Here is a 72089-nt window from a genome sequence, read left to right on the forward strand (position 1 = left end):
CACCGTCTCCTTTTCATTTACGTCTGTGAATAAACAGGATAAAACAGCTCAATATGCATGAGCTCACTGACTGGGGATGGGGATGAAAACAGTAACTGAGTAACAACACAATGGTGTAGCATGATGAGAGATGCACAAAAACACACAGCAGCGAGGTTAATGTATGCAACTTCATCTGCACCTAATTTGAGTTGTAGACCAATTATCATGTGACAGCTTCTTCCTGGATGTTGTTCATCACCAGCAGGCCCCTGTGGCCTTTTTTTGTTTTCCCTGGAGGACTCAACAAACCTCTGTGATTAAGTAAACACAATCACACTTGATCACTGCAGCACAATAGTCTTTTAAGCCTTTTAAGTTGCAGTCGGCACAACATGCAAACACAAGCGAGATTAATTTCGGGGTTAATAGAGTTGTTAATCCCCATTTTGTGACGCGTATGACAGGCTTTAAGAGTACAGCGGCTTATTTCTGTCTCGTTCTCTTTTTGCAGACTCTTGTTTCCAGCTGTTGCTGGCCTGCCTGTCGTGTCAGTGCTCTGTCGTGCTCTTGAGCCTGTTGGAGGCCTGCTCCTCCTGCCTGAACACCCTCTGCTCCTCCTGCTGTAACGCCTGCAACCGCTGCTGCTCCGCTGTCCAGGAGGCGCCCATGGAGGAGTTCAACTGCCACACGCACTGCCACTCGGTCCTGTTCGAGTCCTGCTGCGAGCCAACGGAGTGTCTCGAGTTTTGTGTGGACTGCTGTGAGATCTGCCATCGCACGTAGGAGACAGTAGACGGTAGTCAGGCCTGAGGATTGACTAAGGAAAAGGAGGGAAAAAGGAAAGGATCTTTATTGTCATTATAGCTACAACTGAAAGTACAAGGTCAGGTGGAGCGTTGATCAGACTGAGCGCGCCGCCAACAAGCCAACTCCACACAAAGAGGTCCCAGACAGGGAATTGAATCCAGCACCTTCATGCTGTGAGGCGAAAGCGCCAACCGCCATGCCACATTATCAACTCATCCATGGAGCAAGAACAACATGTGATTCACAAGTTCCATAAGGATGTTGCTTCTGCCCACATGTCATCCTGTGTGGATCCTGTGTTGTGACCTTCACATTCTATGTTTTGCTGCTAATTTCCTACTTACTTACCCACAGGATTAAGGGGCGATTCAACTTCAGTGAAGGGAACATTCATGTCACACTTTGATTCACTTTCCGAGACATAAATAAGAAGAAACTGGAACATGAGCTAAGGGGCCATTAGCCTATGTTAGCATAATTACATTACATTACATGTCATTTAGCAGACTCTTTTATCCAAAGCGACTTCCAATGGAATTGAGCACAATCAGCCAGGGGTGGAGTCGAACTTGCAACCATTGCGACCATGATGTCTTTCGCAAACAGGGTACCGGTCCTAACCACTGAGCCACTCCATCCCCAAGGATTGACTAAGGAAAGCTAAGCTCATGCATCGTCTTACATTTGTATTTTTGTGTGTAACATCTAGGAGGGTTTGTTTGCAGGTATTTGTTATGTTTGTATAAATGTACAATCAATTTAAAATAAAACGTGTCAGTTTCTTGTAGAGTTTTAAATGTGTTCTCATTCGATAACAAACTTCGGTACCTAAGGAGTTAACCTCGGCAGTGTCAGCAGGCCAAAAATCAAACGGCGCCTGTGATTGGCTGTTTTGAGGTGTGAATTAAGTCACAACCGGAGACTGAGCTCATTCCCTGAAGAAGAAGGTGAAGAGGAAGACAGGGCTGAACACATGTGTGTGAGTGCATCCACTTTGTGTTTTGAGCAGTTGTTGTGTTCGTCGAACAAACAAACTAAAAACACGGCATGAAAAGACCCACAGACATGTACAAGCTACAGAACCTTCAGGATTCAAGGCCTTATTCCATGGAAACACGTTATTGTTTGTACATTAAAGTTCATTAAATGACTTTTACGCAAAGACCCAGCACCAGAGTGCTGCCTCTGCCTCTTTGCTCACTTCTGTTTGGGTTCTCATGTTGTCTGACTTTTCCCCGCGCAGTTCTTTACAGCTGAGGAAACAGGCCCGACAGAAAAAGGCTGTCATCTCCCTCTTGAATCGCTTTTCATATTTGTCATGAAAAGCACTTAGAAGATCAAAGGATGCTTATTCTTTCCAGATGTTGGAAGATTGAAGCAGCCTCTTTTGAAGTCCTCAAGCAAGTGAGGCGACAGCAGAGCGGCACAGAGTAAACAGCCAAAAATAAAACAAAGCCGGAGTAAAAGACAACGCTGTCAATCCGTCCGGAAAGAGCCAAGAGGCTCATTTAAATCACGTTAGAGTGAGTAAATCGAATTGAAATCTCTCCTTTTGCCCACAACACATTTGGATTCTGCTCGTGACAGGAAACATCGGCGGTGTCTAATTTAGAGCGTGGCGAGCAGACGCCAACAAATAATAAACACTCAGGTTTGTTCCACTTGTCCCCCTCAATTTGTTCTACCCTTTACCCACAACTGATGTCTACCTCCACAAATCATGAGCGGCTGATATTGTCAGAGTGATTCCTACATCTGTTTCAGCCACACACATTATTCTGATTTAAAATAAATAGTTTTATATAAAACGGCTTCTACAGGTTAAAGTGTGTCAAGTTTTTTAGTGCGACCCCTAATTAATGTTACTGGTAAAAGCTGTGTTTGTCGTACAATTTCATGTTGAAAAATATCTGCTGTGAAAAAGGTCCGTTACGCCAGATTTATTAAAGACATGCTTGAGCATTAGATTAACATGTTGTAAGAGTTTAACTCATTGACATCTTGTGAATATATAAGAGCAACTTTCAGTCAACATTCCAATCCAAACGCAAATAAAACTTGAAAAATGTGCTTTTAAAACAAACTGAAGGTAAATTTGGAAAAAAAAATAAGGTTTCTGAAACTTGTGTTTGATTAATTAAATGTCATTAAATGAAATCCCCTAAAACTTTCTTTGATGTGTTTATAGATTTATATATATATATATATATATATATATATATATATATATATATATATATGTATATATATATATATATTTTTTTATTTTTTTTAACATAACATCATCTTGCTAATTACATGTTGTCTTTTAAAATATACTGTGCATTTGTTACGGATAAACCTGGAAAATTAATCAATCAATTTATTGTATTTGCAGCTGTTTTTGGTGTAGAAATGTAATTTGTTGTAATTTAGAATTGTAATTGTAAATTTAACTGGTATAATATGAGCTGGTTTACATTTGACTATTAGTTTTTTTTTTAAAAACTGCTTTAAAGATGTTCCTTTTTCATGTCACGCTGTCATTGGAGTTAGAGTCAAAGTTTGCAAAAATGTACATACGTGACATTGTTTTAACTTTTAAAAACACCTCCTTTTTCTGAAGTGGACAGGCAGACTTGTATAACAACACTGACTGGGCATCACAGATAAAGGACAACCTGGTAAAGAGCGGTTGGTTGTGAACCCCGAACACAACCACTTTCAACAAATTCAGAATCTGTCTAGTTGCATTCTTGCCTTCCTCCAAAGTGTTATGACAATGGCTGTAACCTCCTCAGTCAAAACAAGGTGTATGTGTAAGTGTATGAAGAGGCATCAGTGGATAAAAGGCAGGGAAAATAATAACACATAATAGTCAGTCTGTCAGATGTGCCCATCTGCTGTAAAGGAAACAAAAATAAATGTAACCAGATTTGAATATCTTCCATTTGAGGCTGACGCAGTGAGGATGGATCAAAGGGAGGAGAGACACATGAGAGGGGGGCAAGTCATTAACACACCGTCTCATTTTAATAAGTGAGGGGAATGGTTTCTAAACCACAGCATACAATCAAGTTTAATGTGTTTGGAGTGTGAGAGGAGGAGGACGAGGGATAAAGTCAGGTAAATCAAAACATAACTAATGAGGGTTGGGCTAAAAATGGGTGTGCATGAAATATTGATGACAGGCTGCATTTTTATCTTGAATATAAGACACATCCAAGTAAGTTCTGCACACAATAACTGCATTTCTTGGCAGGATATCGGTCTACAGACCTACAGTAACTAACCAACTGAATTAGTTGGACAACACAGAGCATCATTTCTGGCTCATTTGCAATATTCATGACCTTCATTTTATGACACACTAAGAATTCATGTTATATCATTGAGGTGGCTGTGGTCAAGTGGGAATTTTGCCCTGGGATAAACTGTTTTGTATTGGTCATAAGGTCACCTGCAAAAAAAAAATGCATTATGTGTTTTTGCAGAAGAGCTGAAAGTAGAGATTGAGACTATCAACTCAATATTTACCTTAGTATACCAAGTGAGAAGAAGAAGCTCATTTTCAAATACTTCAATTCAAATGGAGTTCTTTTTGAAACCAGTGAAGATGCCCCCCGTGGCTGTTCAATATATTCTTAATTCTAATAAAAAACTAAAACACTACCGTAATTAGCTAAATTTGGAGTCAAAAATACTGATTTTAATGAATTGAAAGATTCTGAAACCAAAATAAAAAGTAGCCATTAATACTGAACAAACAGCTGATAGAATAGATCATGGTAAATTCTGAAGAAAACTGGGACCAAGTGTCATAATGATGGCTTTGCAATGTTGCACTTCATTTACTGACTGCTATTGAGAAACTGTGTGACATTTTTAGTGGCGCTTTGGTTTCAATTCAGAATCCAAACATCAACACTTCACTTAAGTTCATCGTTTTCTACACGTTTATTTACAGTTTTAGAGTCTTCTGTAGTGTACAAGCGTCATAAAGGTTTTCTCCTGCTTTATTACAATATTTACGATATGAAAACAAGTGTACTTGGATTTGGTGGCCCTAAAAAGCAAGCACAGTAAGCCATCCTGTTTCATCTGCCAGAGAGTAATCCAGCTCGTCTCGTTCAAGTATATTACAGTCATTTAAAAACAACAACAACAACAAAAGAATAAATAAAATAAAATAATCATTGTAACAATAAGTCTGATAAAGAACAACCACAGACCTAATGTCAAATCTTGGCAAAAAAAATTATAAAAGATACATACGCCAAATACTTATTAATATACCAATATTCACAAACAAAAACTCCATCGTGTGATTCTGTATATACAGTATATATTCCAACAATAGAAACAAAACAGTTTCGGATTTAACAGATTTAGCGAGAAGGAACAAATACTTTCAAGGTTCTGTCTAATTGTACCCATCGATAATGCAACATATTATCATCATTATTATTATTATAATATGACTCGTGCCCTTTGTTCCTGAGTGGTTAAGTGCATTGTGCATTATTTTTCTTTCATAGAGTCTAAAGTAAATGCGTACAAAATTATCCTGTGGTTCTGGCCTAAAAAATATGAAGCTTTAATGGCTGAAATAGAAAATGGAGTATTATAGGAGCAGCAGTGATGTGTGTCGTCAGTCAGATCATATTGTTCTTCTTCAGTACCTCCAAGTACTGCTGCGTCGCCCTGCTGACGGGGTCCAGCTCCACCCTGGAGACCGAGCCCACCGGAGAGAGACGTGCAGAAGCAGCGTCCAGCTCTGCTGTGGCTGAGGACCAGAGAGAGAGAGAGAGACTTTTATACCATCCATTTCATCAAAACTGCCAAGAAAGGTGTCAGCAGTGACCTCACCATTGTCTAATTCTTTAGATATGTTTCTATCCAGCTCACTCTGCATCTGGAAAAACAAAATAAAGTTGTGGATTGAAATGAGCCAACATAAAAACTATATTTACAGATTATAAAAAAAAAAAGATGCAGCCATGGAGCATCACCACTAAACACAACACTAAGACCACACATTTAATGACACAGTACTTTAGACTTTAGAATAAATCAATAAATAAATGAATAAATCACTGCAGGAAAATCCAGGCGATTATGTGAAACACAGCAGGACATGCCAGGCATTCGAGCTCCGCGTCAGTGCAGAGTTACTGCAGGCTTTTTGATGTTGTTTTTTAAATCTCATTGCAAGTATGGTCAACTGAAGTCATGTGCCTCCATAAATGATTCAGTAATGCCTATGATGAATGACTTTTTTGGTGAATATATATGGATGGAACTTACATTACAGAAACACATTCTTGATAACTAACATGTAAAACCATGACAGTATGCAGCTGTTGTTAAGTACTGAGCTACACACACACACACTCAAGCGAAGCATACATGCTTATGCATGCATCATGTGCAAAAGGAGACATGGAAATCAATTACTCCGTGTTTCTTATTAAAAGTAGATCACAAAATAAAATGATATACATCTTTTTTGTATCCACGCTAAGGAGGGGACGATACCACTTTTTTGTGCTCAATACTGATATCACATTCTCGAGTATCTACACATACTGGTATTAGTCCGATACAGTCATTTTAGACGCAGCACACTTGTGCGGAGTCATTTCAAAGACATAATTCTCCAACTGTGTAACAAAGATTGTTCTCACCAAAAAGAAGAAATCAAACAGGCCAAACATGACTCAGCTAAAATGCTTTTGTTAATTTTTACAGTCTTAGGATTTATAATATATAGGATTTTTGGTCAGAAAAATTGTCTTTTTTTTTTTTACCTTTAGAAAATGAATCTGAATCTGTGCGGCATACTTGAACCAATATGTGTAATTAAATATTTCATGTGGTTTAAAACCAAATTTAAATAAGTCATTATGAAGGAAATACAATATAGTAAACTGCTTTAACCAAAAAAAAAACAAATGATAGCTCAGATAAAAAACTTGCCAACTTTTTCCAGTGAAGAAAATCCTGGACGCCACAGTTTGAATGTGAACGTAGATCTACTGTAAATGTGAACGGACCAGCAAAGTGAAGGGAGAGGCAGCCAGTCACACACTGAGCTAAACACGTCTACACACCTGATTATGAGTCTGGCTGAAGAAAGGACAGATGAGAGACAGACTTTTCTGCTAGAAGCTAAAAGAGTGAGAAATAGAAGAGAGGTTAGAAGTAAAGTCCTTTTACCATAAAGAATGGAGAGAGAGAGGGAGAGTGAAGAAGAAACCACAGTGGAGGAGGAAGTGAGGAAAACTTAAAATTAGAAAGCAACCCTGGTTTCAAATAGAGGGAGAGGCATTGAGAGAACTCTGAAAACCACTACATGAACTTTATACACCTCCTTCTTTTTCTTACTGCAATATTTGATGTGTACCGTGTCAAAAAGCCACAGATCAATCAGTCTAAGCAGTTTTTAAAACACATTAACTGCTCTATAAAAAGCAACATCTTTGAACAAATCATCACCGGTCAGATAAAATAAATACTGACAACCATGATGCAGTGGAAATGGCCGAACCTTATTCAGAGTGACTGAGTGTGTCGGGTCACGACTGTACAGACCTTTGCCAGATAGTCCTCCACTCTGCTGTTCTGCCCCTCAGTTACAGGGTTGAGAAGGGAGAGGCCCAAGCCCAGGCTTCTGTTGAGCGAGACCCCCAAATTTCCCGATGAAGCCAAGGCGCCCACGTCCAGCGAGGTACTTCCGAGGCTACCGTTCGCAATGCTGCTGGTGATAAAAGACCTGCTGCGCTCGTTGAGCAACTTGGAATTGGCTTCTGCAAGACGAGTGTTGGCCCTGCAAATGGAAAACATAGCAAGAGATAACACAGGGATGTGTTATGTTGATCTTCATCAAAACAAGCTGTAGTAACATTAAATCAGTGACTAATGTCAGTGTTTATGTTCTTAAATATATCGACAGACATTATTGGAACTGAAGTAAGATCAAGTTGGTCTCACCTGTCCAGTTTGGCAGCCAGTGACTTGCGCAGGCGCAGCTCCTCTGTGTAAAGCTGCCGATATCGCTCCAGCTCGGTGCGCGTGGAGTCTCTTTGGTTAAGGCTGTCTAGCTGTGTGGTGCGGGACCGGCCCAGTTCTGCGTCCAGCTCCCGGATCTTCTGCTCCAGTTGAGAGCGCAGGTTAGCCTCATTTGCTGCTTTTAACTGATCCAGTGATTCTTGAGAAGCTGCTTGGGACTGGGAGACAAACAGATGCATTCAGACTCCATCAGACTGAAGGAGGTTTTGCATATAGTAGACTCATTTGCAACATGCAGTACATTTCCTCGCACAGTTCGAATTAGAATGAGTTATTTTTGCACAAACACATATTAGTGAAAGAGAATTTGACCTCTGCATTTAACCCATCTACATTACACACCAGTAGTGAACACACACAGAAGCTGGGCGCGGGAGCAGAGGGCAGCACATATCTGCACCTGGGGAGCAAATGGAGGACTGGGTGGCTTGCCCAAGGGCAACCCAGCCCTTGACCCATCCTAGGATTTGAACCGGCAACCCTACGGTTACAAACCTAATTGTTTGTCTCCTTGCCAATGTACGAGCATGAATTTTGCAATGTTTTATCCCTGTTGTGTTATTCTCGTATTATTTCTGGGCTTAAGATGGGTCAGCCGGGTCAGCTCGAGTCCGACTGAAGGTATACACGCAGTAATAATTCGACTCCAAATCACATTATCTAGGTGTGTGAGTCTGACTTTGAGAAATTTGATTTAGTACAATTTCAGCCAGACTAACACATTTAAATTATAAAAGATCGGTTTTGAACTAACACAATAATTACATTTTTGAACATTAGCTTGAAAAGGATGCTGTGAAAACATTTGATGCTCAGTGCAACTGGAATCATAAACACAACAAAACTGCCCAACTACAATTTGTACCTGTAGGAAGAGGTTGACCTGCTCCAGTTTCTGTTGTATCTCTTGTCTGGCTTTCTCCTCTATTTCACGACGATACTGCTCAGCCTGGCTCTGCTCCATCTGAGCACCCTCAATCCTGCGTCTCAGGTCCAACACCTCCTCCTCCAGCTGCCTCTTACTCTTCTCCAACTGGTCACTACTGTGGCTGAAGCTCTTCAGTGAGGCCAGCTGATCCTTGAGGTCCCTGTTGGTCTTCTCTAGCTGGCTGCAGCGAGACACTTCCTTCTCCAGCTGCACCTGCAGGTCATCCACCTTAGACAGAAAATGTGTTTGAGTGTCTTAAAGACTGTGTGTGAGTGGTGTACAACACTTCATCCAAGGGTTTAAAGGAGTCACAGACAAACGTTTATCAATCATAATTCTGTGTCATTCAGGCAAACCTTTTCTCTCATTCTCCCTAAGCCGCCTTCAGCCCGACTGTGTCTGCCCATGTCCATCCGCAGACTGCTCATTGGAGAGCCAAACTCCGCTCCACCAGCATCCTGATCACGCAGTTTCTTCTTGGCATTCTTCAGTAGAGTTCGCAGCCTTAAACATACATGCACAAAAAAGTTCCGGTTTAGAATAAATCAGTCACAATAAAGTAATCATATACAAAATAGGAAAATTAGGAAAAGTCACTGCCACAGGTGAAGAGAAAGTGAGGAGGAGGATGGGAGTTACCTGTACATTTCTTTTTGAAGGTCAGTATTTCTCTTCATCTCCTGATCCAGGCGAGCGTCTACAGATTTTTTCTGCTCCGCTATTTTCTTGGCTTTCTTCTTTTCAATTTCCACCTAGGCATTATGCGATAATGACCAGGATATCATTTATCATATTCAGCGTATATATATTTACCTGCACACATTTAGAGAAGACGTGTATGATCACCTGAGTGTTCAGTTCTCCTTTTTCCTTTTCAAGCTCTGCAAAGCGCAGACCTAACTTAGAGCGACTCCTAAGCTCCTCCTCCCACAAGGCCTGAGAGTCCTGAGCTGTGTGAGACAAAACGTTGTGCTTCTGGACCTAAAAACAGAAAGGCCATATGTATTTGTTTTTATAAGCAATGTGACTATAAATAACTTTTCTTAATTGTGAAAAATAACACGTCATGTTTGGTCCACAAATCACACATTAAACACTGACAGCCCTTTAAATAACATTGAACGATTCCAGTGCTGTTTCAATAATAAAACTTCAGAGAATGAAAACAAACAAACAGAATGTGTCACTGACCTCTCTACTTAGTTGGTCTTCTAAACTCATCTTACTGCTTTGGAGGTTTGTGACCAAGTCCTCCAAATGACCTCTGACCTGAAGAAATAAGAATTTTCTTTTAAAAGTTTATAAACTAAAAAAGTTTGGCCTGCTCCCATTTTATATTTTTTTTTCTTGTCTTTATAGAAAGGTAAGAGACACTTAAGAAGTAAATAAAAAACATGCATCATGCAGCATGAGATTAAGGAGGAGTGAAAGAGCCCACATACCAAAATCAGGCTAAAGGGAAACACCTTTTGATTTCACTGAGAAACACCCAAACCTACACAAAGCCATTACTGCCGCTATAGGTTTGAATCTTGTGTTATAAGCCCTGATGCCCAATTGCTTTACATCTAAAACACAGTATGATTCTTCTTTCTAAAAACAAATAAATAAATAAATAAATAAAATTAGTGGTAAATCCACACAGAGAGCCTAAATTCACAATACCAACCCCGCCTCCAGGTGAGCAGTCAGACAGCTGGAAAAGATTGGATACCGTATGACTTCATAATTTTCACTCAGCTATTTTAGTGCAACAATAATGAGACATTGTAAGATACTTTTAATTCACAAAGAAGAAGACATGGCACAAGTGGGATCCTGTGAAAAACCAGCACGGACAAATCACTCACCATCGCAGCTTCCTGAGCTCCTTTCTGAAGTGACTCAATTTTGTTGGACTGTTGTTTTGCAGCTGCTTCCAGCCTGGCATTCTCGATCTCGAGCCTGACAGGACATTAGAATCAAGAATCTTTATTGTCATTATGAGGACATAATGAAATTTTGCAGCGACTCCCAGCTTAAAGGCACACACAAAAACAAAGACTAACAAAAGCAGTTAAATAAGACACAACAAAATGTAAAACTTCAAGTAAGTAAACACTCACTTACATAGACACTCTGTACCAAGCATTTATATAGTACACATATGTATGTTTTTAAATATAATTATTAATGTGCTTTAAGTACACTTATTTTACCTGCATTCATTTTAGCATTTTGATTGAATAAAGTCATTGATCCTTCAGTCCAATGTGTGTGTGAGAGTGTGTTGTGTGTAAATACCTCTGCACAGCATCCTCCAGCTGTTTGATGGTGGTGTCTGTTGCAGCTGAGGCTGACAGCGCCTCCTGGAGTTTCTGAGCAGCAGTGGTGAGTTCCTTTTCCCGATCATCCAGACTGCTCTTTAGACCGTTAATTCGTCTTTCAGCCTGCACATAGTTGTCTTCACTTTCCTCCAGCTACAGACAGACACAAAGTCCAACTCATCAACTGATAACAGGGCTAAAAAATAATGATAATAACTCATCTTTGCACAGCAAGTTTTGGACTTGTGGTGAGGACATTCTGCCACAAGGTGTCACTCCTCTCTCCCATTACCTTTCCTTTAAGCCTGTCCATGTCTTTGAGGAGCCGAGTCTTCTCCTCCTCCAGGTCACTGCGATAGCGTGTGTTGACCTCCAGAGAGGCTTCACTCATTGACAGCTTTTTAAGAGAATCAGCTAGCTCCTGCTGAAGCTGCCTTAGGTTAGTCTGTGCTCAGAAACAATCCAAAGACATCACAGATTAGATTAGATGTAATGCATGCTCATTGACGCATGTAGAAGAAAGATCTAAGTACTTTATATCTGAAGGGATTTTTTTACCCTCCAGCCCTAATCTTACCTCTCTTTCATTCTTCTCTTCCTCCAACCTGTAGATCTGATCTCGGAGGTCAGCAGCCTTACTGGCAAGCTCCTTATTTCTCTCGTCCACGAGCTGTACCCTCTCTTCAGAGTCAGAGCGCAGCTTGGACAAGATGTCGCTAAAGCGCTCTTGGGCATCCGTCACAGCTCGCTCCTTTGCAACACCTTTGTTCTGCGACTCCTCGAGCTGTTGCCGTAATAACATAACCTCACTTTGGGCTTGGGCTAGTCGCTCCTGGGAGGCCTCTTGACGAGCTTTGGCACGGCTGACCTGCTCCCTCTCGGCATGTAGAGCGGTTTCCAGCTCTTTGGCATGTGCAGCTGCCTGGTCCTTCTCACGCTGGAGCACATCCAGCAAAAGGCCCTTCTCTGTCAGTTGCAGGGTGACACGATGAACTTCATTCTCCATACTGTTTACACTAGCTTCTGCTTTGGCCAGCTTCTGGGACAGACTGCTGACTGTCTCACGCTGACTAGTTGCTTCACCTGTGGAAAAACGTGTTAAATAAGACTGAGGACAAAAGTTTCACAGGACAATACAAATGTAATTCAATCCACTAAAGCCAATGCAGACCACAGCAGATCTAGAAGACATAGAGCTCTTGCACTGAGTGAATGTTCAAATGTGGAGCTTGTAAATGTCCAGCTATTTTACCTACTACTAACCTGTGGATCTGTCTTTCAGACGTTGATGTTCCTCTTTCTCCCGGAGCAGAGCTTTCTCTGCGTCTGCGTGAGCTGCCAGACAGCGCTCAGCCTCCATTACTGCTCCAGCCAGGCGGGTACGAGTAGATTCCACCTCCACCTCCAGTGTTTCACGAGTCTGACGCTCATTTTCCAGGCGGGTTGTCGTCATAGCTAACTCAGACTTTAGCGTGGTCATCTGGTTGTTGCAGTTGAAGATAGTTTGGGTGAATGTTTCGCTGTTGAGTTTGAGATCTCGCCGGACATCTTCTAGCTGCTCCTTGAGGACTTCGTTCTCCTCCACAATGTGGCTCTCTTTGAGACTGCTGTTGGCCTGCGAACGCTCTAGGTCTGCCCTGAGGATGGTCAGCTGTTCCTGTAAGGCAGCAGTCTGTTGTAGCAACTCCCTCTCTCTGTCACTGGCCTCAGTGAGCTGAGATAATGCCTATTAGGAACAACAGCACACACACAAAAAAGGTAAAGGCCGACTTGAGTTGGCAGGTAATCATCAGAGTTGTATCAGAATTTCACATTTACTAATATGAATCTTCCATTTCTAAAAAATACCACAGTGACTACCAGGATCACCTCATAGCTCTTGCTTTTATTCCTCTTGTTCTCATCCTCCATCTCCTGCTGCTTACGGAGATGACTGCTGAGCAGATTCTCCTGCAGCGTCCTTGCACTGCGTTCCTGAGCCAGCAGTCTCTGGGTTTCACTGTGATCCTCTTCAAGCTGGGTGGTTAACATATAAATGCACTGATGTAACAATAACATACTGTGTAGGAACACTGAACAAAAACCACTACACAAACAACTAATGTACCTGCTTTATGTTGTTGACCAGTGTCCTCATCTCCAGCTCCACGTTCCTGAGAGTGAGCTCCACCTTCTGTTTCTCCTGAACCTCTATCTGATGCTGCTCCTCTATCTTCCTCAGCTTATCTTTGATGGTGTTGTACATCATGGTAGCATTGCGACGGTTTTCCTGCTCTTGTCTGAGCTGAAATCTATGCAAAGTGTCAGGAATCAATAAGGTAAGTCAAAGGAGGCAAACATGGGTATGGATGGACAGAAATAAAAAGAAAGACAAAAGCGAGGAATGTGGACTGACTAGCTTTCAAGGAAAAGAACTGATTCTCACTTGAGGTTCGTGACTTCAGTTTGCAATTCCAGCTGGTTGCGCTCCAAGGCAGACTTAACATCTTTAACTTCCTCGAGAGAGCTTTTCAGCTCTGCTCTCTCCACTTCCAGCTGGCTCACCTTGTCGGTCAGGTACCCATGGCGACTCCTTGCTTTTTGGATGGAGCGCTCATATTCATGAAAAATGTTCTGGAGCTTCACCATGCTCCTGGAATCTGTGAGATTAAATAGTAGCATTTAAAAGGACCATTCCAAGTCCCGCCATTTCATGAGCAGAAAGCAGATCTTGCTTTCAAAGTATGAGTACTGCAAAATACTTGAATGAATTCACAACATGGTGTACAAACAATCACATAATTTTGTGAATTAGCATTTCAATCAGGTGAATCTGTACCTAAAGTAGCCGAGTCCAGCTTCTGAATGAGGACAGATGCATGTCGATAGCCTGAAGTGGGAGAGTCTATGTCATCTGTGGCTGTGTCTGAAGACTGAGTCAGTTCATCAAAGTCTTCTGCAAACTCCGCTTCCTCCTGGCCCTGAACATGAAAATAAAATGTGGTCTTGTTATTTTTCTGCTTCCCATTATGCATTGTAAAACAAAGTTAGAGGCCACTTAAAAGCACAAGTGGAGTTTTACCTCATTTTTCTGTTGTCCACTGTTTGGAAACCTGAGCCAAACAAACACACATGGAAGAAAAACAGGGTTATCAGCAAAACTAATGTTTATCCAGTTGGATTACAGAGCTGCTGAAGTGTGACGGTATAATGCAGTATACAGTTCTAGTTTTGGAGAAATCAATGAATAGTCATGCAACTATATAGGGAGACAGAAGTATGAATTAATACAGAGTGTACACTAATAATCTCCACCACCAATAGTGTAAATGTATGTTCAGAATGAATGCAAAGATATTTTTTTCAAACCTTGGTACATTTTAGCAAATTGACCACCGAGGAGTTTCAGAGGTCTACTAACCCCCTTTTTTTTTTACACCTTTACCTTTTACTCTTATTTATATGTCCATTAAAACAAGTATAGTAAGTATTAGATATGCAAAAAAATGATGTGTACAGTATGAAAAATGTTAGACAATTGACTTAACAATTGCCTGCCCTCCAGTAGCTTTCTCTTCTCAACAATAATTTCTTTCCACTGACTAACACAATATATATTTCACTTTGCATTGAGTCTGTACACACCTTACAGGTTAGTGAAAAAGGGGTTCAACCGATACACATAAGCGGCATACTGCATATATACCTTCCTTCATCGTCCGACAAATCACTTAAAGTGCTATCGTCAAACACAGAGAGAGGGTCTCCATTAACATGGGTGTTAGTCTGAGGGGCTCTGCGGCGCCGGGCCCCTCTGACCAGCTCCAGCTTTACGGTCTCTACAGTTTGTCCCTCCAGTTTGTTGTTACTGTGGCTCTGCTGGAGTGGGAGATGCAAGAACACTGGTGCCCCATTGGTGCTATAAAGAGCAATAAATCTGATAGTGAGTGAGGGAGTTGTGACAGCTACTCTTTGGGCACTTTGGGGTAAAAATTAAGAAAGATCATTAAATACATTAGGATTAGATATAAAGCATATCAACAAGCATTGACACATACACTCTACATGACTTCTACATGAGTACATTATATTACACACCTACTGTATATACCAAGGGCTCATATTGCCCCTCAGTATCAGAGGTATGACAAGTAACAAGTAATGACAAGTAATGTGACTGAATAGAAGTAATGCAAAGTAGATAAAATCAGAATTGTACATCTAGGAGAGAGGTGTGGCTGTTTTGTTCTGCAATTATCAGAGCAACATTTGCTCATGGCCAATAAATGTACAACATGTGGAGAACACGTACCTTTTGGTGTCTGCAGGCTGCTGTTCCTGGTGAATTGCTCCAGCTGGGCTCGACACGCATCCTATCCTGCTCTCAAGTTTCTCAGTACCAGCTTTCTCCAATGTCCTTCCACCAGAATCCCAGGAAGCACTGGATTTTTGTACCTCCACAGAAGTCTGTGTCACCTCTTTGCCAACCTGGAAAAACAGAGGCAAACATTTGACAGCTGAACTTGTAATGTTCATCCTCACTGAAACAAGTTGGGGCCAGCCTATTTTACAATGCAATTTGTGCGTGTACTTGTACACTTTGTCATATATAATTCAGTGTCAACCCTGCCTTCTGAGACCTAACACCTTAGTGCGGTTACTGTATTTAACATAGTTTTTCCAGTTAATTACTAAGACATGCAATTTCATACACTGCAATGCTGTGACATTCTCAAAAACTAAACTGAAAAACGGTTTAGTCTAATTTGAATGGCTTGACCTCAACACTACTATGTAATATTAAATGTTGCCATCTCTGTGAATTTAAAAGCCAAATTCTGTAGCAAAGATTCTTTTTAAAATGTACTTTCTTGACATTTTACATCGACCTCCAAACACTCAAAAGACTGGTAAAACAAAACAATGTATTCCAGAGACAGGAGATACCTGCACTTATAACAATTTAGTTACGCACAACATGCGTTAAAACAAAAATCCATCAATTGAAATGTCATCACAACTGCACTTCTTTCAAAGGCAAAGAAGGCGTCACCTAGACAGAGAGTCTGTGCAAGGTAAAGATGCATGCAAAGTCCATGCATAATGAAAAGTAAGTCACTCATAAGAAACACTGCTAAAAATGCAAAACAATTTTATAAATTCTCGATAGGCAAAGCTGTAGAGAGAAAGCAAGATCAGTTCTACTTGAAATCAAACCTAAAACAAACCAAAAAAAAATGAACACACAAACGACAATGACAAGACGACGATGAATATTCATACAAACAGAAATAATGTAAGTTTGAGGATAATGTACAGCCAGTCTGGCCCCTTTGAAATGGTAAAGGAAACAAAAAGTACACAAAAGGAAAAAGAAAAAGTGAAACAGAGACAATCTAGCGGGGACTATAGGAGAGGCGGCCATCTTCTACCTCTTTCTGTAGCTGGGCCTTTTCTTTCTCCAAATCCAGGAAGACACGCTTCAGCATCCCTACCTCAAGTTTAAACCTTTCCATGTCCTCTTCAAGCTCCTCATCAGAAACTCCTGGGATAGATGTCACATATCTGCTTGGAATGCGGGGGCAAGACTTGGTGGCCTCCCCAGGATCCTCCTCTGAACTTGCATTGGACATCTCAGCTTCATATTGAGCAGCAATTTGGTTGTCCGTCTGTTGCTGGTGGAACAACCCAAGTTTGGTGTTGTCTTTTAATGAACTAGAATCAACATCAGAGGTGGGTATGATGGGACTGTCAGTAAAAGTTGTGCTGGCATGATCTTTGGGAGTGGAGAAGTTTGGTGAAGGAGACCTGCACTTCTCCAGATCATCAGTAAGACCTTGTTTTTGATGTGTGATGCCATGATTGGCGGGTGGCTGAGTGACCTGAGTGACCTGCACCCTGTCATCACACACAGAGTTGTCAGCTGACTCTGTCAGAGAGTCTTCCAGCCCAGACTCCCTCTGCTCAGGTATGGTGAGGAGGACAGTACTCCTTGCTCTAGCTGTGGGACGCACAATGATGTCGCCCTCCTCATCACTTGATGCGTCTTCTGAAGATGTAGATTCAGCTGTAGCCTGTTTATCTTCTGCAACATCTTCTGCTGAACAACGTGACTTAAGCAGCTCTCCAAACTTCTCTTTCAATTCCCCAGCAACATTCTTGAATGTGGATTTTACTTCCTGTTTCTCCACCTCCACCCAGAGCTTCTCGTAACGTTTCTCCCACGGGATGTCGTCATTATTTTGAGCCTGCTCTTCAGAACTGTGTTGATCTCTACATTGTTCTCCTCTGTGAGTCCCCACAAGGCCATATGGCTGTGGATCATTTAGATCTACTTCACATGTATCTCCTGCATCATCTTTCTTCTTTGATGGCATGAGTGGGCAAGAAAAACACAACACAGACACAAATGCAAAAGCCAAGTTTTGATTTTAAATTAAACACACAATACTGACACAAAAAATGCGAAAACATATAGACATTTCATTGCCAATCACAGCTTATTTTAGTAAATTAATTTTTCATTATGAAATACAAAAGCCAACCAAATGATAAAACATAATTTAAACATCAAAAAGTATTACAAGGAAGATATATGATACAAGTCATAGCTTATTTGCCAATGACCAGATTCAGTGTGGAATGAAGATGTTAAGATTGTTGTAAACATGGTACATTCTGGATATTTCTCACCTTATTCAGAGGCTCGTCTGGTTGGCTGTTACTTTTACTGCCTTTTGCCATTGACGAGAGCTCAGGAAAACCTAAGGAGACAAAGTGTGATTAGCAGACAGCATGTGTGCACAGAGGCTGAAGAAACTGGGAGCTTTACCTTGTATAGTCACGACCTGAAGCTCAGCTGTGTTTTGCAGCTGATTGTCAAATTTGGTTGAACTAGAGGCGGATGGTAAATTATCTGGTTCCCAATCTGATTCTGAGTAGTCCAAGAAAAATGATAAATGACATGCTAAAATGCTTGGTCTCAACGAAAATGAAAAACAGCAACACACTGAAAATGTACCTTCTTCACCCTCTGGTTTCTGAAGAACCATCTTTCTCGCTCGAGGTTGAGGTTGAGGTAAGATTTGTGGGGATGTGCTCGGCAATCTCGTGTCAGAGTTGATGCTCCTCTGCGGTGTCAAGGGTGTTGCAGGTGAAGCATCTTCATCCTGTCTCTTAACAGATGAAGTGGGGCTTTCTGGAAACTCATCGAGTCCAGGGGAGGCCATTTTGCGGCCAGGCAGTGTTCTTTTACTGGTTGTACTGGCTGAGTCCCAATCCGATGCATCTGTAACATTAACAGAAGAATATTTAGGTAAATTAATATGATGACGATGAATGCTGATGAAAATAGAAGGCCAAAATGTCTTTCTACGTGTACATATGTATATACTGTAAATGTACCTTCAAGATCGTCGACATTTCCCAGACCAAGTTCCTCCATTAGGTCTATAAATGAGAAACAAAGTCGTCAGACAAAGTGCTCTTTTTCAGATAACTTTAGCAATTCTAATGGTCTTATTTACCTCTCTTTTGGTCAGTGTCCTCTGTAAGTTTGTTCAAAACACGAAGTGTCTCCCATGTTGCCTTCTCAGTCTGGTAGACAGGAAATGTATTATAAATATCATTCCAACAGGACACATTTTCTTGTATGCCATTTATTTACTGAACCTACCACTTTCTGTGGAGTGTCATCTTTAGCATTAGGTTCCATTTTATTATCACCATTTCCAACTGCAATAGAAGAAAAACACGTTTGTTATCATTGAGACAACACAATTAACTGCTGCTGCAAGAAATAAAACAATGATCCAGTGATACTGGGTGAGTCTGCATTCCCATGCAAATGTGCTGATGGTTAATCAACATAAAGAAAACATGGTTTGGCACCAGACAAACTTATAGACCCCATTCTGGTCTTATTGGGACACAAGTTCAGCATCAGCCAAGAATGCTGACAAGCCACTTAACAATATTAAGGGAGACAAAAAAAGAATGCAAGAACCTTAAACCAAAACAGAACCTGTGACCCTTTAAGTTCCAAATCTGGGAAAAATGGGGTAGCAGGAGGGATGCAGTAGTGTATGCTGCATGCATTTTCTTTCGATGATCATGAAGTGATGGTCAGGCCTCTGGTATGGTTGACATGCTGTTCCTCAAACCTGTGTGAGTCAAGGCATACATTTACCCTGTCCCTGGCTGCCTCTTGGCCTGTCTACACTCCTCCGAGGCACTAGAACTGCCGTCTTATTGCCTCCTTCTCCTCTTAAAAAAGAGGGAATATAAAACAAGTCTACAAGAGAAATGCAACATATTGTTCGAAAGGCTGTTTTATAATCCATTACAAATACTAAATAATATGTATGCTGAAAACAGAAAGCTTGAAATATTTCTCACTGATCAAATTAATGCATGCATTTATGCATTTTAAACATGTATTTTGATTACATAAGGTCATTTTCTGCAGCATGAAATGGGGCCTGGAATGATTTGATTCCTTTAAAACAAAAAACATTATCAATAAATAAAATACACCTTTAGTCACTTGTTCAGCAACAGGCGCCTCCTCTTGATCCTGAGTGTGTGTGGATTGTTTTTCTGGCATACCAGGATTTTCACAATGGGACTTCAAAGGGAAAATCAATATGTGACAATGAGTACGACAAAGACTTAATCCTTCATGCTTTTCAAAAGTGGGTCGTCACTATACCTCAGAGTCCCAAGAATATTGCTCTTCCTCTCCCTTCTCTAGACCCAGCTCAGACAAGAAATCTGCTTAAAAGATTCAAAATAATTGAGATGAAACAACTGAGTTGTAAGAAGTAGTGCAATACAACACAGGATAACACAGACAAGAGCAGCCAGGACTGTATTCACTTTCCTTAGTTTTTTTTACCATGTGATCACAGTAGTTCTTGACAGTCATCCACACCAACACAGTAGTTTGGTGCCAACATGCTTTGATGCCCAAGAGCACAGACAATTCTAATACATTTAAAATCATATACTTTTATAATAAAGTAAAGTAGAAACAATATACTATGTTCCTGTAATGCTACAATATTTGTTGTTGCTATGTTATTCAGGTTAGCCACAGCAGCTAAGAGTGGGCAGAATTGTAACTTAAGAAAAAGATCACAGAATTGTCCATTATGCAATGATAAATGATTTGCCATTAACCTCTTTTCTTATCTTTGGAGACTTCTGTCTCAGGAACACTTGAAGTGGCATCAAGTGACTCTCCACTCTCTGCAGGCTGATCATTTTCATCCAAGATTTCTCCTTCCTCTTCCTCATCTCGTGCTAGCTCATTGTCATCGTCGTCATCATCAACATCGTCATCATCATCGTCCTCAGTGGAATCTTCTCTCTGCATGAAAAAAAAAGTCTTAATAGTCATGTTTAAATAACACAAACATGCATCTCCGATGAACAGAAATCTCTAGTTATACTGAGAACAAGATTATACAAATCAATACAAATGTGATGTAAGTTTAGGCCTCTTAGACAACAACATTTCACAACAAAAAAGTGCTGCTGTACAACTAAAATGTACTCGTTGAGGTCCAGTTTTACCTGAGAGACCGGGTCTTTGATGTATTTCTTTGACTGTGGGTTTCTCCCTGCTTCATCAGGTGAGTCTAAATCCACACTGTCGATGTCAGTCTGGGGTAACACTACTTTAGATAACTTGGTGGGTGGGCTTTGCTGATTTTGCTCTTCATTAAATTTCTGTGGTGAGACACTCCCATGGGGAGAAGTGGAACTTTTATTTTCTAAAGGAATATATGCTGTTAATCTAGCCGTGTGTTCATCTGCTGATTTGTCGTTTCCATCGATCATGACATCAGAATAATTTCCTTCTTCATACTCTTCGACTGCGGCACTATTGAGATCACACTGCACATTTTCTTTCCTGCCGGCTTCACTTGTCTCATCATCATTGCTACGATCACCTCTTTCATAACCTACCTGATTTTCTTCTATTTTACCTTCAGTATAGTTCCTAATAATAGAATCATCATCTTCATAAATATTTTCATAAAAATCATTGGCTCTTGATTCGATGTCTGAAGTCTTGTTTATTGCACTTGCGTGTCTTGATTTTGGTGACCTCAAACTGGCACTGTCTGCAACTTCAACATCCTCTCCATCCATTTTCTTCAGTTTTTCCGACTCATCACTTTCATATTCATCATCCCAGCTACTATCATCACTTTGCTCATTTTCAAGAATTTGATTAATAGGGGAGTTTTCAACACCAGGTTCTAGTGACAGTACAGGGGACGGATCACTGGCCTCTTTCTCCTGATTTTCTTCAACTTCTCCCTGGCAGTAACTGGAAAAGTGCTGCTCTCCTATCGGAGTTAATTTTACATTTATTTTACAACCTGGTGAAACCACTTCACCTTTGATGAAGGTGCCATTATCATTTTCATCAAATTCAGAAGTAGAGTCCCAATCTTCATGGTCTTCATTTGGTTGAGGTAATGTGCTTTTCTCCTGCAGTGATGCTGCTTCTTGTTGGGGGTCTGATGCTTGAACATCACTTTTCTGATCAAATGTCACCTCCTTTAACTCACGTTCTTTGAATGGGTCAGTGTCACTGTCCTCTAATGAAGAACCCCAGGATGACCTGAGTTTCCCCTCTTTGGGGACAGTACTATCTTCAGCAGCATATACACGGTTGGTATTTTCTGCACTAAAATCTGGCAACGCATTTTTTGGATTGGCAAGTAATTTGTTGCAACCGAATGCCCTTGTTTGATTATCTTCGTCATCATCACTGTCCTTCCATACTGTATCATTGTTTTGTTTAATGCTCCAGGAGTCGTCATCTTCATTAAGATCCTTTTCAATTTCTTTATCCGACCTTTCCTCAGTCTTGGCTATTTCATGTGTTGGATCTAGGTGAGAATTTATACTGTGGTCTTTTGGCTTGTTCTTTGCAAGGCTGTCCTCGTCATCAGAAAACTTAGATTCGACCCTAATGGCTGACACAACACAGTCATCCTCAACATTTAATGTTGGCAGAGCATAGCTTGCTGTTCCAGCTGGATGGACAAGGTCATCATAGGGAGTGTCTGATTTGGCAACCACCTCTGAGGCATATCCATTACCAGGAGTTCCTGCATTGTGATGGATGTCAGTGGCAGGTATGTTTTGAGTATCAGTGCCGTCTGTAACCTTGGGAGCAGCAGTGACCGAATGTTTTTGAGTGTCTTCATATTCAGAAGTGTTGGCCTCTGCAGAAGCAACATCCTCCTCCTCACTTTCTTCCTCTTCTTCACTTTCTTCATCTTCTTCATCATCTTCTTCGTCTTCATCATCGTCATCATCATCATCTTCTTCGTCTTCATCATCATCTTCATCTTCCTCCTCCTCCTCCTCCTCCTCCTCTTCTTCTCCAACTTCATCCTCAGAATCCTCTGCTTCTGGGCTTCCCTCTGATCTTGCTTTACTGCTTGACGGCTGCTCAGAGTCTTTGCTTTTCCCCTGCTCAGCTACCATGTCTGCTTGTGTTGGATTTTAAGAAAAAAAGAAAGAAAACAAACGTCACATGTCTTAACACAAATATTTTACCTCTCGGGAGCTAGGAAGTGGGGTGGAAGTCATCTGGGGTGGTTTAGCAAGGAAGGAAATGGGAGCAGGATCTACTGGTTGCTGAAGAGCGTTCCTGGATGTCAAAGTCTGTTCAAAGGACGGGATTCTCTGGACTCTACTTTCACACTCTGGTTCAGATTCTGTACAGCTCAAGGATCTGTCAGCCAGTGCTGGAGCTACAGGGTAGGCAGGGATAAAAGATTACTACCAAAAAAGCATACTAAAATAATCAATAGTTACACTTAATCCTGAGGAATTCTCAGTACCTTCTCCTTTTTTAGATGCAATCATTTTACTTAGGTTCACTTTCTGTGGTTTCTGAAAGACAGCAAATCAAATGAAGGTAAAAGTCACAGCATTTCAGAATTAAACAGGTGAAAAATATGGCACCAACCTTTTTGTTTAAAATCAATTCATCATCATCATCATCATCTTCAGACGAAGGCCATTCATCAGTGCCACTTTTTGAAACCCTGAGGAGGGAATTAAAACAATTTAAGACGGGAGGTCAATTTTGTGTAGTATGATGAAGATTGCAAGAAGATCACTGTGCTCACCGACTTAGTGACTCTGATTGAGAATTTTCTTCAAAGTCTGCAACAAAGCAGAGGAACCTGAATCACAATCAACTTCATGACAACACAATGACATATTTTAGGATCAAAACTATCAAACTGCAACATCTTGAGAGCATCTAAATCTTAAAAGGCAGAAAAGTCCTAGGGCTCAAAGCTCTACAATCTAGGCAGCCTAGCAAAATGCATTTCCTAAAGACAAACATATCCATGCTTCTTAATAACCATTTATGATCTTCACTGGCAAGAAAACTGACAGCCTTTAAGTAACAAAACTCATCTAAACAAAGTAATACCTCCCCCTGCTTGATTTGCTCCATGCTCTAGATCCAGTCAAGTGGTTATGCATGCGGAGTAAATGAAATAATCAAAGTCAATATTAAATAGACGCATTCATTATATTCTCATGCGACCAACATTTGTTGTTATGAGATGAAAATGCATATCCCTACCGTCTTTGTCAGTGGCTGGTCCTCCCAAAGAGAAGCCTGCTTCAACATCATGGAAAGGACTGCCCGGCAGCATTTTTTTCTTCTTTTTACTTGGGCCTTGATGTGACAGGGAGGGCCCACAGGTTCTCTGAGTGCCGTGCTCGATGATCAGGAGGGAACACCTAAAAAAACATTCAAGGGGCATTAATGTGCTGCTGTGATTTCAGGTGTGCAAATAAGAATAAACAGTGATCCCAAAGAAAGCTGTTATTCTCTCTTAGCCATAAGCGTCAGTGGTTTTGCTCTTAAAATTACAGGTGATATGCCAACCTAAGAACAAATGTATACATTCATTCAGTATCTACCACTTTTTATCCTCCAGATGAGGGTCGCGGGGCCGCGGGAGCCAATCCCAGCTGACATAGAACAAGAGGCGGGATACACCCTGGACAGGTCCATCGCAGGGCCAAAACATAGAGACAAACTGCCATTCACTCTCACACCTACAGCCAATTTAGCGTGTCCAATTAACCCAGGTCTCTTTGCTTTGACGACTCCACCATGCAGCCCCTGTTAGAAAACAAATCTAAGTAAATAACAACTTACGGATGATGTCCGTTCATTACTGCGTAGTCATCAGCTGACCATCCTTTGGAATCCTTTAGCGTTACATCTGGGTTAAACCGCAAAAGTAGCCGCAACATACCGATTTGTCCATTGCCAGCAGCAATCATTAATGGAGACCTGCAGGGAAAAATAATAACAACAAACCCAACTGTGAACTTGGCACCATCTTGCAATTGGAAAACACTAGCAATGATAATGGCAACCAAAATGCTGTTGTTACAACGCATCAGTATTTGTAAGACATTCAGTAATTTCATGAGCACATAAATGACAAATTATAATGAAATTCTGCCTTCATTATAATTGTGTTATTTAGTTGTGACTAAACGTGCCCATAGATAGTCATGTAATTTATTCCTAAATAAATATGTCTACATTACCTTTGGCCTTGGTCCATACAATTCACATCAGCAGTCTCCTTGAGGAGAAATTCAGCCATCTCAATATGGTCCTCACGGACAGCCACAGTCAGGGGTGTAAATCCCTCCTTTAAAAAGGCTTACAGTCAGTAACCTCATGCAAAGGATAGGCGTCATGCCTATCTTTCTCACAGTAAGCATATTTAACCTTCAATGGAAGGAAAGACATAGGTGTGCTTACTAAAATATTATTGTTACAGTGTGCTATGCCATGCCTAATTAAGCACAATAATATCTGTGAAGAAAACCCCAAAAGAGACCAAGAAGTTCTCATGAACTACCACAGACTCCAAGCTGGAACAGCAAATACATCTGACATCATGGTACTAACTTTGACAAAGTACACTGTGGAAGGGACTCACCTTGTTCGTGGCATTGATGTTAGCCTCATGCTGTAGCAGCAGGATAGCAATAGATAGGGATGGGATGTTTGCTGCCAAGTGTAGAGCTGTATTGCTATTGATGTCCACCAGGTTAGGGTCAGCATGATTCTCCAGCAGTAAGCTCAAACATCGCTCATGCTGACCCTGCACTGCCTGAAATTGTCAAAAATAATTGTTATAGACTCCTGATGCAATTTAAGAAGTTTACATAAATTAAGAGTAATTTTTAAGTCTCGTCATCTCGGGTTACCTTCATTAAGGCAGATCTATTCTGATTGTCACATAGGTTAAGCTTGGCTTTGCTTTCAACGAGGAACTGCACCACATCCACATGTCCACTGGCACAGGCAATATGAAGAGCAGTTCTGCAAAGGAGAGAGTTTCTTAATATGAAAGTGTCCATATTAAGTGTCTTAATCAAGCATTTCCATTTTATACAATCTTACATCCAAAGAATAACATTTCTTGAGGTTTAATTGCATTACTGATACTGACATAATACAGCATAGATTTTCAGACCACAGTTATTATTATTATTATTATTATACTGTATTATATTCATTTGATAGATACATGGCATACAGTAAGAACATATATAGCACGACATGTGAGACTTTTGTAAGTAAACATATGAATATAGATTAAATGTGATTTCAAAACCTTGAGAATTACCTAAATCTCCATTTGTAAAGCTGTGCTCTTCTGAATGACTTGGATTAAGTATCTAATTGTGACTTTTGATTTGTGGTACCGATTTTATAAGTCAAGATTCAGTTCAACATTTACCCAGTAGTAAATGTAAAACATTATGCCGAATTACCACTTAAAAATATCAAGGCCCTGTGATGGACTGACGACATGTCAAGGTTGTACACCCCCCCTTAGCCCTATATCAGCTGGGATTGGCACCAGCTCCCCCCACGACCCTCATGTGGAGGATAAAGTGGTAGAAGATGAATAAATGACTGTTGTACATATGAACTAGTGTATAAGAAATTGTTGTGATAATATTGTTACACTATACACATCCTGTGTGTATTCCTCCTGCACATTTTAAGCACAATTAATCCTATAAAAGAGGAATTTTGATGACATAACTTGCTTTCATGCCACTTACCTGTTCTCCTTGTCAAGTTGATTGATGTCATTCTTTTTAGCAAGCTGCCTCAACTTTGCCACATCGCCCACTGAGGCGGCCTTGTGAACCTTCCCGAGGTCCTTTTCTTTCAGGTCATATCCAAGGGAAAGCACGCTCCCACTGTCAGGGGTACCAGACGAGTGTTTTTTCTTCTTGGTGAAGCTGAATATCTTCTTCATTGTATGCAGCAGCAGCACGGCATTGTTTTTTGCACCGTCACTACCTGCCACTCATCGGTTGCTGGAGGATCACCGCAGGTGGCTCTCCCATCCCTAAAAATAATACGTGCAAAGCGGATTAAGAACCTTTAAAGCCGGCGTGCAGAGAACACTGTGGTTTGCTAGATATAGGATGTAATGAAGTACCAGAAATACTGTTTATCAGTAAGTGATGTAAAGTCTGCTTCATCACATGCAAGACACGGCATTCGGATACATATGCAGAAAAGCATGAGGCAAAATGTCGAGTATCTTATTCCTTAACAACACAGCGTTAGGTGACAGTAAACACAGCTGTCATGCTAACAGTAGGCTACACGGAGCCCGTGCTTAGCGTTTGACCATACCTTACGTAGGGCGTCTGTCCTCTCTGGGTTTGACGAAGCACGCTAGTGTTTCATTAACTAATCGATTTAAGGTGTTGTATGTGGAACCGGACACGTCTACATTAGCTAACAACACCCAGCGTTCTTTACATGAACGCAGGGCCACATCTTGTGGTGTGTTACTATGGTAACTGGTTGTACAAATGATAGGTTAACGTAACTATCACAGGTTATCCAAATTGCAAATGTTAAGATTTATATAAATACATAGTTTAGAGTCAAATTCATGAGTACATACAAAATAAACAAAAACAAATACAAATTTTGGTCAGCGAAAAAAAATACTTTGAGATTGTTTGTTGCCTAGCAACATTACGTACCTTCAGTTGGCTCCGTGCTGCGCCTCCCACGTCGTCAATTCACAAATGATACCATAGCGCCACATTTAAACCGGATTTGTTACACTGAGGAGATTATCGCTACAGCGCTAAAACAGGGGAGAGTTTGTAAAGGTCAATTTATCCAAAGATACTTGTTTTGCTCCTTTCACAAACGTGCAGGAGTAGTTAGCTAACGCTAACTTCGGTGAAACCAAACTTAGCTTTGCTTACCTATTGCTAATTAGCAAACGTCAGAAAAGTTGAGGTGGCTGTGACGTTACACGGGAATAATGTTACGAAGCCTGCACCGGCATGATGCTAGCCTAGTTTACACAAGCCTTTGAACTAGCACTAACCACAGTGGTCCGCTCAACCACTAACCTGTTGATTTTAGGAGTCAGAGCTAAAGCTAACATGTAGCTTGCTCCCGTGAAAAACCTGCTGGCTGATTGGTTTTTCAAGCAACCAATCAGAGATTAGTCTGCGCTCGCGTCTGCTTTGACTGACCAATAGGCGGATTCGGTGTGTGCAAAGATTGGTTTACGTGTCACGGAGGGACTACAGTGCTATTCAGTAATGTTACAAATTCACCACTAGATGGTGACATTTATCGTAGAATAGAAACATGTTGCATAGCAGCAAACAAGCTGCACACGTACGTGCAACTCTCTGTACATATTCACTGTTTTGATTTAATTGTTTTATGCACACATGTTCATGTACATTCCACTTTTACTCTTATTGGAGTATGGCCAATATATTTGATTTTAATATTTAATGTTTAATATTAACTTTGAAATACAATTTGCTTTGCTGCAGCTTTCACACAACATTCCACACATCTCAGTTTACTGCCCCGATTCATATTACACAAAAGATGGGATTTTGGCACCACTGCACTTCAAACTGTAGATTCCTGAAATTGTTGATTGTTTTATTTTGCTAAATAGCACACAGTGCATTTTTTATATATTTTGGGGTGGCACTTAATGCACCTTTAAAATAATTTCACAATGACAACAAAGTACTGAATTTAATCTAATCTATCAAAATGTGCAATTATCAACTGACCTGCCTACAAAACACTGAATCTCCCAAGTCCTCCAATTACAGCCCTGACTGAATGAATACATGGCAAGACAGTAATGTTGTTGTTTTGTGTAGGGAAATTCCTTCTCTGCATTTAACCCATTTTCTACCACAAATCTTCCTAGAATTAGGGGCCAATGTGACTGGTTAATGTGACTGCTTTGCATGTCTGGTTGCAAAAGTTTTTTCAACAAAGGCTGACCATGTCTAACCATGAGTCATAGCAGGCTGTTGAGTGATAGCTTTTTTTCAGGTGTCATAAATTGGAGCAATAATTAGAATTTTAGTGGAAATTAGCACAGTGACAAAAATGATTTCATTGTCATTAAGTCCTTCCACCTCCATTGGAACATAGCTGCACAAACAGGCATCCCACTGCAGCAGAATAACACAGTGACATAATGTGTCAGAGGCCTAATGTTATGAAATCATATTACCATTGTGTTGAACAGTGAAATAATTGATATTGTGAGTTACACTTCCAAAAGAGTGCTTTCGATTAGACAAAGAAGACAAAGAGATAGAAATAAATGCAATAATATTACTGCATACTTAAAAAAAAGAAATGCTATTTTATTAGACATGTTTCTCATATTTCTATTTCTAATAAAAACCAGATTATGTTGTTCAAACACATACACATCCATTTTATTTCTATAGCCCAACTTCATGAATAACACTTTGCCTTGGTGGACTTTAAGATCTGTTAATGTAGTGACATCCTCTGTCCTTAGACCCTCAGTTAGAGTAACAAACAACCATCAAAATAAACAATTTTTTCTGGGAAAAATTGGGAGAAACCAAAGGTGTTGAAAACAGGAGGGATGCTTGACTCATGCACTGTGGGCACAGTGTGATGAACCAGCCAGTTATTAGAGGCGATATCTGGGGTCAGCACTTAATAACCATCTGTGCATCTGATGTCACCAATTTCTCGAAGCTGGGATATTTTGACCTTTTAGATGTTATTAATTACACGTTGAACGTGTTTTGTGACGTCACATTTGTCGTCACTAATCTCCCAAAAGCTTAGTTGCATTGTGTAGACTTTTTACAGTTGAGTATAGATGGAAAAGAATGTCTCATTGAACGAACATCTCTATTATAACAAGCAACTATCCCAGTTTGAATCCTTTATGCAACTGCAAAACATTTGTCAAAACACATTTTTTTTTTGTTGCAAAAAGGGGTACAGGCTAAGTATTCCACTCTTTGGAGTTTTTGTGTGTGTGTTTAGGATGTATTCAAATACATCATTTGCACCATTATTCCAAAATAAAAAAAACAAATATTCCACTTTATTTATGAAAACCCCCAATTGAATGCTTGCTAAAAACCCATGACTGAGATATTATGAGTAGCCTTGAGCATCAGCCTGCGACTGTTTGACATTATGTGTAATATGGGTTTGTGTAAAGAATGACTCTCATCCTTCAGTGGACTGAATCCACCATCCTGTTTGTTGCCTGAGACTTGTCTTTTCTAAACGTTTTATAAAATGTTTATATCATTCTAATACATAACTAATGTTAAATGTTTTTGTTTTTTTTACTATTTCAATCATATTCATTTTTTCAAGGTCTGTAATGCGATTGAAACTATCACTTAAATAATTGCTTTCAATGGAATATTTAACTCAGTTGATGATAATCTTTTATAATCTACAGTTTAACAACAGCCAGACTGTGAGTTGAGGCTGTACTTATGCACTATACTTATACTTGGCTTATACTGGCTTCAGCTAAATGTCCATGCACACAATCTAATCACAGAATACTAATAAGGTTAAAAAAAATGTTGTTGACAAAAGCAGAATGATAACAACAAAAAAAAAAATTAAATGTTGTGCATTTGGACCTGATTAAATTGACCTTTTGTTGACACTTTCAGATGATCACAAAATGTGTACATCTCATCCTTTGGTTGGCATAAATGTATGTATATAAATGTATTTTATGACCTTTTATGACCTTTTATTGAAGTTTCAGCATGGTTCAAAGGACGATATGGCCGGTGCTGATCTACACTTCACACAATTGATTCAACCACCAATAATTGAAATGTGGTTTATCTGACAGTCACAGAAAAACATTAATGTCATACTGTTCCATCCTGTTCACAATGTGGGGTTGCTTTCTTGTCTACACAGTAGTGACCTGGTGGATCCATTTCCTGCCAAATTGTTTCTCAGGAGCTTGTCTTCACCTCATTAACATGGTCCCTCTATAAGACCTGCTAAAGATGTTAGTCTTAACGGTGGCTTTGAGCCTATATATAAAATATAAAAACATATAAAAACATTAATAACAAAATCATAGTTTCGATAATGAGCCATTTTCAATACTAACCATTACAAAATCAATGACTGCTTCATATGCCGACATATTTTTCTCCTTTATAGGAACTTGGTCTCGTGGTTCTCGGTAAACCTAGAGCATGTTTTCATAAGTCACATGATCGTTATGTGTCTTGCAATTCAATCATCACTGACTTGACGAAATGCCAGCATTTCCATGGGGGAGTTGTAAACTGCAGAAGCGCGAGCAAGGGCCATGGATTTCCTTTGGGTCAGAATCAAAGGGTTTAAAGAAGGAAGTCAATTGGGCTTTCAAGTTGTACTGCTGTAAATAGATGATCCCTTGTAACAATAATAATTTGAATCTAAAGAGACTTTATGGATTGATGTGGAGGAGGAATGGTGGTACAGTAGCTAGGATTGTAGCCTCACAGGAAAAAGGGTCACTGGTTTGGATCCTGGTTCGACCACAGGCCTTTCCGTGGAGTTTGCCTGTTCTCCTTGGTATGTGGTGTCACGTCCTGCCCTGCCTCACACCCCAACCAGGTGCTAGATGCATTTTAAATGCGACATGCCCGACCACAAAGGTCTTCTTGGGGGGTAAAACATCCCTGTGGTGTGAATGCACACAGTATATGTAATGTTTCCTATTTCGGGTGGAAAACTTGTGTGGTGGAAATGCACTTAAAGATGTGTTTTATCAGCTATTCTTCCAGGAGCTGATGTCATCCATGTTGGAAAGCCATTAATTGGAAAGGCGGCTTTAAAGTGAAGGCCACTCCATTTTTAGCTCTGAATGAGGGCACACATTGAGGAAATGGACGTAGAAATATCCCCTTCCACTAATTGTTTCTTGTTGCTCTCCCCCATGACTCCAAAAATGTATAGAAGGATATACTATGAATACTCATGTATACATTATATGGTGAAATTCAGGGCAAACATTCATCTGCAGGGCAAGCTGGTTATAAAATGAATGCTACAAGAGAAAAGTTACATTGATATTTGCTTGTTTTTTTTCAGCACCATAATGGGCCTTAGGTGAACCTCGTCCCAGTGTTATAGACTTGCCACATATAAAGTGGTCTGTTGACTTAACATGAGGAATGAGGGAAGACTTCTGAGTGGAGTGTCCAACAATCTGGACTTATTCCAGCACATTTAAGTGGCCCTTCAACTGCTTTGGGCTCTGTGACCTCATTCACCAAAACAACATTCAGAGGTGAGTTTGGAGGTTATTACTCTTATATGTGACTGACCCATTGTGAACTGACCGTATTTTTTCGCTTCTCTGGGCCCATACCTTAATTTGTTTATTGACTTTATTTCATGTCACACCAGTGAGCATATGCCATTGATTCATTTTGCTCCTCTCAAAACTGTGCAAGTTAGCTGTGTACTTTTACTAAAAATGTTTCTGTTTCATATAATGATCTGATTCCGTTCATATGAATTGTCTTTAACCAACACACTGTATGTTGGAATAAAGATTATCACAACCCCCTTTGATGACGCCCTGTCTTCATATTAAACCAAACTATACTTTTAAGTCTGTTAATAACAAAAATGATCTATGTTTAATAACATAACAGTGTGTAGCACATCATACACACTGGGTAGCTGTGGAGCACATAGTCAGGTGGTGAGATAAGGGTTGTCTTACAGTAAACTGATGTATTATTTCCCAAAACCTCTTCACCGTGATTTGTATTTCTGAGAAACGTGTCAGCATGGAGGGTTTCTACAGGTCTGTAGAGAAAAACAATACTTACCAAATAAAACATAAGAAATTGTGCACAAGTTCAAGTAAAAGTGTGGTAACTTCTCATTTATATTAATAAAGAAAACACATTTGCTAGAAACTAACAAATACCCACGTTTCTATTCATCTGCCTTCCAATACTTCCTATAGTATATTCTACATCATATAACTGTTAATAAATAGTGATTATGGTTTTCCAATACAATAATCTAGTAGTTTCAAATGTGCTTTTTTGTTTTTTAAGAATTCACGGAAGCTGGTTTGATTTCTTACATTCCGTCGAACATGCTCTGATTTCTAATGCAGGTGTCTGGTGAGTTATCTCGACATGAAGGACTTTCTTTCTTTCTTGCCAGAGTGCTCGAAACAAAAGGCTTTCAAACTGCAGGCAAGTCCCAGCGTGACCTGTTTAATTTCCGAGCAAAGCCGTTATTCTCATACATAGGATTATGATTAATAAAGAAAAAAAGGGAAAAAAAGTGTAAGCTTGTGTGCAAGTGTGAATTTGATAGGAAATGATTGAAATTAAATTTGGGATGAAACCAAAATTATTGTTCAGGATATGTGAAGATTTAATGCATTTTATTCAATATTTCATAAATTGAATCTGTAATGTTAGTGGAAAACCCCTGGGCATGGGGAAATCCTGCAAATGATGTTTGAACTTTAGTTCGACAGAAGGCTTGGTTTTACAAGCACGACATCACACAACAAACAATTTATTTTTATTTTCACGTATTCACTTCCTCTTGCGTGGAGACAAAGATGAACAGTCGTGCACATTCCTGTTGCTTTAATAGAAAATAAGAAAAGTTAAAGGTTAAAGATGTAACGTGACACAAAAGACACAACCCTTAGTCCCGTCACAGTCGTTTGACATTTAACTTCTCACTATTTATAATTTTGTTTTCCAAAAGAAAACAGAAGAAGCACACTCAAATAACATAAACATTCATATAAAACAATAATCACACGTGCACTCAGCCCTTTTTTTTGACCTCTGTCCTATCCATTAACATGGAGGAAGCATGATTTTTGACACACAGCCAACTGCAGTCAGCCAGTGGAGAGCAATAAAGGAAGCTGTCATGTTGTCCGTCATTGTCAGCATTGTTTTTGAACTTTCCTCATGCACACGTATGTTTTTTTTATCACTTTCTTTTTATTGATTTTTTTCAAACGCAAAGACAACGTAACAACATAAAAAAGCAGAGAGAGGGGGAAAAAAGAGGAAGAAAAACACATTAGGAGGTCTGGATTGGCACATCCTCACTGAGTCAATACAATTCTATACAAAGGTCTTGTTCTTACATCCTGTCACTGACATGTAATTATTGTCAATTCCTTCCATTTCCCATAGCACTTCTCTTCTTGAATTCTTATCCTGTGGGTTAATAATTCCACATCCTATATTTCAGCTTTGCGATCGCCTGTTTGCAGGCTGCCAAAAGATACATTCACATATTTATTTAAGATAAGAGGGATGCTCTTTTCTTTGATTTTCTGATCACCTCTGATGAAATCCGAGACTGCTATATGTCCTTACTACTGAGAGATAAAAATAAATGTAACTGAGTAACACTCATGCAGAGACAGGCTTGAAGGTTGGACAACTGGTCGTGCTGGCGTGGACTGAAATGGTGTCATGCAAAAATGATGTTTACAACATGTGTTCCAGGGTTATCTGAGCAGCGGGAAGCTGTCTCAGGAGTGATGATAGGAACCAGTAGCTGCTATGTTGGGTGGCATGAGGTGTTGCCTGTGGAATGCAGGCAGTGTATTTAAATATTTTAAAGACTCATCTCGTGAACGTCCTGACCGAAAAACCTGCTCTTTTACTGTGCACAAGATCTTAATTGGTTGGAATATTTGTGAGGTCATTCCCTGAGCTAATGTGTGAATATATTCCTTAGATTTAAGATTTACCTGTGAAACCTCATGCATTGTGTTCATTCTCTGTCTCCAGAGACTGAGAGTCTATGTGTGTGTACACTCAATTAATCAGGACACAAAACTTATAAGCTTGAAGCACAAGGTTCATTATTCTGGAGATTTGTCCATACCATATGATATTTTTTGGGTTTTGTTTTTGGTAACCTATTTGTACATTTCTGCTAACACGCTGAGGTTGAGTTCTCATCCATCATCTATGACATATGGGGTTAAAAGCATGTGATGTGGTCAAAATCTCTAGAATACATTGACCTGGCTGTGAGAAAAGGAAAATCGTGGGCAGCTGACTGTTTTTGTAACCTTACTGTGTAAAAAAACAACAACAACAACAACAGTGTGTCAGACTGGGTCATCTTCATCTTTGCAACATGAGTAAAATTCAACGTGTCCAAAAACTCTGAAACTCCTGAAAGTGTCTCCCCGAATGTAAATGATGTTACGCAACGATCACAACAGGTGACTGATCGTTTCGTCACACCATCACCACTTCACACAAACACGCTCTCCAGCCGACTCCCTACAGCTGCCACTGGGGTGACCTCGACTAAGTCAAGCTGGATCTCATTCCTTCCGCCTCTGCATGTTTAGGAGATCACTTTTGCCTCATATGTAGAATTTCCATCATCTCTAGTCTTTTTTGTTTTTCTTTGATTAACTTCACCCCCATAACTTCCCATTCTGGTATTTTTCAACATGCACTGGTGCCTGGTGATGCATGGTGGCCTGCATGAATGAAGCAGGAAAAAGGTGGAATATAGTAACACGAGCAAAGCCAGCTGGAGCACATGTCTGAATCCACGGGAGCATGAGGCAAAAAAAAAAAATCCTGGGTTTATTTTTCCAGAACATAAATAGGCTTTTTCAGTTGAGTCTAACAAAAATATTCCTCTCATGCTGTGAAAAAGCTCAGTCAAATCAATCAATACATCACTGGCATGTAAACGCTGGTATGTGCTTGTTTATAGGCGCTGTGCATCGATGGTGTGGTGTTCAATTTAAGAGGCACTCATGGGTTCAGCGAGCGAGGTCACAAGCATGGCTGTACATTTTACCACCAAGCAGGGACACCAGGGAAAGGAAATCATCTCTGTCTTTTGGACTCTGTAGTTGATAAACAAGAGTCATTAGTTGGAACATCTGGAAAGGATTTACATGTTTCTCATCGTCTGCTGGGAACCTTGGCTTGCAGTCAGAAAAGAACACAACAATAGCCCGAGTCACATCAGCTGAGAATTCAAATTGTGGGAAGTAGCGTATTGGCGTGCAATTACTTGATAGAATCATTAATGTTTAATGAGTCAACACAGGCCTTGAGAAAATATGTCAAGTACAACAGAGCAGCAGGGTCTCCCTGGAGTTACAGGGACCCTCAGTGAACATGATAAATGAGGACTCTGGCTTTTGAACTCTTAATTTAACAACAGATCAATTTGCTCATGTTTCTCATTCTCGTTAGTCAGATAATAAACATTTATTGCTTAGAGGATGGTGAAAAATATAAAAGGAAACAATGTAGATGTTAGAGGAACTGAATAATAACAAGATTAGTTGTCATTGTTCCTTAAAAGGCTATAAAGAAAGAGAAGAAACAACAAACTGCTTTTGGGAAGGATTTGCCACATGATAAGGTACAACGACGGAAAGTTACCGCGCATGTCAAGTGGCGTTTATTTACACAGCACACTTACCTCAAAATTAAAATGCATATTTCCATATGGGCCAGAAAACACAAAGGCCTGCATGACATGCATGATATGTTTGACTGAGGAATGTAATTGCATGCACGCGGTCCAACAAACGTGCAAACACTGTAAATCCTTGGCACCCTAAATCATGTCTACTACAAACTTAAAGATCAACTGTTTCCACCTGTTGTGCAGCGTTTGTGGAATCATTCATTGCAGTAATCCTGGCGTAGTAAAGAAGATGTTCAGCCTCAAATGTTCTAATTGGAGGTCAGTTTGCATGTGTCTGCCAGTGAGGGACTAAAATCAGAACATATGGGGGAGGAAAGGACACGGTTAGCAGATGGAAAGCCTGTATTTGGACGATTGATGATTGATTTAAAGTAACTCATGGTACAGCAACAACAGATCCTTGCAAGTGAAGCACATAGTTATGAATACAAGCTGGAAACCTTTTTCTGAGGCCATGTTGCTAACATTTTCACAACCGTCACGCGTCGACATCGATTACACACTGACTCAGCTCTGATAGACCTCACTTGCTTCTGCACTAAAGCTTAACTTCACAGTCATGAGCTCACTGAGGATTGTTGTTTTTTTTTTCCAGTACTATCTGACAGACTCTGAATGAGATTGTGATGGAATGCTGTGGGGAGCTTGGGGAGGCTAATGTGACAGCAACAATCAGAAGTCTCCTGATTGTCAGTTGTAATCCCATCTGACGAGTACTGCTCGTGTGCGAAGTCTTTGTGTTTTCACTCATGTCAGCATACTTGTGTGTGTGTAGCAATTGTATTTAGAAATGAGACAATTGTTTGAGTTAGGGCTCAGATCAATCATACACGACTAACGCAAAGTGTCTTCAAGCAGCAACAGTTTTAAAGACGCCGCAACAAGGATGCAGGCACGTATCGACACAGCTTCAGTGATAGCAGAGGAGTGACAACAATATGGTGAATATGTGGCACAAGTTATTGTAAAGATGTGCACGGCACAGTACGCAAATAACCTGCCAATCCAGATTTAAAGTGCATGTAAAGCAAGTGCAGAGATTCTCCTCGTCACACATTATATAAATAAGAAAATAGTAGCCGAGAACAAACAAAAATGTACAAATGTGTCAGGAATTATGGAGTAAAGAGTGAAAAGAGTTTCTCTCCAATCTTCTGTTAAATAATTTTTAGGCTCAATGATGCACAGCATTGAACCCAAATTCACTCATGAGTAACGACACCTGCTTTGGTTTACTTTTGGCCCTTGGTTTGCTCGCTTGCTGAGATGTATTTGTCCCTGGATACAAAAACACATAAAAGTGCCAGTAAAGAAATGGAGGACAGAAGAAGAAGAACAGACAGATCAAACCGCTGCAGTGAGGCTGCAAATACCACATCATACAGTAGGAGAGAAAAGGAGGGAGATGGCGGGACTGTAGCAAAACTGTAGTGCTGCGTTTGTGTACGACAAGCTCTATGTGTATTGAAGGAATGATTTTAACCCTTTGAACACAGAGCATTTGGCTGCTTTTTTTTTCCATTACTATGTCTAAACATACAGTATATACAGGGGCTATAAGAATGTGCAATAAAGAGTTTCTTATATCCTTTTTTTCAGCACAATCTAGGCAATCAAAACAATTCATTTTCACCAATCATATAAAACCACCTGAGCAAAAAATGTTTAAAATTGGATTGGATTTCTGAAAATCAGATCTGATCTCACAGATCTGTGCCATGTGAGTACTAATGGTTAAATCTGAGTGTTTACATAAATATTCTATACAAACACTGATGAACAGCGATATTCACCTGCTTAGGTCCCCAATAAACTCTGTGTGTGTGTGTGTGTGTGTGTGTGTGTGCACAAGAGCACCAGGCAGAAAGGACAAAGCTCCGTTGCTGAATTTGACATGATTTCAAATCCAATTTGTTTAACGCTTCAAATTTGGCAAAGTAGTTTCCTGTGAGATGACAAAGTCAGAGTAAATATCGTTTTTTTCATCACATTTCACGCACTTTAAACAGAATTAACGTACTTGAAGCCTCTCACGTCTCACAGTGAATGCCCATCTCTGCTATACATTGTCTTATCTCTTGTCCTATCACTGATCTTCTTTGCCTGTTTTTTCCTCTCTTGTGAGGTTGAGTTGTTTCTGTCACTGGCTTTTTCCAGAAACCTGCCATTTCCATCTGTGGCAATAAATACCAGGAGAGTGCTACTCTCCTCTCTTGTTTCATAATGGGTAATGCAGTTCTTTTGTGCTGTGCGAGCTGGGATTTGTCTGCAAAAAACAGCGTCCTGGTGGCCCAGAGAATAACATAGTGAAAGCAAGTTATATAAGAGGACCAAACTAAGTTTGAATTGTGTCACTTTTTCCTTTGAACCAGTTTTCGCATCAAAATGACAGAGTGGTTGTGTCTGCTTTATGTTTAGATATATATATATGATATATAAAGACATTTGGGGAGAAAAAGCAATAGAAACATCAAATACGGTGTGTTGATCTTCTCATTTTGATGTTTTCTTGTACTGCAAAAGTGCCGCACACATTCTACTAATACGACATAAATGAATATCTGCAGGCCTACTGCGTGAGACAGGACTGCTAATTGCTCAGTGTGGTGTTGTTTCACATGTATTTGCGTTTTGACTGATATTACAGGCGCTTATTCATGCATTAATGACTAACCCTTCTCCATTAGAATGACTATGTGCAATATGTCCTTGGAGCCATAAGATAAATGAGTTGCCAATTAGGAAAGGAAAGTCTGAGGCACATACACGTGGACAAGCGATCCCTCGCGTTCTGCTTCGCCTGCTGCGCGTCTTCCTGCATTTTACTTTCAGTATCTAAATCTCCTTACCATGACGTATGAAGGCTGCATTTGTGGTTAGCACAGCGAAATGACTATATCATCTGAATTTAGTACTGGGTCTAATGGCATGGAAAACTAAGACCTGTTTTTCCCTTTGTTTTTATTTCAGCGAGAACATCAAAATGACTCCCCTGTTTCCAGATCATAAAAAAATAAGCCAGGTGAAGTGAACAAATATGCAGAACTTTTAAATTGTGCCAATTAAAATGTGCTTGAATAATATTTCATATGCTTTGAACAGCCACACCGTTGGTGTAGTGGTTAGCACTCTTGCCTTTGCAGCAAGTTGGAGCCCCGTTTGGGACAAGGGCCTTTCTGCAGGGAGTTTGCTTCCACCCACAGCCCAAAAACATGCAATATGGGGATATTAGGCATATTGGTCACTCTAAATTGACCATAGGTGTGAGAGTGAATGGTTGTTTGTCTCTATGTGTGGCCCTGCGATGGACTGAGAGTGGCACAGCACCCCCTGTGACCCTCCTGTGGAGGATGAAGCGGTAGAAAATGGATGGACGCTTTGAATAACATAAGATGGATGCACCGTATGTTGAGATTCTGATGTGCACAGAAGGCTCAGTAGCTTTTACAGAGCCTGTTACTGTACGATCTAAAGCCATAATGCAAACCCTTTTATCAGAACCAGAACAAGCCTTCTCACCATGTTGTTTTATTATCAGAGGCTTCTTCAGAGGCATTTTGCACTTTGACCTGGAAAATCAAGTGAGTTGGATTTTTCCGACTTGCCCTTTCACTGGAGATTAAATTTTACATTGGTTCATGACTTCCATGACATTTTAATGTGTTAAAAGCTCACAGTGGGCTCTCTAGAATATACCATGCCTCCAGTAAAATAAACATTTAGAGATTAAACTGTAGGGCAGGCTAGGGTAGCTGTTGTGGTTAAATCCAGTGAAATGGGAACCGGGAGATGTGGTTTACGTCAATAACAAGTGAAGATCAGATATGACAGGATGGATTGAACAATCAGTCATGCGGTTGCTCCTGAAGTCGACTATGATTGGGTTAATTTAGTAATGTAAAGAAAAACTGGACGTTTATTGTTCGGGGCACAAAGTAGGCAGAGATAATATTCTGTAAAGCTTTGTTCTCATGGATACAAGTCTTATGCTCTTCTTTAGGTAAAAAGGCCTGTATTTATATAGCACTTTTCTAGTCTTTGACGATCACTCAAAGCTGCTTTACACTACAGTTTTAAGGCATTAACTTACACTTTCATACAGAGCATCTATATGCAGCACTTGTTTCTATATCACTCATCTCTCATATGCATTCACACACAGCCTGCAGGAGCAGCGTAAGGATTTAATGGGCTTAATCGGAGGAAATGTGGACCTATAATCCTCAATACTGTTTGCTCACATGTGTGGTGTCTGAAGAACATAAAAAAGTGTGTTTATACTGTATATATGTAAGAGCTGCTTTTTAAGAGAAACATTTCGTGAGGTATGCACACATGAGGCTGCTGTCTGTCCCATGGACTTGAGTTGGGGGCCTCTTTTTACCACTAATAACACTGACAGCTTGACAAACTGTGTGTCAACAGCTCAGGCACAGCATGAGACTGATGGGCATCAGCACTTTTCCAGAAAGAAAGAAAGAAAGAAAGAAAGAATGAAAGAAAGAAAGAAAGAACCAAAATAGATGAGCGTTTTTCAAGGCACAAAACACTGGTCAACTCATAATACTGTCAACTCAAATTTACTGTAATGGCCTCCTCTCTTCTAGGGAGGCTCTCCTTTGGCACCAGGGTTTGCTCCTATTCAGTCATGAGAGCATTAGTGTGATGGGGTGCTAATGCTGTGTGATAAGGCCTGGCTCACCATCGACATTCCAGTTCATCTCAAACGTGTTGGACAGTGTTCCATCTGTTATCTATACCTGCTGGTTGACCTCTGCAGACCCCGCTTAGACATATACAGAGAGATGGTTCATGAACACAACCAGCCGGTATAGCTTCATATCCAGAGCCTTGCTTTGTTTTATTCATATATACAAACACAACAGACAATCCCGGATGAGTGCAGCCACAGTGCATTTAAGGAAAGGCCATTTGCATGAGTTGGAGTTTGAATATCTGGGTAGAAAAACAACACATTCACTGAGTGATTGCAGACCTGGAAATTCTGTTTCGACTGTTGTTAGTTCAAACAGTATGTTTGCATGTTAGTAATTAACAATAATTACAGGTGTTCATGCCAAATAATGTTCTAGCTGTGTGAAATGTGTAAGTAAGTAAAAAACAAAGACACAAGTGTAGAATGGTTCCTTCTGGTGCCACTCACAGTTCCACAGAGGATGGTGAGTAAAAATAATAAAAGCACAGGTGGCTCAGGAATGGCAAAAAAAACAATTTATAAAGGCATTCACTGTAGAATTCACGAAGGAGTAGCTTCCAGCAGTAAGCCCGCTGCTAGGAGCTGAGGGGGAGAGTCAGACTGCCTCAATTTTTAAACTGGAGGAAATATAATGAATTATTCAACGGAAAAAAAGTTCTCATTCAGAGCCAGCGCTGAAACTATTAAAGAAACAACAAACACATCATGTGTAACTGTCTATGAAGTGGTGACAGATGCAGAGCAGAGGTCACAAACATGTGGCTTCATCCGCACTGACTCACTCATTTATTGAAGGACATACTGTAGGCAAGGAAAACTTAAGCAGGAAGAACCAAAGTCGAAGCCTCAGTGACCACAGACAAATGGAATCAATACAGTGGTCAATAACCCTTTCACCTCTGAGCATGTAAGCAACAGGATGCCATAGATCACATTGACTCGGTGTTCAGCCTCTGCTGAAGCTTTCTCTGACTCGCTGACGTTCCGCTCATCAGCTCAGCTGCTCGAAACAACTGGAGAAATGCAAATGCCCGACATGTTAGTGCTTTCCATTTATGCCCGGAAAACACGGCGAGGCACTGTCACAATGAGGTCACCTTTAGTGCTGAAACCGCCTGCTGTAAGCTCTGTGCTTTAACCACTGGTGTGTGTGTTTTAGTGTTATTGATTGTAACATATCTGTAAGTCCAGGAGCGTCACGAGTCACGAGAGGAGACGATTAAATACGATTTCAGCACAACCACGTTCACAGTTCAAAAGCTAGTGCCGAATTTGCACATGAACAGAGAAAGCTTTTGATTGTTTGTTTGGTCGACGGCAGGGATGGCTCAATGCCACTTTTTTTCTTGTCCGACCGATGTCACCGCCTGGAGGACTTACCCCTACGTCAGTCTGATACAGTCTGTTAACAACGTTACACACATCTGCTTTGCTTTTTTCTTCTATTATCTCAAAAGGAGTCTGTACACAGTAGCTCACATGATCACTGCAGTCATGTGCATCACTTTCATTCCGGTCATATATTGATGGATATCAAATCTAGCGATTTTGACCACTGCTGGACTGATGCCATTACTGAATATCATATTGGCTCCATAGATGAGAATGGTGTATTTTGTCCCTCAGTTTAAGGGTGAAAGCTCTACTTTATGCAGTTACACTTCACAGAAACAAATCCTCTCCTCTGGTACTCTGTGGTAGTTGTCACCCCTATGTTCTCTTTTGGGTTTCATCACGCTCTAGCCTTGCAATGCAACCCAGTTTGTTTTAGTCTTGCAGTTCCAAAGTCCCTTTGTCCTCAGAGACAACAACATACACTTCCTCCCTTCTACGGGGTCTCTGGAGTCAATCACATCTTTCAGACTTTCCCCTATTTGTCCATATTCTTGAAGCCATGTTATCATTTCCCCTCATCGTGCTGTCTGCATTCAATCGAATCATAAGGTCTCCTTCACATGACGTCGACTGCAATGTCCAGTAGGATAATAGCTGTGACCTTAGCCTGGATTCAAGAAGTGATTTAAAGGCACAACAATTCTAACCAGTTGGTTTTAAGAACATTTCACGACTTAGTCATTCATTCTCTTGGGAATATAATGTGAAACATGTCTTTTCTAACAACAGTGATAAGTTTGTTAATGTGTGTGACACACATTTATCGCACCATTTGGCTTTTTCATTTATCAATTTAAATGGGTGTTTTTATACCATAACAACTTCTATTTTGCCTTTCTATGCCAACTGTATAAACAGTACAATAAACATTAGTAGTTGCAAATCTTTTGCTATTTGAAGTCACAGGCCTCAAGAGATTCTTGATTTGATTTACTTGACCTTTACTCCAGCCATTGGGAACATTTTCTGTCTCCACTCTGGTCTTCAGCTTCACATTTTGACTAAGGTCAGTGGTTGTTTTTGTGTTAAGGGACATTGTCCTAAAACTAAGGTCATCAACATGAATGTGCAGTGAATGAATGTTAAATTAAAGCTAAAAGTTGACACTGGATGAAAACATCCGTACATCCACTTCCTCCACATGAGGGTCGCGAGGGGGCACTGTGCCAATCTCAGACAGTTTGTCAGTCCATCACAGGGCACATATCGAGACAAACAATCATCCTACGGTCAATTTAGAAGGTCCAATTTACCTAATCCCCATATTGCATGTTTTTGGACTGTGGAAGGAAATCGCAGAATCCGAAAGGAAACTCACGCACACACAAGGAGAACATGCAAGCTCCAATATAGAAGCCTTTGTTCCGACCGGGTCTTTTTGCTGCAAAGACAAGAGTACTGAAAACATTGAAATTGATTCTCAATAATGGATTCATCCGGAGGGCTGCTGATGTAACAAAAGTCTCATTACATAACACCAGCATTGTCAGTCAGACCAAGAGAATGTGGTCCAATGACATCATATTGACTAACCTATCAATCTGTCAACAGTGCATTTTATATTCTAGCTGGGTTTTTACCACAGGCCTTTGTTTCACATCATATTATACATTTTAGTAAGTATTATAAATGAATCATTGCGATGATGAGAGTTTTTCTTAATGAACATCATCCCATTATCTTTCCGAGCAGCAGCAGCTCGAGTGGGATACAGACATCTAAATTTGACCGACGGACACATTTATGATCTGTCAGGTTCTTGCAAAAATAGCTGAATATTGTGAATAACAATTCCAGAAACTTGGCGAGGACATTTATTGCAGCGGTCCATGGAAATGCCTCCCTATTTTGGTATCGGTTCACCACTAACAACGAGAGAAGAAGAGATAAAAGCGGGAACACCTGTGTGCTATTAGATTTTGAAAGTAGCCAGTACGATACACACTTTGTCCTTTGAGACGCCGTGCGAGTGAATACAGGCAACTGTGTTTAAAACGGCAAGTATGTTAACTCACATCATGTGTTCATCCCTGCCTGCAGCTGAATTCATTTCTGCCAACCCACTGCCAACCTCCTGTCACTGTCTTCACTTGGCCTATCTGCAGGATTCTTTCAAACTGTTGCGCAACATCAACAGAGAGCTCGGGATGTAATCAGCAAACCAGCCCTTTAAACAGATTAAATCTCTTGTTACAGTAGCCTACTGATTTTTGCCCAAATAGCATTCAATTATTATATAAATTAGGACTCTTGGAGGTGATGGGCATGAACTCTCCCTGATGAAAGCTTCTATACTCGTTTGATTCAGCGTTGAGGACAGCTGCTGCTCCCTTCAAGGTAGCTCATTTGGAATGATGCTTGACTTGAAGAGGCAGGGATTAAAGAGGGATTATGGATGAAGAGAATGGCCTGACAGGTTGGTGTCAATTTTAACGTCCAAGTCATGTTTCCACTTAGGTAGACCGTTCATGCCACATATCACCAGGCTTGTATTAAGTGCACAGTGATGTTAATAGTACACTATAGTGCTATTGTACAAATTGTAACTCAAATAATAGAAGACATAGAGAGAAGGCAGCAGCAGAAGATACAAGAGTTACTACTTTTATTTCTTAGCATCTGGAGAGGATTTTTTTTTTACTTGCTTGAGAGTCTTTATGGAAAAAATGAACAAACACTTGAATATTTGTTTTAAACAGCCAAATGTGATTTGACTGACAAAGCGATACAACCCTACGTGAGCTCAGATATGATGCTTGCCAATACATTTAGACAACAGTGGAAAAAAAGATTGTCAGCTTTCCTCTTCCTTTGGTCTTTTGTTAACAATAAAAACCAGAACTTTTTTTGAAGATTGATGAGAATTTGGCCCTTTTGAAGGAAAAATCTGGTTTTGATGAAGCGTCTTGTTTATTGATTAAAAAATGTACCCAACTTTGCCTGCTGTTTAATGAGAATATAACACACACAAAAAAATGCCCCCAAAAAGGTCTAATCTTAAATAGTCGGAGCCTGCAATTAATTATCCTTGTACAATTGGAGTAAACAAAAAATCACTTGTTTATTGTTTGTCCTTGATCCCCAACAATGATGCAATCACTGTTAAACTCACTGTCATGGTCTTGTCTCCGGGAAACAAATCACATATCATGTGTCCAGAAATACCAGGACTCAACCAGACATTTCTGATTTCCTGTTGGGTCTCTGCTGTACAATATTTCAGGCGTTCTCATCAGCATTGTGAAAATGATGACTTTCATGCGGCCCACAATGCCAGACACCTGTTGATTTTGCTGCAACGCAGGGGTCAATGAAATAATAGATTGCTTCATGTCTTTTTAAGGACTTTTATTTCTGGTGCACATGTGTTAGTACTTAGGAAACATTTTAAATGTCCCAGCTGAATGTTTTGGTGTAGACTAAAAAGGCATTTTTTTAGACCACGGCAGGAGGCATTTTAACGTGCACTGAAAATAAACAAACAACAATCGAGACCATTTCCTTAGTTTAAGAGATCTTTAAATGCTTTTTTTATTTTTCTGATCATGTCAGAAAGTCACGCAACGCAGTGGAACCGAAGCTGAAATCCCATTTCACCCCTTGACCCTCCCACATAGCCCTACCCCTACATTTTGCACCTACTTCCTACTGTGCAGGATTTAATGTTTAAGATGACAAACTATTGTGACCAATTCATGATATAAAATGTGACAAGAGAAAATCTGGACTAAGATAAAGTTCCTGACAATTTCGACTACTATTTCTGTAAGAACTACTATTGGTTTGAATAGATAAACCAGCCTTTTCTATATATGTTTCCTTAATGAATCACAACTTAATAACATGTGTTATTTCATCAATCTTTAAAAATAACAGTGACTCAAAAATGACTCCTGTGACCCATCTGTGGGTCCTGAGCCAGTCTCTATGAGTGACAGGCATAGGGTGTCCCAATATTTGTTGAGTTAGGGTGAAATGTGAGGGCTAATAAGTCCTTCAAACTGAGCTTTTTCAGGGGTGCACTGCAAACAGAGGGCTATGACAGTTTTACAAGATTAACCAAATCCAAGGGAACTAATGCCAGTGTCGTAAAACTAACATTGGCTTGGCAAGTTGTGTCGCTTGAGCGATCAACCACAGCAAAATGACGTTAAGAATTTCTGGCAAAAAAGATGTTGTGTCTGCTTTACGTGATGTTGTCCCACATTCTTTAAGGGATGTCTCATTTTTGTAATCCACCAATTAAAGGTTGGTTGCTTTAATTGGTGGATTTCCAGTCTGAAAGTTTGAGCCTTTTACCAAACAGTACAGTCCTTTCATGCAGTCGCTTAGTTACCAAGGGAATTTGTCGTCGTCCCCCCACACACACACACACACATTTTTAATGTAGTTAATTCTAATTTACAATCAATACATCAATATCATTTTAACTTAGCAGGAGAAAAAAAATTAATGCATGGCCTGAAATAATACCACTTGAATATACCATTATTAAGACCAAACCTCAAAGATGTATTGAGAATCAAAGGCATGTTTATCTAATCTGATTACATTTTGACAAAGGCCATCCCATGCATCTCAGGTTTTTGGTGTTGTTTTTTTTATGATTAAGGCTGTTAGTGTTGAAGTACAAGAAAAAAAAAATGAAAGTGAACATGCTCATGTTATATGAGACATGACGATAGTCAAGGCAGGTCAGCTGAAAGACTTTACTACTCCCATTTAAGCTAAGATATATGTTTCAACCTCTGCTACCCTCTTGGTGTGTAAAATACTCTAAGGGATGTATAGAGGGAATTGCGTAGCTCTAAATTGCGGCAGCTGCACATATGCTCACTGACATGTGTGTAACTCAGTGATGTTTATTTGTGTGGTAAGTAGATAACCAGCTACCCTGATCCAGACAGGCCGATGATGCATGTCTGGTCCAAACTGCAGTCTTAACAATGCTTTCCGACGCTTTTGTAAAGCTATCATTGCTATCACACACACACACACACACACACAGAGGTTTGTGCAGCTATTTTTTATGGGACTCATGCATTGACTTCCTGTCTTTTGAACAGCCTAACCAAAGCCTTATCACTGACTGTAATCAGTGACTCACAAATTAGGTTCTGCTTCATTAGCACCGGGCTTTAGATCCAGTGAGGACTGCTGGTCCTGATAAGTGTTATGACCCTCGAGAGGTAACATAAACTTACACACACACACAAAGACACAGCAGGTCTCATTCCAATAGGTTACTCCCTGCATAACACGGTGTCCCACACAGGCATGTGTGACAAACTGTTATATGAATACCACTGGATGATAAATATGCATGTCTGAGTGTCTGAGTTCAGCTCTTCATATTGAACTCACATGCCAAACATTCACCGCACAGCGTCCACATGGAGGCTCTGAATGTATCTTCCCATGTAGGCGGTTTGTCATCGCCATGCGACTCCATGCTGCGTGAACATGAAGAGGAAACTTGTCGAGAGTGATGAGGTCGAAGCCTGAAAATGAAAGCTCTACATATTATTCGGTAATCCGTTCCATATGAGAAAAACTGACAAAACAATCTGCATTGTAACCGTTCATGTAAACCCTGAATGTATTACTCGGGTATTACAATACATGTTTTCTATAGATTTAAGTGGAAATGGGTTCCTAAAGCTGGTGCCTGTACGTTTTTAACGTAGACTTTTACATTTTTAATGCAAATGTCTCCCAATTATTATATTTTAGGTGCTGCAGTCCTTGTAGTTGTTATATTGTAATGTGCCCTCAACTGCAGGACATTCAGCCGGAGACGTCGTTGCACTTTTAAGTGATTTATTGAACACCACAACTAGAAAGAGCTGCTAACCCACGCTGAGTTAACAATAATCCACCATGGATCCAAGGCTGCTCTGTGCGTCTCCCTCACTCTTCCTCTATCTCTCACACACGTGCACATGCAGACCACTTCAGCTCCTCCCTCCCATACCCACATAACAGCTAACCATCAGAACCATAACCAATATTTTCACATGTGCCTTTTATATTTGTCACCCTTTCTCTTTGTAGACAAAAAAAAAGGACACCATGACGTTTCAGGAGGCCTATCTGTCCTGCAGTCCTTACGGCACCTTCAGCTGACCTGTTTTAAAATGAGGCAAATAATCCCGTGTTCTCTGTGTATTCCTCATGTCAACAATGACTGTCATGTTGTATTTGCACAGGATATATGCCAATGAAGAAAATGGGAACACTGAGCAAACAGGACACAGGCATGTTTATCGGTTTCCATTATTACCTTGCTGATCGACGTAAGTGGACCGTAGTTTACGTGTGAGTTCCAAACACAGTGTTCAACTCAATGGGAAATTAAACATTCTCTGTATGCTAACATTAACCCTCATCCTCTACGGGTACAAGTTATCGTTTGGTGTTGTGTCTCAGTGTGAGACAATGCCCTGGTCAATAAACCAGCACATTAACCAGAATAACTAGTATTTATTTCGCAGCGTTATATAAAGGTCGGTGCAGCATTATTGTATGTAACTGTATGATTGCACGAGAAGAAAATGGATGTATCTGGGGGAGCATAACACTTGGTCAGGAATCTGTCTTCACTTGTTGTTTTAGTTGTTTTTATTCATTTATGTAGCTTCAAGGGGATAATACTGTTGTAAAACTCTTTTCTTCAAGTCCTTCTACCTGGTTTGTTTTCTAAGCCTCACCAGTGCAGAACGTGTACTGTTACAGGCAACCAGGTTTCCTGAATAAGTGAGAGGTTTCTTTGATTTCATAAAAATGACAAGCACATTTCTCACTGTGTGTGTGTGTGTGTGTATTTCTACCCAAAAAATGTGCAGACCTATCTTCGAAGTGACATTTTGACCTGGGGAGGGGGGGCTTTTTGTGTGTGTGTGTGTGTCTGTGCAGAGCTCCACTCATGCTGTAAAAAGCTAAATATTCCAAAGAAAATAAACGATATTTATGTCAAATAAAACGACAATAATAAAAATAATGAACTTGCAGTGCTCCTCAAACGCTGCTCATTCTATTATCCTTCATACGAGCAAATATCCTGGAAAAAAACTGGACCAAGGACCTGTGCATTGAGATGAAAGGTAAATATTAGCTGTGATATACATACCGTGTTTGTCAAGGGATTTGATATGATAATGCAGTCTTATCATCGTATGTACACACATGATAAATAATACCTCATTGTAAATCTGTTTGGCCGCACATTAAAATAAAGAGCTATCACTTCAACTCCTTTTAAAAACATTGCGTAATATACTGTACTTACAGCAATTAATGCTGTCATACATGGGCTAGGGTTAGGATGTCTGTGTCTGAATGTCTCAGTGCCAGCAACATCCAATTATTGTGTACAAAAGATCTCAAGAATGTCTTGAGGGATTCCTTTTCAAACTTGGCACAAACATTGACTTGGACCCAAGGATGAACTAATTAGATTTAGTCAGTCAAAGGTTAAGCTCACAAATGTTTCTTAAAAGCCGAGCATGAAGGAAATGTGGGCTGATGTTTGAAAACAGAGCTGTGGAGGTAACATTGGAGTCTCTGCGAGGAAAACATTTCGGTCACTGGAGACATACAACCACTCGGGAGTGATTCTAATTAAAATGTTTCAAGCAGTAACATGTAAAAGGGAAATCACTCTGCTTAGCAGCAAAATGCAACAACAAACAATTTGCACCAATAGCCACGATGAGTTGTTCCTTCACTTACGCCTGGTTTCCACTACATGGTCCCAGCTCACCTCGACTCACCTTTACACGGTTTGGTATTTTCTCCCATGTTATACATGACACACACACAAACGAGTGACTAGTGACTTGTAAAGCAGTTGTTTTCAGTGTAACTGAATCATTAGAATCAGTTAATTAAAACGATTAGTTCAGTACTTGACCGGAGCACAGACTCTGTCCGACACAGTCACTGGACTGAACTACAGTGGCAGGGTTTGTGATGCGGCTCGCCGCTCGCAATCACTGGCTTTCAGCAGTGCTGTCGCTAAATACACCAGACTCCTCTGTTAAATGATGAGATGAACCCACGTTGTTTTAACTGATCTACAGTTCGGCATTGTCCGGCTTGATTCTTGTGTCGGACGTCTTGCTCACGCCTCTTCCTGTGACGGCACTCTGGCCAATCAGTGGCTGGCAGTCTGGCATAGTCATGCATAGGATCAGCTCAGCTCACTTGGAACCAGGTACTATCGCTAATGGAAACGCAAACTAACCATGTCGTGCCGAGGCGAGGCGAGGCGTGCCGTGCTAGTGGAAAAGGGGCTTTAAAGTCACCCCACCACCACTACTCTTTTTCTTTTGGCTATAGCTTGTGTGATGATAGAAAATGTCAATTCCATCGTGGAGATATTTCAGTCTGGTGCACGCAAAGGTTTGGCTGCCAACTACAGAGCTCAGAGAAAGCACAAGCATGAAAAACCAGTGAACAGATCACTACTCCATGAGTAAACAGATGGGTGTCAATGCTCAGCCATGCTATAGTATACAGAGCAACTATCAATGATCCATGTCAGATACATACAATATAACAGCAATATTAATCACGACAACAGGCAAACCAGATCACACGTCTGCCACAGTTTGAGAGGACAATAAAATGAGTCTCAGTTCAGGCATAAACACAGACAAAGGGGGAAAAACACAGCAACCGAGACTGTGGATTTACGTTCTGCAAGTGGACGTGATGACAGAAAAAGCTGAGTCAAACTCCATTTCTCATCCTCCTGGCTCAGACGCTGTGGCTAAAACTAACCTGTAGACACAGATTCACAAACAGATCCATTCTGTTCCACCGTCTCTTCCATCCTGATTACCCGTCTTCTCGTCCAAATGCTGTCACAATAGACGAATAGCTAAAAACCTCAGTCATAGCCACGATAATAATAATAAAAAAAAAAAGGTTTGAAGTCAACACGCTGTAGACGTTTTTGAAACTCGGTTATACTTTTTATGTAGAAACTTTATACCTGGTCATTTCTCTGTCCACAGAAAAAAAAAGAGCCATGAACTTTTCTGTGGTTAATAGCTTAATAGTTTTCTAAACTGAGTTTGGTCCAGATTATGTGCAAACCTCCAATGTTAAACCTCAAACAGGTGTGGTTTACACTGGAGTGGTCCAACTGATGAGTCAAAGAGCGGAAAATTCAAAGCAAGTGAAGTCATTTTCAAACTTTTGGCAAGTTTGAAAATTATTTATTTAAATTACTGCCAAGGTTTTGTTCTTGGTAATTTATTACTAATATTTAAAGCAAGATGACCCTTCAGTGTCTTTCCCCTTACTGTAAACTTGAGACTAAATATTTTACATTCCAAAAGTGCAACTAAGATGTGGTTAAGTCTGTATGATGGAGGTGTTTTTAAATAGTAGGATGGAGTCATGTAAGTACACCATCTATGTCACATATTCTCATATCAAATCCAGAGGTGGAAAGGAATAATTTACATTTACTCGCGTTGCTGTAATTGAGTAGGGTTTTTGAGTACTTGTCCTTTATAAAGTCATTTTTAAAAATGTGTAATTTTACTTTTACTTAAGTAGGTTTTTTTGGAAGTGCTGTACTTAACAACATTTGAAGTCACATTCTTTACTGAGTAAAAAAATGTTGAAATGTAAAAATCTCACACCAGAAACTCTGGCAGTAAATGATGAGAACGGGTGAATTGACACTAGTTAAGGTCCCTGAGTGAGTGGGAAAGCTAAAACATAGTTCATGGTTAATTGGTGTCCCCTTTTCCTTTTTGTACGACACAAGAAGTAACTTTTACTTAAATTTTAAATAAGCTACTTTTTTACTTTCATTTGAGTAAATTTTTAGACCAGTACAAAAATAGTGGTACTTTTACTTGAGTAGAATAGTTCAGCACTCTTTCCACCTCTTTCCTGCATCATGATTTCGTTGTTTTTGTTAATCCGATCAGATTTTTGCGTGATTACAGTTGATCTTATTGCAGTGAATGTGTTAACCTTTTACATAGTTGGATTCTTTCTTTCCTGAGCATGGATTTGCTGTATTGTTTTTTGTTTGTTTGTTTGGTTTTTTTAATCTGCGTTAAATGTGGACACCAGGAACAGTAGCTGTTGTCATAGTTTCCTGGCTAATGAGGATCCTAATAAACTAATAAAACTAACATGCTGAGAATATCAGTGTATCGAAGTGTGAAAATGTGTAATACAGCTTAGATACATGTGCTAACTGTACAAAGTGACTGAAGTGACTTTCAGTCTGGGTTTATGTTGTCTGAAAGGTGATAAAGTGTACGACATCCTTCATGCTTAGTACTCTTGTAGTCTGGCTGCATTAAGAGAGCAGCAGACGAAGATCGAGATTAAAGCTACATTACATTGTTGGAGCTACTTTCCTCTTTACCCTGAGGCACTTGTTCAGTTATTTCACCGGAAGATTAGAAGTGGTCACAGAACACTGAACAGAAACATAGTTTTCTACCGGCAGTGGCCAGAGCTTTTCTATGTATTGTTTTGTTTGTTTCTCTGTGTAATGGTTTTAAGAACCTTGTATGTGACCAACAGTCAGAGGAGAGGTGACAGAGTTTAAATTGTTTTTTAACGTCCGTTCGGAAAGGAACGTGGTTTTAATGAATGTAATTATCCCCAGTTTTCCTGTATCTCGCAGATATTAAAATCGCCCTGGGACACTGACAGAGAAAGGCCTCACTTATTGATCTTTATTGGGTCACTTCTCACTTCTCACCACACGGATTGAACATCATGGGCTTTCCTCCAGAACCTCTGCCTGCAGCTGTGGAAGTACCACGAGTCCAAACAAAATTAAAACCAGAATCAATTTTGTCACCAAAAGAAAAAAAAAAAAAGATAATGGTGTATGATGCAACCTTTATAAAGATTGTGAAATATTTTTCAAAGGATCAAAAATAACCTTCATCAACTCGGTAAGGGACATCATCTTTTTTACTATTTAGAATCTGGGAGTAGGGAAGAAATACTGTGAATCCTAATCAGCAACAAATGTGATTATTTGATTACTATATGAGGGATTTTTCATTATTATTATTTAAAAAAAGAAAAATGAATGAAAGAAAAAAATAGTTTTTAATTTAGTTTGGACTCGTGGTACCTTTGTCTGTTGAAAATAGATGAAAACATACTACAAAATATTAATAACCCTGGGACATATTGAACCAAATGTCATACATGCTTGGGAAAGTTTAGGCTGAACAGAGAAGTCCTCCTTCCACTTCCACATTTACACTGCATAGAAACATGGATTGTTATTGATGCCACAGTTACTGCAGTTTTTTATGGGCAAATCATTTCTGACTATTTTCATAAAGTAAAATGTCACAATTTCCATTTCCATATTATGTTTCCCAGGGTAGGTGGCATGTTGAAGCACACAAACCTGGCAAACAGACTGAGGCATGCAGGATTAAGGTGATGAAACTTTACTACTATCACGCATGGTATAAGGCCATGGGAAGATTTGCCTACAGTGTGATTTTAGCAATCTTTTTGATTTTCAAACTCTTTTATCATTTGGTATGCACAAGAGTAAATATTGTATCGATGTACAGTACTTGTGGTTGGTGGATTTTGGAATTATAGCTACTTCCCCTAATTCCATAATAGTCTATATGTTTAGAAGACAGAGTGCAGCTGAGCGTTTTGCTTTTCCATCCATGCAACACAAAATAAAAACTAATGTAAATCAAATCTGTGAACCTGTTAAGAACAAAATGTCATTCCTCGCCATAAAAGGCATTACAGCAATACAGTGGAAATGACCATGGTGTTGGATAAACACCTCTCTGACATTATACTCAGATTAGGATTTACTGGAGTTTTAGTTGCTGTGTCCAACTTTGAGATTAAATGTTTCTTATACTCTTATGTAATGAATCATACACTGAGGAAACACTTACTGCTGAGACACTGGGGCTTCTCTAACATCTCCGTTATTGTATACACCTGTATTGTCTTCTCTTTAGATAATGGAGTGAACTCAGTCGAGACCACTGACATGTCTGTTGTCTCCACCTTCTCATGTTCCTCCAACACTGAGGGATGGGGAGTGTCTGTATTAGCTAGTGGACTCACTCCATCATCAACCACCAGTCCTGTGGCTTGCAGGTCTGCTACCAAGAGCGTGACTTCACCCCTGCATGCAAAGGGCTGGAGAACATGTCTGAGTGCATCCAGGAGAGCCAGAAGGTGCTGCTGGTTCTCAGTCTAGAGTTTGTGAGGAGCCGCTGGTCTGGAATTCAGTCCAGCTCCAGAATCTATCTGGTGTATGGAACATTTTCAGAGAAAGTTGGCAATGCCGATGATATGTTTCAAAGGGCTCTGATCTTCTTCTCATCAGGTTACGCCTGCAGCCTCGCCAACGGACAGTTTCTGCTTCTGTCAGTATGTCTCACAGCAGCTGAGCAGAGGAGAATGACTGTAAAAGTAAAAACTATCCAAATACATTGATTCTTCTATAGTTGAATTGCCTGTTTTAAAAAAGCTGGTTTACAGGCCATAGCTGCATTATACTGATGTACCTGCAACCATCCACCATGTGCAGTGAATGAGTGAAAGAGCTCTCCAAAGGCATTTAAAGGCAAAGTTTCTGTAGTTGTGTTAAATGCCCCGTCACACTGACCAGAAATGACTCTGTCTCTTTAAGACTCCTGCAAGGGAAACAGAGTGTTTTAAACTTCCTGTGTTTACCAAGCTCACAGTGCGACTGGTCTTCTTTGTCAGTAAGTATGAGGGCAAATTGTTGTTCATTTAAAGTGATCTTGGATTTTATTCACAACAAATAAAATATTGTCAGGGTTCATTATCATCATTATCATCATTCATGGTAGCTATGAAGGCTGAAACGTCCTCCAGCTGTTTTTGTTTGACATAAAATTGCTTCACCGATACATGATTTTTGTTTCAACATGTTAAATGCTTACATCATGTGTTTCTATGACTTGGTACTTTACTTTTGTACTCGTATCTGTTATACTTTATTTTGTATGTCAGTGCAACAACTACTGAAAGCTACGGTAGGTCTATTGGGTGTTTCTCAGTTTCATGTGGTTGTTGTTTTCTGTTTCTGTCAGTATTCAAGTCGACATTAAAAAACAATGGTGCATCCATGAAAAGACAAGTTTCAACACATTCTCTACACATTCAATAAAATGTGTGATTCAAGGTAACATTTCAGTGTAACTTGGAGTCACATCCAATCTTGAAGCATTAAAACTGAGCATAGCTTATTGTGTTTATGATGATTCTTGAGCCAAAAATAATGAAAGTAAAATCCATGATGACATGTAATTCTTTTTAACTTTAGTTTTGACAGATAATGGAGCCAGTGAACTCAGTTGAGACCGCTGACAATCAGTTTGTTGTCCCACCATCTCCACCTTCTCATGTTCCTCCTACACTGAGGGACGGGGAGTGTTTCCATGTCTTCATTAGCTACAGCAGCACTGACTACCAGTGGACTCACTCCATCATCAACCACCTGGAGTCCTGTGGCTTGCAGGTCTGCTACCATGAGCGTGACTTCACCCCTGGACGTACAGTATTGGAGAACATGTCTGAGTGCATCCAGGAGAGCCAGAAGGTGCTGCTGGTTCTCAGTCCAGAGTTTGTGAGGAGCCGCTGGTGTCTCCTGGAGGCCAACATGTCTCTGTTCAGAGACTGCCTTGAGAGGAAACCCATTGTCCCAGTGTTGCTGCAGCCAGGAGTGTCAGTTCCTCTCCACCTCTGCCACCTCACCTATCTGGAGGCAAATGATCCTGACTTAATGAACAAGCTGCTCAAGGTTCTCTGCACCCCCAACAAGCAGCTCCAAGGCTCTACTGTGGTGCCTTTCCAGCCTCCCTCTATCTACAATGGGAAGGCCCTGCAGCCTTTGACTGCTGTCAATGATGAGGAGCTCAATGCATGGGATTCTGGATGGTTCAGTGACATGGAGGTGCCAGAACAACTGAGACTGGTCATTGAGGACCAGGAGAGATACAAGAAAGCTGTGCAGATGATCAACAATGTCTCTCAAAACTGGTTGCGACCACTCTGGCTTAGAGTACTATTGGGCATTGCTGGTGTGATAGCATTTTTAGTGTTGGTTGCTTCATGTATATTTACAACCGCAGTTATAAATAGTGAGTTTTTGTTCAAACCTAAAAAAGGTCCTACGGAATTATGGTGCCTCAGTCTCATTGTTTTGTTCATTGTTCCATTCGGGCTACTTATTCATCTCAGTCTTTGGAAGAATGTTGATTCGAAGTACATCGTGAGGGAGATGCAGAAAGCTGTAGGTCAGGCAAACACGGCCCTTTCTAAGGAGAAAGTGTTAATAGGCTGTCAGTCCAATTCCAAACTCTATCTGGTGTATGTTTCTCTGGAGGGATGCAAACAAGAGGTCGCAAAAACATTTTCAGACGAGGATGGCAATGCTGATGATATGTTTCAAAGAGCTCTGATTTTCTTCTCATCAGGCTACGCCTGCAGCCTTGCCAAGAGACACTTCCCTTTTCCCCAGCCCAGCTCCACTGGTCACCTAGAGGGAGGGGTGTGTTTCTGTCAGTATGTCTCACAGCAGCTGAGCAGAGGAGAATGGACATAGGAGTATGTAAAATATGCTGTGCAATTCACTATATGTAGCATTCAACATTCATACATGTCCACTATCCTTTCACAGACCATAACAAAGCACACTGCCAAAAGTAGAACAGAGGTAGAGCAGTGTTTTGCAGTTTCAACATCTTGACATTATCTCTGTTTCTTACTCTTCATCATTTTTTTGTTTGATTTCCATGTGTTGTGGACAGTTGTGATTGTGCATTACTGTGTATGTTTCCTTATCATTTATAAACAGCACTGTGTCTCTGTCTGTATGTCTTCCAGCAGCGGTGAACAGAGAATAATAAGATGGTATGTGATATATGGAAATCAGTGTTATTGGCCTTGGATTCTTTTTATTATTTTACAGTGTATTCAAATTCCCAAATAATAATTTCCCTAATACATACTTTGCCATTCATTTCATTTTGTAAACCTTTATTGACAAAACAGTGACATGTTAATGCTGTAAAAATGATTTTGCTTTCTGTGTCGTGCACTGAGTCTTGCTTACTGTCATCATTTTCAGACATTAATGTCCTATGTATCTTTTAAGAATTAAAGGTGATTTGCTTTGTCATTGGTTTCAGTGACTTAAAAATGCTGAAGTAATGGCTAAATTGTTTACCACTGATCCCAAAAGAAGAACCGATATTCAGCTTCACTCCACAGTGTGGTGCAATGGCTAGCTGCAGGATTTCCCCTTGTGCCTATATTGGTTTTCTCTATTCTGGTTTCCTCCACCAAGACACTCACTCATCTTCTGCCGAGGGTGGACTTGCTGGTGACAATCCCAGCTGACACAGGGCAAAAGGCGATGTAGACCCTGGACAAGTCGCCAGTCCATCACAGGGCTCGCTCAAGACATTCAGATTTAAATATGTCATGAACTCATATGTTGGAAAACCTGAGCTCATATCCCTCCATCCCCTCTCCTGTCATATGCTGTCCTCTTTGTATGAGTTCACATGGGGTGTTCATAGACACACGACTAAGTTTTTCACTTTCCACTATTTATTCAACAAGCGAAAGAGAAGAATTAGTGGAATTCTCGAGGGGAGGAAATCAGGTGATGATGAGCTCACCCAGGGTGCTTTTCTGATACTGGAAACATTTATCCTGGCAGGAAGCACTAACACAAGTAATTAATTCAGTAAGTGATGATTTAGTTAATTTTTGCACTCAGAACGCATAATCTGGTCTACACTATGGTCTAAACTGACAATAGTTCCAAGAAAGGATTTTTAACTTAACTGTATATGTTGAAAATCTAGAATCTAAGCAGTTTTGTACTTATCTGACCACATAACTCATTTCCACTGATCACGCCCAGAGAACTCAGTGGGATTTCTGTGCAAATTTGATGTATGGCTTCCTCACTGTATTACACAGACAATTATTTTCCAAAGTGCTTATATGAGCTGATGTGGTTATGTCCATCATGGTAGAAAGACCATTTCTAATAAAATACCGCTAAAGGGCTCAATGTTCTCATACATTCAGCAGCAGTTTCTGGCTTTGGCTTTTAAGATTCCCGCTGACTTCTTAAATCCTGAAAATCGGTTTTGAATGAATGCATGACAGGCTCTTTAATGCCAGATGTTACTTATTCATAAAATGGCCAGCTAAGCAATAAAGAGGGATTAAGTGTGGAGTATTTATGTCTTCATTAAATCTATAGCATAGCAGTGGCAGATGACACAGTATTAATCTGACTTGTTTTATATACTATTTAATTATACTGTAAGCCCATACCTGCGTTTAAAACAGCTGCAGATAAAAACTTTTTTTTTTCCTTTTTGGAGAGAATTTTGTCAACCTTTTCCACTGATGCCATCTTATCTACAGCAAAGACCTGTTTAAGATGTGGTTGCCCCCATGTACCACACAAGAAAGATCAATATTTGCTGTTCTTTATGACATTCAGTTACGGGATTCAGGATATGAAACAGAGACATGACACTGTTGCCTGAGGGTCATGTAGCAACAAAACCCAACAAACAGTAAAAAGGCACTGCTGGGAATATCAATCAGATCAAGATTGCACATCACTAGGGTGACACCTGGGTCACACTGTACGCATTAAATTCTCTGTGTGCCTCATGAGAGGTGGAAATGTGCTCTTACTGCTGCAGTTCCATTAACTGAATTAGGGTGGGTAAAGTGTACGTGTTTCAGGTAAAAAGGCAAAAAAAAAAAAAAAAGTAGAGTGTGGCAGCCTAATTGCACATAAGCAGGAGCCATAACAAGAACATATGTAAATTCTCAACATTGCTTTCCCTGCTCATTTGGCTCAGTCACCTCCACTTCAGTCTTTACACACACTTTATTTGTGTCTATGTACATGTAAAATGTGTCATGAGACATGAGCTTATTTCCTGAGCCACATTTAAGGAGGCGTGACTGCAATCACATCACCGTAGTGTAAACACCTCGTGTTCCATGCACAATGAGCTTTAAGGTGCCGGACTGCATATATTAGCCCTCAAAACCTTCCTAATACTGTTAACACCGTGACATGTTATGAATTTTAAATGGAGTTAATTAAAGCATTCCCTGGGCATGAGGGCTACTATGGAGACATGAAAGGGGGGAAATAAGTGGTTGTAAAATGGCTGCATTGCTGAACTAGTTACGATTATTGACAGCAGAAAATGACTTGATTGACCAATTTTCTTGGTTTGCATAAAATATTCACACAGTATGACAAATCCCACCTCAACAGAGATTCATACAGTAGCTATAGTTACCTCAAATTTTAGCACCACACCACCAGTATTTTTTTAAACAATTTTCACATCCTGTAGTGGCATGGTGGATTAGTGGTTAGCACTGTTACCTCCTGGTCTGGGACCTTTCTGTGTGGAGTTTGCATGTTCTCCCCAGGCTGATGAATGTCCATTGTGGTCACACTCAGTCGCAGCGGCTCTGATCAACCCTCCATCTGACCTTGTAATTTGGTTGTGCAGTTTCGGTTGTATAATGACAATAAATATCCTTTGCTTGCTTTCCTTTCCTTTCCTTACAGTAGCCAGCTAAAGTTGGTGCAGGGACAATTAAAAGACATGCATATTTTTTCATTGAGAGGCATTTGAAACTAAATGAATTCCCTTATTAGGATGGTGTGCTTTCCATGGGGCAGATAAAAGCTAATATTTCACAAGTATCTGTGAAGAGCCTGTGAATGTGCGAACAGTGCTCAGTCAAAACAAAACGTGACTATTTAACAAGGAGCCTCTCAAGTGAGTAGCAAACTTCAGGAACTCTTGATAATCAGCAAGCTTTAGTTTCCTCTATTTGGGCTAAGCTAAGCAGTATAGCTTCAAATTTGATAGTAGTCTTTATCTATAATCTCTGCAAGAAGTGAAAATATTGTAAATAAATATAATTTTAACACTGCATTTAACGGCTACATATACTGTATAGTTTGGGGGAATGCATAATAGCTTCTTGCTCTGTCTTCTGATTTGTCTACCTCATGGCTAAATATAATACACCAGACGCATCCTATTTATCTATTATACAATTTAAATTCTGAATGGCACATTGATTGACAAAGATGTGTTGCATTGACATATAGCTTTTGAAACAGTGGCCTATTTAAGGACCAGGTAACTCAGGTAAAGACACACAAGGGTAAATATTTGTCATATTAAAATCAATATGAGCTGAAATGATGTGTTATATGTGAGTGAATCATGTGTGAAGTAATTAGATAGAAATGTCAGGAAATTGATTTTCGACCGCTGCTTCATGACAAATATGCAATGTATCCCTGCATTGATTATTTGCTTCAGTGGAGATTCTCTCCGGGGGGGATTCTGCTGACAGCACGTCATGTAGCGAGTGGAGAATGATATGCTAAAGCTAATCCAAAGAGACTTACATGTCAGTATGACAGACAGATGTCATGTTCACTGATCATGTGCTTTAGAGACAGTAATCAGCCCACTATTTTTTATGTAAAGCAAACTTGGTGAAATGTGTGGGTTTGGGGGGAAAAATCCAGTCTGAGTTAAGCTGAAGCTGCAGTGCAGGACCTTGTTATTGATCTTATTATGACGTTACTGTGTGTGGACTTTGTGAACCAGTGTTGATTGCTCTGAAACAGGTAAGCTGGGTAAGCTTCCTCTAAAATGTCATAGTCAAACATGTACTGTGTTGTCTTTACATTTCAATACTAAACTTGCGCTAGAGCGTGTCACTAGTTTGTGCAGAATCAGCTGTTTTGTCACGGATGACAGATCGTCTTACGTGATTTTCGTATTCTCGTAGCTGCCTCCGCATTAAACTCAGCTTCAACTGTCCTCTATGGGACGACACAGAATAGGGTTTTTTCATTGCGGCGAGCTTGAAGGTGATCAATGGACAAATGTGGCAAAATCATCACTTCCATGGAAGCTCAGCTTCTTTCGGAGCAGTGAGGGCGGGCGCGGATGCTGGGCTTCTGCATAAAGATTGGAGGAACTGTCAGAAAGGCGGAACCAGCTTTTTGATTGACAGCATTGCAGAAACAAACACGACTGTGGAGCCTTTTCTGCTACAGTCCCATGTGGATTTTGTGAGTGAAGTCTGTAGACAAATTGCTGGTAGTCCATTTTCCTTTGTACATATACACTGTAAAATTTATTTTTACTATTTTACATAATTATTACTTTTCCTTGTTTTAGTTGTTTGTTTGCAGAATTTACATAAGCATTTATGTATAAATAACAGAGCCTGAAATTAGCTTTCAAAGACCAGAAACTGCCACTGAGATTAACAGTATGCCACATTCTTCATCTGAAAATGGGTTCTGTCAAGCAATACTATCAGACGTGACTGAGGATGTGTTTATACAGTGTATACAATGTTTATACAGTTTGTGTTTATACAGCTAAAATTCACTTTTGTGTTTTCAGTCATACTCCAGCCTGTTTGCAGCTGTTGCCTCAGTCTGTCTTGACATTTACAAATCACTTCCTGCATGCAGAGCAGCAATGTTACCAGGTGCCACAACATCTAAACACTACTATCCTGAGGCAGTCATGTGGAGTGGATAGGCTTACATTTGCTTCTATTTAAAAATCAAGCATTGCAGTTTTAAGTGACATCACTCAAATATGTGGCGACTGCAAACAGATTAAATGTGGCCATGACTCAATGGGGAAATTGTATTAGTATTCAAGTTTAAGGCCAAAGCCTTGATAGAAGTACAGAAGCCTTGGCCCTAAATCTACACTCCAAATAGAACCTGGCTGAATTTTATCTAAAGCTGTTGTTGAGAAAATTGTACAAGCTGGCCAGCAGGTGGGATTTGACAAAAATAAATGATAGTGACTTGAATTATGGGAAGAGTTGGATTCAATAAGGCCACAGGTGAAATATCTACATATAAGCCAGAGCTGAGAGCGATACTAAAATCTGGGGAATCATTTAAAAAGCTTTCAATCACCGCCTGCCTGCAGAAACACTATTGATTATTCTATGCCACATCATTTGAATCAGGAATGTCAAGACAAACAAAATAAGTGTCCACCGAGACAACAACGTGAGCCACTTCAGCTGCCTGTGAAGACAAGGGGGAAATTAGGTTCAGCAATGATGGAATATGAACTGCATAAAATTGAATTTTGCATGCTCACTTTGCATCATTGAATTGTGGTAGTAAAAATGAAGTACTTAAATTATGCTGAATTTGTAAGATGTAAAGAGCATTCTCATTGTTGATTCTATGACCACAATTTTCCCTATGTGTAAAGTCACCAGTGTATTCAAATCAGTCAAAAATATTTCATTTTACTCTACACAACACACACAAAACAACAATATAAAAACATACACCCAATGAAAAGACTAATTACTGAGATGGGGATTGTATAAGGTATGTTAAAAAATACTGTGTGTGTATAAATATTTACTGTGTATCCATATCTAAAGCTTCTCAGGTCAAGTTGTATTGCATTTCTCTGGAACAGGCCTATCTACTTCACATAAATCTTCATTACCCTTGTATATAATGTGCAACCTAAGGCTATAGAGCCGTATATCAAACTGTTTATACAGAGCGGAGGTCAGACAAGATACAAGCAAAGTTGGTCGATCAAAACTAAACCCCCACTGAAAAACAAGTCTCTTATCAGACTCTGAAAGAAAGCCATGTCAAAAGGTGAAGGACGGCAGCTCAGAGTCAAGCTCAGACCCTCCCCTCAACACTGGGGAGCTTGTTTGTGCTCTAACTTTGTAATTCTCAATGTCTAATTGGAATAAACAGGCACCTTTCAGCACTTGCGAGATATCAAAACTGTACCTGCCAAACACAGAAATGAGACTAATGAAGACATAATGAAAGAAATGTCTGAAGACAAACTTTATTTGTGAGAGATTGGAATGACCATCCATCACGCTGGTGCCAAACCCAGCAGACCATCATCAGTCCATCACAGGGCCACATGGAGACAAACAACTCACACACTCACAGTCAGTGTCCGATTTGCCTAATCCCCAAATCTGCAGAAAGGCCTTCGTTCAACCGAACCCGAGTCTTCTTGCTGCAAAGAAAAGAGTGCGAACCACTGACTGTTATGACATGCTGCTTTATTTATATGTCAGATTATACTATATACCATACTGCACAGGATAAAATGATAACATCACGTCTCTGGATTATTGCTCAAATCCATGTGGATTTATTAATGTTCCACCAAAGGAAAAAGAAGCATTAGCAACCAACAGGTCTGAATTTATGACACTGTCTGATCCTGTCTCTTAAAAGATCTCTGTGAACCTTTTAGATATCATCTAAGGAAAGCTGGAATGAAAAGGCCCACCATTTTTCAACTGTTGAACGACTCACAGGCACTCGCCCTGTAAGGTGAACACAGAAGGCAAGGCAGGTTTATTTGTATAGCACATTTCAACAGCAAGGCATTACTGTGTGTTTTACAGTAAAAAGGAAGGGAAATACAGCAGCAGCATAAAATATATAAAATGCATAATAAAACACAATAAATATTTAACTAGAGAGGTAAAAGAAAGAGGGGACACGGATATTAAAAGTTGCAGCGGTGATAACAAGTCTATTTTTATTTAAACGCAGTGGCACACATGTAGGTTTCCAGGCTAGTCTTTCACTTGAATAAAAGACTGAATTGATTGAGCAGTCCCGCGCTCAACAACAGAAACAACTGCCACATGTAGGGACATAGAAAAATATGTTTCTTATAATAATTATCCATTAAGCGCTCCAAAAACATAATCTAATCTTCATTAGACGTTGTTCTTTTTGCGACATGATTTGTCCCACAAGATCACGTCTACACGGTCGCTCAGATTAGTTTTCCACTTGGCATGACCTACTTCTCATCGGGTTTTCATTATCATTTTTGGGCAATCTACAGGCACACAATGTCAAAGGGCCAAATGGCAACTTTGGCTCACAGGCTCCTTGCTATTGGAATAATTCTGCGGTCGACGGGACAGAAAAGAATTATCAAACTCCCCCGGCAATAAATGAAACGTCTAAACGGTTTTCACGGCGAAGAAAACAACCATTATCACGATATTCTTCCTCCCGATTGCCAGGCCGAGCTCTGTGGTTTTAGAGAACGCAATAATGGTAGAGCTCAGGTAATGTGATGCCTTCAGCAGCTCTGAGGACTTCTGTGTGGTTACCTGGCAACTCACCAAGTTTCATCACCGTGTCCAATCCCACCTCCTTATATAAAACTTTGGAAGAATGCGGGGAACAAGAAAAATATTGCTTCTTCCTTATCAATTACTGTCACCATCCCTGCTGGAATATTTGTGAAAAATACAAGATGTGGGACTTTTTCTTGTAGAGAAAAGTTTCAGCTCAACAACTGATTCACTTCAGAGGTGTTCACTAATCGCCCTTTAATAATGTGTCGCTAATGCAGTTGTAGTCAATATTTCTTTAGTACAAAAGTAAGTGCATCATTACTCCTTTGATACAAACTATTACAAACCTTATGTTATGTTGAAAATGTCATCGGTTGAATGTGCTGACTTTACACTGACACTATTATAACTTACATTTGTGTTGGCGTGTGTTTGTGAACCTCAGGTTTCGCAGTCTGACTCTGCTGTATCCTGTTGTTTCTATAAGCGAGCAGAGACCATCTGAATGAGATGGTGGAGCTTAGAGTAAACACACCTGATTCAAATGATCAGCTCGTCATCAAGCTCCGCAGGGGCCTGATAACGAGCCGCTCATTGGAATCAGGTGTGTTGTCGCAGGGCAACATGCAGGGCAGTGTTCCCTGAGGACCAGGGTCGGGGAAACACTGGACTAAGTTATTAATAAATTAAAATTGTACAGATTTTTTAAAAGATTTTGAGAAAAAACATGGAAAATCCAGCAAAAAAAGGACAATGCAGCTACAAAAAACAATAGGGAAACTACTCTCCCAAACACACTAAAGTGTGTGTGGGAGGGGGGAATTAACCCTTTATTACATTTACATTACATGTCATTTAGCAGACGCTTTTATCCAAAGCGACTTACAAAAGTGCATTTAAACATTTGGGTACAAATAAGAGCTAGAAGTAAGTAAGAGCTTCAAGTAGAACAAACTATGAAGTGCTAGTCATAAGTGCAATATATATATATATTTTTTTTTTATTTTTTTTTTGTCGTCTTAGTCGAGGTAGAGTCGGAACAAATGTGTTTTTAGTCGGCGTCGGAAGATGTGGAGGCTTTCAGCTGTCCGGATGTCGATGGGGAGATCGTTCCACCATTTGGGAGCTAGGACAGTGAACAGTCTCGAGTTCTGCGAGTGCCTCTGCGATCCTCTCAGTGAGGGAGCAGCAAGCCGGTTTGTCGATGCAGAGCGGAGTGGGCGGGCTGGGGTGTAGGTTTTGATCATGTCCTGGATGTAGGCTGGACCGGATCCGTTTGTAGCATGGAACGCAAGCACTAGAGTCTTGAAGCGGATGCGAGCAGCTACAGGAAGCCAGTGAAGGGAGCGGAGGAGCGGTGTAGTGTGGGAGAATTTTGGTAAATTGAAGACCAGTCGAGCTGCCGCATTCTGGATGAGTTGCAGAGGTCGTATAGCGCATGCAGGAAGACCAGCCAGGAGGGAGTTGCAGTAATCCAAGCGTGAGATGACAAGAGCCTGGACCAGAACCTGTGCCGCCTTCTGGGTTAGGAGAGGCCGAATCCTTCGGATGTTGTGCAACATGTATCTGCAAGATCTAGCTGTTGCAGCAATGTTGGCAGTGAGGGAGAGATGGTCGTCAAGTGTCACACCCAGGTTCCTTGCGGTGTGAGAAGGAGTTACCACAGAGTTGTCGAGGGTGATGGTTAGATCTGTGGTGGGAGAGCCCTTTCCTGGGAGAAAAAGAAATTCAGTCTTGTCGAGATTGAGTTTCAGGTGATGGTCAGACATCCACTGAGAGATGTCAGTCAGACAAGCGGTGATCCGTTCTGCTACCTGTGTGTCGGAGCTGGGAAAAGAGAGAATGAGTTGGGTGTCATCGGCGTAGCTGTGATAGGAAAAACCATGAGAGCGAATAACCGAACCAAGAGAGTTGGTGTATAGAGAGAAGAGGAGAGGGCCCAAGACAGAACCCTGAGGGACCCCAGTAGCTAGAGGACAGGGTTCCGACACGGATCCTCTCCAGGTTACTCTGTATGTTCGGTTTTGAAGATAGGACGAGAGAAGGGTAAGTGCAGAGCCTGAGACACCTAGTTCTTGAAGGGAGGAAGTAAGGATCTGGTGGTTAACTGTGTCAAACGCTGCAGAAAGGTCCAGGAGGATGAGCACAGAGGAGAGAGAGGCAGCCCTGGCAGTGTGGAGTTGCTCAGTGACAGCAAGAAGTGCAGTTTCGGTCGAGTGACCTGCTTTAAAACCAGACTGAAGAGGATCAAGAAGGTTGTTCCGGTGAAGGTAGGAGGAGAGTTGATTAAAGATAGCGCGCTCCAGAGTTTTGGAGAGAAAAGGAAGAAGAGAGACAGGTCTGTAGTTATTTACTTCAGACGGGTCAAGGGTGGGTTTTTTAAGGAGGGGGGTCACTCTGGCCTCTTTAAGAGAGTCCGGAAAGCAACCAGATGACAGAGATGTGTTAATGAGGTGGGTGAGGAAAGGAAGAAGATCAGAAGCAATTGACTGAAGAAGGTGAGAGGGGATAGGGTCAAGGGGGCAGGAGGTGGGGCGGGCAGAGGTTATTAGGGAAAGAACTTGATCCTGAGATAGAGGGGAGAAAGAGGATAGAGAAGGAGCTGAATGTGTGGTTGGTGGAGTGGTGAGAACAGGAGGTGGGGTTGAGAAAGAAGAGCGAATGTCATCTACCTTTTTTGTGAAGTAGTTGACAAAGTGAATTGGTAGAAGGGAGGAAGGAGGAGGGGGGGTGGGGGGATCAAGGAGGTTAGAGAAGATAGAGAAAAGTTTTTTGGGGTTAGAGAAAGAGGATTGAATTTTAGTCTGATAGAAAGATTGTTTGGCTGCAGAGATAGAGGCAGTGAAGGTGGAGAGAAGAGAGTGATAGGAAAGCAGGTCATCAGGGTGTTTTGATTTCCTCCATTTTCTTTCTGCTGCCCGTATCGTGGCTCTCTCAGCACGCACTGAGTCCGACAACCACGGGGCTGGGGAGGACTTACGAACCCGCCGGGAAGTAAGAGGACAGAGAGAGTCAAGAGAGGAGGACAGAGTAGAGAGGAAGGTGTCTGTGGCAGAGTTGGGATGCATGAGGGAGAAGGAGTCAGCTGAAGGAAGTGCTGATAGAACAGTTGAGGAGAGAGAGGAGGGAGAGAGAGAGCGAATGTTGCGACGGACAAGTGCAATATCTGATGAGATGAGATCATCCGATTGGGAGAGTGGGAGAGAGTAGGAAATGAAGAAATGATCAGAGACATGAAGTGGGGTTACCTTGAGGTCGGAGGTGGAGCAGTTTCTGGTGAAGATGAGGTCAAGGTGGTTGCCAGCTCTGTGTGTTGGTGGAGAAGGAGCAAGTGAGAGAGAAAGAGATGAAAGAAGTAGAAGTAGATCAGATGACTTCTCTGACTGGATGTTGAAGTCACCAAGAAGAACAAGTGGTGGACCATTTTCAGGGATGTTTGAGAGGAGGACATCTAGTTCCTCCAAGAAGTGTCCCAATGGGCCTGGTGGACGGTAGATGACAACAATGATGAGTTTTACTGGGTGAGTTATAGTTACAGCATGAAATTCAAACGACTGTGAAGAGAAGTGAGGCAGTGGGAAAAGAGTGAAAGTCCAGTTGGGGTTGATAAGCAGACCTGTCCCGCCACCTCTTCCAGTGGATCTGGGTGTGTGGGAGAAGGAGTGGGCAGAGGAGAGACCCTGGACTGGTTCCGTATTTTGTAAGCCATAGCTTTTTTAAAGCACCAGTCGTACACTTGATACATATCTTTCAAGTTTAATAGACATTCTATCAACACTGGTAACGGACGTCGCACATTGTCCCATGTAGACATTCTCCTTGTCCTTCATTTAGCCTACTATAATGGGACCTGCTCACTCTTGTCATCCAGGAGTGAGGAAGATAACAATGGTTTAAACACAATTTTAAATTTTCATTTGCAAGCCACAAACCTCATGTTTTGGTTTTGTGTTTTAGTCTGTTGCACCACCCACAACCCAGTAACACAGCTCGTGGCACTCCAACACTTAAAAGTGTTACTGGAGCACAACATGTTGCCAACCTTAAAAAGCCTTGCTACCTGGAAAACAAGGGTCTGCGGTGGAGATGGACAGTCATATGGTGTATTCCAGGCGTCACCAACCTTTTTGAGACTGGGAGCTACCTGAAGGGTAGAGAATAACATGGAGGGCTACCATATTAACATTGTATGCAATAGTATGCAGTATACATTAATTCCAGTACTTACGATTATCACAGGTTTTTTGTTTTTTTTTATAAATTATATCAATGTTATTTTACCGAGTGAACATATGGATATATGCAAGTGATTTTCAATGTGCACTGTTGTCCTATGTAAACAAAACATGCACAATTTTAGTTTTCATTAAACGGTCAGTTGTCATCATCCATTAACACTGTGCAGGCACCTTATTGGCTGTTGGTGACCACTGGTGTACACTTTCATCACAGACATGGAGCCATAACAGTTTCGATAACGCCCTCTCTCTCTCGCCCACTCGCTCATTCACATTGTTAGTGGATATTGAACGTATATACTGTGTTTTTACAGCCTTGATTGTCGCCTTGTGACAGTGATACGTCTCCGCAGGTGTGACTCTGCTGCTGCTTGAAATAGACACAGACAGTTATGTACAGTATGTGCATAATGCATAAACACAGCATTAGTGTGGCTCCATGTTTCTCCTTGTGTGTGTGTGTGTGTGTGTAAATACTTGTGCACAAAAATGTCCTCACTCCATATGGTTTATACAATTGTTGGTCCTCACAAAGCACAAATACAAGAACACACACACATACTTTAAAGGTCAGTGTCATAATTGAGTAGTTAAAGTCCAAAACATAACAGCTACTCCGGTCTTTTTCCATTCATCAGCATGTCACCGTAGCATTTTAGCTCAAAGCTATGCGACTCAGTCTCATCATTGTCTGTGAGCTTATCGCTCCAAAAAGGAAAATGATGGCCCTTGTTCCTGTGTTGTGTGTGTGTGTGAGGGTATATTTACTTCCCTCCGAGGATGACGTGGAGTGTGAATACAGAGCAGTTTCCTCTGTGAACCGGATCTGTGGGTCACCATTGACGGATGAAGCGGAGTCACCAGGGGCGCGGTGGCTGCTTTTTCATTCACTGTGAGCAGCCTGGGTCCCGTCAGTGTCTCCAGCTTGGTCACAGTTTCACACAGATCATCACGTCCTGCTTCACATTGTGTATCGAGTATAATCATTTTTTTTCAGTACCCAAATTATGTTTCTCTTGTGTTCGCCGGCAGATGAAAAGTGACTCTGGGACAAGACTACGTGAGGCTGGGAATTTAAAAGCCTTTGGTCTCATCAATAAATGGTAAGACCAGTGAGACGTGATGTTTTTGAAATTTGAAACCACAAATCCCCAACTCTGATCCAGTGACCTAAAACTGAGCTTTCACAGAAAGTCCTCAAAGGTCTGAATAATACAGCTCGCTCTGTCGAACAGACACAGCCCAAATGAGCCCGACCTCCTCAGTGGGCTGTTTTTTTAAAGACCGCAGGGAAACATAAACCTTGAGTTTGTGTCGAGGGTCAACGTAAATAAAGATTTTTGGCATCAAGACAGACAGAGTGGAGTGAGATGAGATCAAAAAAGGAAATCTTGTAACAGGATGATACGATTGTGTTTAATTATGTAATTATGAGCGTAATGGTTTGCCTTTCTAACTCAAAACACAGTAGCCACGTTCTTGCTGAGACTGAGATAAGGTTGAGAGCGCATTTCTGTCCAGGATATAGTAATGGGCTATAGCCAGCAATCAGTTTGCTGACTTTGGCATAAAGACGTCTCTTTTTCTTTATATACATTAAGCAAGGAACATGTTGGCTTTAGATGTGTGCTTAGAACTTGTGTTTTTGTAGGCACTGTCAAAGGACGTTTAGCCTAAAGAAACTGCAAGCCATTGTGCTCCGCTCGTTGTGATGTGGGTTAGAATATTAAAACGTTATGGAGACTAAACCTGATTTAAAAAAAAAAAAAGAAGAAGGTCTGGATAAAAACAGTTTCTGAAACAACTCCATGTAGGATTAAAGCGTTTGACAGCATCCTTCACCATAACCAAGCCTGGATTTGTTCCATATGAGCTAAACCTCGTGGATATGAATAAACAGACGATCTCTTGGTACACAGAAGTGCACACTTACCTCAGCCTGCTCGCACGGTCTGCAGGAGACGACACAGTGATTCAGTCACACACACACACACACACACACACACAATAAGAGCAAGAAGAACATAGAAAGCGGAGTGTTGAAAAGGCCAAGCTGGATCACTTCTCATTCTCGTCGCAGAAAGGTGCCAGCAAAACCAGAAGTGTCTCTTCCTGTTCACCCTTACAGTACAGCTCTCTGCAGAGGTTTATATTATCTCCCCTGCACCTCATGATTCCAACACTGCCCTCCACTAATGAGCCAGAGTGGAATTCTAAGAATCTTGTCTTGGTCTATGATACATAAAACGTGTAGCTGAGGCTACCCACTACAGACAAAAACCCTGATACAGGTCACACTTTTATAATTAATAGATTTACGTGGACTTTACATAACCTGGAGGTTTCTATAATATTTACTGCTACTCCCTTGAGCCATTTTGAATTAGTGTTACTATTATTTTACTTAAGTTTATTTGACTTAGATAAACTGAATGTAAAAGTCTGTGTGGGTTGTCCTGGTTTTCCTCAGAGCTGCTGCAGACTGAGGGCAGGAAGCTACTGTGAGTCTTCTCCCTGCCGAGCAACCTGCTAAACATTTATTTAGACCGATGCTGAAATGCCAACACCTGTTACTTCTCTGGATGCTTGCCACAATAATGACAAGGCAACGGAAAGTCTTATTTGATTTGATTATGCATTCAATGTGTGTCACTCTTCAAGAAGCAAATAAAATGTCAATTGAATCATTCAAAAATATTCTATTTTATTGTTTGAAAATCGTTTGCTCTGTGCACTCCCCTGAATTTGTCCTTTAGCGGTTTTTTGTTTGCGATTCTGACCATGGGCGGTCCTTAGGAAGCTGCCTGCTGATTGGCTAGTTTTGGAGCGACAGCTCAATGGACCAGAAGTAGTCACGGAATTTATAATTGTAAGTATCTAACGTTTGTCAGATTATAAACGTTAGATACTTACCCCTCCAAGTGACTACTTCCAGTAGAACAAGTGCACATTTTCAGACGATAAAATACAATATTTTTGAATGATTAAATCGATATTTTATTTGCTTCTTAAAAGGTGTTGTTTGAAAAAACTGACACAAATCCAATTCCATATGTTATAAATAAAACAAACATCTCCTAAAAGTGTGTGCATGCGTGTGTGTGTACATGTGTGTGCACATACCATGTCTGATGTGTGGACTGTCTGTGCTCTACAGATAGTGATGGTAAGAATGTAAACTGAATCTGGGATGGTGAATTGATGCTCCTCCCTAAATCTATTTTTGCTTTTCAAACATAATGCGTTTGTTTGGAAAAAACATGAAATAAAAAGTAGACTCCATCTACGCCTTAGTACGTGCCAGAATTATAGATAATATTATTAATGAATTCCTTCTCTTGAGACTAAAAATGTACAGAGCACTAAGCCCCACAATCATTTCTCTGACTCAAAATGAGAGCAATCCTGACCAGGGTCATGTAACCTTTCATCAAACACAATAATGGATGGGATCAGAGCCTGATTCTCCGATATAATTGGGTCATATGTGGATTCAACGGCAGCGAGATGATTGTTGCCTCCTCTCCTGAGTCGTGTCAATGCCTCCGAGTTTCCC

General features: G+C 40.4%; 3 protein-coding genes across 3 annotated transcripts in view; 2 read left to right on the plus strand and 1 right to left on the minus strand.

Annotated features, from left to right (window-relative positions):
* LOC122775563 (myoD family inhibitor domain-containing protein-like) overlaps window positions 1-1312 on the plus strand; it is a 12814-nt gene extending 11502 nt beyond the window's left edge. Inside the window, exon 4 of the mRNA XM_044035531.1 lies at window positions 494-1312. Within this exon, the coding sequence (XP_043891466.1) occupies window positions 494-765 (272 nt within the window). The 3' untranslated portion in view covers window positions 766-1312. The remainder of the gene's footprint in view (window positions 1-493) is intronic.
* A 3398-nt stretch (window positions 1313-4710) lies between these two features.
* si:ch211-272n13.3 (ankyrin repeat domain-containing protein 26) lies at window positions 4711-27586 on the minus strand. Its single transcript, XM_044036064.1, has 45 exons — window positions 27154-27586; window positions 26209-26501; window positions 25342-25456; window positions 25071-25244; window positions 24670-24776; window positions 24269-24406; window positions 23684-23844; window positions 23528-23554; window positions 23214-23250; window positions 23051-23129; window positions 22923-22974; window positions 22636-22832; window positions 20233-20422; window positions 19763-19824; window positions 19588-19678; window positions 19241-19345; window positions 18728-18786; window positions 18579-18648; window positions 18457-18501; window positions 18074-18340; window positions 17885-17986; window positions 17746-17816; window positions 16485-17417; window positions 15365-15666; window positions 14759-14971; window positions 14135-14165; window positions 13892-14033; window positions 13499-13712; window positions 13181-13364; window positions 12943-13089; window positions 12337-12799; window positions 11651-12156; window positions 11366-11518; window positions 11051-11226; window positions 10618-10711; window positions 10437-10463; window positions 9959-10036; window positions 9614-9748; window positions 9407-9519; window positions 9124-9271; window positions 8705-8995; window positions 7762-7997; window positions 7363-7597; window positions 5638-5683; window positions 4711-5554 (listed from the first exon to the last, which is right to left on the minus strand). The coding sequence occupies exons 2-45, from the start codon at window positions 26406-26408 to the stop codon at window positions 5424-5426; spliced, it is 7347 nt and encodes a 2448-aa protein (XP_043891999.1). The 5' UTR covers window positions 26409-26501; window positions 27154-27586; the 3' UTR covers window positions 4711-5423.
* A 27170-nt stretch (window positions 27587-54756) lies between these two features.
* Window positions 54757-57276, plus strand: LOC122775530. The gene is made up of 2 exons (XM_044035439.1): window positions 54757-54814; window positions 55399-57276. Exon 2 carries the CDS (start codon window positions 55411-55413, stop codon window positions 56677-56679), a length of 1269 nt encoding a protein of 422 aa, XP_043891374.1. The 5' UTR covers window positions 54757-54814; window positions 55399-55410; the 3' UTR covers window positions 56680-57276.
* The last annotated feature ends 14813 nt before the right edge of the window (window positions 57277-72089 follow it).

Source organism: Solea senegalensis, linkage group LG10, assembly GCF_019176455.1.
Source record: "Solea senegalensis isolate Sse05_10M linkage group LG10, IFAPA_SoseM_1, whole genome shotgun sequence".
Taxonomy (NCBI): domain Eukaryota; kingdom Metazoa; phylum Chordata; class Actinopteri; order Pleuronectiformes; family Soleidae; genus Solea; species Solea senegalensis.

What these genes read in the sequence shown, in the direction of transcription:
- si:ch211-272n13.3 (XM_044036064.1), bottom strand. Translation starts at nt 26,408, where the DNA reads ATGAAGAAGATATTCAGCTTCACCAAGAAGAAAAAACACTCGTCTGGT. An exon ending in ACTGAAGTCACGAACCTCAA is followed by an intron (nt 13,365 to 13,498) that starts GTGAGAATCAGT and finishes CACTTTGCATAG; the next exon opens with ATTTCAGCTCAGACAAGAGC. An exon ending in TCTGAAAGACAGATCCACAG is followed by an intron (nt 12,157 to 12,336) that starts GTTAGTAGTAGG and finishes GTTTTTCCACAG; the next exon opens with GTGAAGCAACTAGTCAGCGT.
- LOC122775530 (XM_044035439.1), top strand. Translation starts at nt 55,411, where the DNA reads ATGGAGCCAGTGAACTCAGTTGAGACCGCTGACAATCAGTTTGTTGTC.